Below are 72089 nucleotides of genomic sequence, written 5' to 3'. Positions count from 1 at the left end.
TGTGCTTAGAGGTGAATCGTAGTTCATGTGGGTTGTATAACCAGGCTGGATTGGATTTTCTTTTCCCATTGGTTGCCTTTTGGATGAAGCCCATTGTTTAGGCCTCAGGGTAGACCCAAGTGAGAATGACACATATTCAAGAGGTTACTCACACCGATCATGAAACCAAGTTCGGTGTGACCAGAGTAAACACAATCACACTGTCTAGTCTTCTGATTGCATAGGACTGTATAGGACAGCCATGTATCAGAACTAACCAATGACTTAGTTAAGGTTACTGAAGCAAAAAGAAGATCCAACACAGCAGAAGATTCAGAAAAAAAATATAAACAACACAGATGAAAATCAAAATTAGGATACGCTTTTATCCAATAATATAATATATAATTTAGATTTTTTAAAATTATTTACAATTCTATAAGCCTTAGTTATTTTGGCTATATTAGTCTATATTAAAAGTAGGCATTGCTATCAGTTTCTGATTAAATATTTTTCTTCTTTTCTATACTCTGTTACACATTTTCCCCCACCTTTATTAATTTGCCGTCAAAATCAGCTAACTCACCACCACAGATAAATCCTCTTGCTTTTAGCCTTGTTGCTTATTACTTAAAGGTTGTTGAAACATGGGTTGTTCAATAGGAAGACAGAAGAAAATTCAGAAAAAAAGATGGTAAAGCTGCTCCATTCAAAGTCGGGTATCATAAATTTCCTGCTGGTAGGTTGTAATTACAAACCATTGTTTCCCGTAACAGCTAATGTTATGTCAATGATATTCAGCAACGTTAGCTAGCTAGTTAGCATAGAACGTTAGCAACTGTAAGAAGATTTACATTTCAAATTTAGATGTTTAACCATTTATCACACAGGTGTAATGATAGATTTATGGTCATGTGATACTTAAAATCAAACTTAAGTGTATTTTGAGGATTCTAAACATGTTAGAAGTAATGCTGTGTCGTGTTTACAGTGTATGCCGCCATGTTGACGCTGACGTCAGATAATTCCATCTTGGAAAACCTGGGGTTGAGAAATCTTGTTTCCTACTTTGAATTCCTACTCAAAAGCCTGTTCCATTTCATTTTTCTTAATAGGAAGATGGAATTTACGACTTTCCAACATCTCTTGAACGTTGCATAAGAGACAAGGCCTGGGTTTCATTTGAGCATCATTATTGTTTATTGGCATTACATATGACCTTATCATGACGATACCTGTAGGTAAACAAGTTCAGTGTAGGTTAGTTGTTCTGTATCATAGATTTTAGTCCTTTATTTAGCTCTTTTGTGTGGGCTTTATTGAGGATGGCGATAGACTTAAGGTCAGTGCAGATAAGAAAGTTTCCATTTTGAGCATAAACATGATATTGCCCTTTTCTAAACCAAATAACATTATCTTTATGAGGGAGCAGAGAACTGTCATGTGTCTCCCCATCTCAACACAGCTCACCAAATCCTCAACTCCAGGTGCTTGTTCCTTTGCTGGATCCCATTTGAGTTAAATTACATTTCATGATGTTTGGCCTGAACATAAAAGCACTCAGAATGAAAAGGCCAGGTAGAAAAATGTGGACAGTATCGGCACGGATAACCTTGTTGGGTATTGCTCAGCCTAATCCATATGGGTTTGCCATGCTCTTCATACCGAGGGAGATTTAGAAAATGCCTGCTGATGATGATACTGTACTGTGAAAGACAACATTTGTGGATTAAAGAGAAGAGAAAGAAAAATACAGATGAATGGTAGATGGAGAGAGGCAATAAAAGCCTGTTTTTCTTGTTATGCCACTTGGTGGGTGATTCAGGAAGGATTTAAAGCAATAGGCAGCCAAGTTGGATGTTCAAGAATGCCTACTGGTTTACTAGAGGTTAGGTAGCTAGCACGATTTGACATAAACACAGGGGAGGACACAACTTAGATCAACTAAACAAAGCAGTAGATTGTGTTGGAAATCATCTTGCTGCACCCACAGTTACATAAGAAGTTGAAACACATTTGGAACATTTTGGAACAATTGGAACACATTCTTGTAATTTTTGAGTGAAAAGGCTTAAGTTCAGTTACAGAACTACGTTTCCCATGAAATGGCTTCTCTTCACTGTAAGGAGCATACCAGAATCATTGCGCTTTTTTTTCTGGTAGGTGACTCATTAGCCAAAGACCATAACTGTTACTACCTATAAAATCTTCATGGTGCAGTGTTAGGTAGTAGGTTTACCAGCAAGCTAAGTGATGTGCATGGAAAGTTCCCCCACTACGTATTTGGAACATTCCAAACTAGAAAGTTGTGGATTGTTTGTATCGAACAGATGCTGGGTAGTATAATGTGGTAATCATCCGTTCTACTGACTGAATTCCACCAAAATCAGTATCAGTATCTCCCATAAGGCCCTGACACACCAAACCGACGTCAAAGAACCAGCGGCGACGAAGGCCGACTGTTGCGTCGCCTCACGTCGCCTGTGTCTGGTCCAAAAAGTTGCACTTGAACACACCGCAAAGACTACAGCCGACGGCCAACTAGCACGTACGTTCTGTGCCTGCGTGAAGGGAAATAACTCTCCATACCTTATGTCTGATAAGAAGTTGCAAATGGCACTGGCGTTGTCAGCCCTTGGTCTTTTGGTTGTGGAAGAAGAAAGGAAGAGGCGGAGGCGAAAAATAAATAATACCGCACTAAATGGGTGAAATCATGAATAACGTTACTCCAGCGACAGGCTCAAGGGGCTTTCCCGAACCTGTGTCGAGAGCTGGAGATAAATGAAACCTCCGATTTTAAAAATTTCGCTCGGCTCTTTCCTGTTCAGTTCCACATGTTGAAGGAATTTATCAGTCCAATCATCCAGAGGCAAAACAACGAACTATCAATCAGAGTGATCTCTCTCACCGACGGGCTCCGCCGCCGATTCAACATGCTCAATCGGCCGAAAAGCTGCCGACAGGGTCCGACTAGTGCCGACGGTGCAGGACACACCGCAAAAACTAGGGACACCGACGCTTACCGACGGCCCGACATTGGCCGACGGCCGACTGTCGGTTTGGTGTGTCAGGGGCTTTAAACTCACTGTATACCTTTAACCGCCTGTATACCTTTAATCACTCTGTTTGCTGAGCCACATTTGACTTAAGGCTACGTTCACACTACAGGTAGAAGTGGCCCAAATCCATTTTGCCAACATGTGACACAGATCAGATTTTTTCAGAGCAGTGTGGACATAAAAAAATATTCCGATTTGGGCCACATTCGTATGTGGTCCTAGATCCGGTACATATCTGATACGTGGCAATGAGTCTGACCGGTCAAATGAGAATTCATGTGGTATTTACTTCACACTCTTTGGCGCAGATCACTGCTGTTGTCAATCTGTGTTGGCTCACTTCAGAAAGAGATGGAGGACAGCAACAACGATGGAAGTCATCTTCATTAGCAAAGTCTCATCCAACCTCCACTGCAAATATTCCTTACAATTAACAGTCAGAAGCCAATTTCAACAGCTTCCATGATGTAGCCTACTGTCTCGGAATTATGACATCATTTGTTGTTGTGAATTTGCGCATGCAGGTCACTTCACAGTAGAGGCCCGTTCATATTGATGTTGGTTATAGGTCACTATTCAAACATGAATGGTTAAGACAAAAAAATCAGATGTGAACACAGCCTTAGACTTGATTACTCTCTGACCAGTGTGATTACTAAATAACCGCAATAACTTCATCACTAAGCTGATGAAGACAGTGTTTAGTCTTCCCTTCCAATGCCATATCACGTAATGCCAATAAACACTGAATGTGTCTATTATTACTGCAGCTCTGGTACACAGCAGAGGGGGTTGAGGGTGTTAAAATAATACATCATCCACCCCCACAGAAGCATGTTCGCAGTGATCATTTATAATCTGAGAGAAGAAGATAAACCGGTGTCCTGGGAAATAGGGTGGAGAGATAAATAGTAAAACGGCAGATCCTCAGTAGGTTTGAAATATAATCATACATCTCAATCCATTCAATGACACTGGAGGGAAGTTAAGGTGCCAAAAACGGCCAGTAATCACTCTAAAATGTTAAAACGTATCACATATAGAGCCATGTTCTTGAGGAAAGGATGCACTAAAGCACTAAACTCCAAGTTCCCGCTTGAAATCGTACATTGAATTATACAAAGGGCAGTGTAATTCTTGGCTGGGATTTTGCCCCATAAATGGTATTACTGGTCCTCTAGGTCTTACATTAACCAGAACACATTACTTTGACTTTGAGGATAAGCCGGCAAAGTGCATCTCCTATCAGTGTTGGCCCGGTTTAAAACTAGGCTTATTTATGGAAAAGTAGGATACCAATGTTGTTGCGGCTGTACATTCTATGATATGACGTATCATAATCTGTACACATGGCAGTGATACTGTAATCATTTGTCCTCCCCATCAGCCCTGCTCAGAGTTACAGGAAGAATAACAATTGCTTTTATTCAAGTTCAGTGGGTGCAGAAGGAGTTTGACCTAGTAAATGTGGCCCTGTGAGTTGTTATTGAAGTCAGTCTTCATCTTTACCATTGTTTATCCAGGGCACCATGCATTCTCTAGCAACGCCCTACTTCACATTCATTACATTCTACACATTCACACTGGGAGCTGCCCAGTACAACCACAGTCTTCTGCTGTTGGCCAGTGGGAGCTGCCCAGTACAGTGGAAAACCTGATGTCTAGATCAGTAGTTCTCAATCGTTGGTCATCAGGTAAACTGCAGGAGGTCAAGTAGCGGATCAGTGCCAGATTTAAAGTCACACTGAAATGAAAAATGACTTTTTTGCCTTTGTATGATCAAAAGCTATTATGTTGTATTGTTATATGAACATCTCATTCGTGGAAAATCTTTAGTGGTGAATTCATCTCGTACATAAAAAATCCAACCAATTTAACCATTGCCCCCCCTCCCCGCCACCATCAAATAAAACTGCCTTTCTCTCCCTAACTGAACTGCTAACCTAACCTAACATTTTTGAATGATCCCTCCCTGCATTATATCCTGCCCCAATATATCAGGAATTATATCAGGAAATACATCACATTAAGGAAGCAAAATGCTCCCTATGTGGTTTCATTGTGACTTTAAAGCTGCACTAGGCAAGATTTTAATGAAATGTAAATCCAGCCGTTCATCCAGGAGTTTTAGGCCTTCAAAAATTTCTCAGAAGCAGAGAGTATCTGGATGCAAAAATAATCTCCTTGGTTGTGTTAAACCTCAGTGGAGCCAAACAGCCAAGTTAGCTAACAGGCAAATCTGAATGGCAAAGAAGGAACTCTGTTCAAAATCGAAATAAAAAAATATATAAATGGCAATGACGTGTTTTTTTCATTCATTCATGTTTTTTGTCATCATTACCACTCTGCTTCTGTTTTATCACTGCACATACAGTGAGAAGGCTTCATTTGCTGTGAATAGGGGACGTTTTAGAGCTAAGTGAAGGAACGAGGCCAACCATTGGTGTCTGTGGTTTCTGTGGAACAAATGTAAGGAAACCCAGCAACAAAGGACACAAACAAGAAGTAGTGGTGATGACAGTTTATGTGGGTGTCTTTCACCTGTAGCCCCCACTTTGTGCTGAGTGCCACTTGAAAATGCGGAGATCCATTAAGGGAAAATGTCAGACCACTATTTTCATCCAGACACTCTATAACCGGGCTTTTCATCTCCAGGAAAGAGAGCTCTCTACGCAGTCACCTGTAGCAGGAGAGGAGGCCGCTATGTATGGAAAACAATTATCTCACCTTCATTCAGAGAGAAAGAATAGGTCAGAGAGAGAGAGAGAGAGAGGGAGAAAGGTGTATGAAGCAAGCGGAAGCAGCTGACATAATGATCAACTTGGGGAGTCCATTGTGTTTTTTCCTCTGAAAGACGTCAACACCCTGCTTCTATTCTGAGAACCATCACTCTTTGCTTTCAAATCCAGAATAAAAACTGTAATCTAACAAGACCTTTGCAAACGCAGTGATTCAATGTTTAAGGAAATATAATGAAATTGCAATTTTAAGAGAACTGAGAACATCGCCATTTTCCCATATGACTGATTTTCATAGATAGTAAACTGGCAGCGTTCTCAATTAAAACTGTAATTTCATTGTATTTCTTTACACAATATCATTGAATTCACTATTACATAATGATCTCAAATAAGCTATTTGAGTCGGTTTAGGGTTAGCGTTAGGGTGTATAGATTCAATGTAGCGCGTTAAAAACATATGTTATTTTATTTTAATAGCATCAGTTTATCATGGGCTATAATTCTGCACATTCAAGGCTGGTTAAAATTTCATATCCACTGATGCATCACTCGCAATTTATAACAAAACAATTATTCTTGCTCAGCTGGAGCTTGTGCCATCATCTCAGATGACCAATTACGTTGTGTTTTAAAAGATGGCATAAGATCTGGATGTAGATGGAGAGATGACATCCTGGATAAAGTCAGTCACAAAAATTATTCCATTTTGATCAAGTCGCATCTTTTAATAAGCTCCATGTTGTCAATTTCCTACTCTGAAATGCTTGAGAACTACAGGCCCTGAACAGTTTATGATGTTTTCCTCAGCACTATTGTATTTCTTATCCATCTTAACATAGGTGTTGACATAATTTTTTCAACCCTATCACGGTCAGTTCAGCAGATTTGGAGGAAAACTCATTTTGACAGATGCCAAATCAGATGTTTGTTTTCAGTACAGTAACTGTGGAACACCTTCAGTACATAAATACATGACTTAGACACATCTAAACATTGAGAAAGATCCAGAACTTTCATTTCACAAATGATACATTTGCTCTGGCACTAAAAGTAGCTCAAAGGCTTTTCTGTAAGAATGAGCATACATCAAAATGTGAATCACCACTTGAAGAATTAACACTGTTTTAACTCCTCCGCTGAAGCACTTGCCCCAGATAAAGGTATACAAGGTTACTCCATGCTATTTCTGTTCCCTCTTTCAACTGTTCTAGATGTAAACACAGGCTAAATGTGTGGCTCTAATACTTAATTTAAGACTAGGTACTTCACTTAGGGATTTGAAAATGTTTAAAGGGGCATTAAGTAATAAATGATCTTTATCGACCTCTATAGGCGACATGTAGGAATTGCAACATCAATAAAACTTGTCTTGAAATTCCAATGTGTGGGGAGTCTTTGTTCCAAAACTAAGTACGGGTCGGAAAGTGAGTTTTGAATGCCAGAAATCTCAGCACCTGGCCAAGTAACCGTTGAGTTACTGGTATTGATCAAAAACCCTATCAACCCCCCGCAGATATATTATGGTCTGTTTGGAAAGACCTCACTTACTTCACCTTTAATGTCTTTGGTATGCAATAACACAAATGCAACACAGCTGAATTGTTGATTGCTAAATACTGGAACAGTATGTGACCTGTTTTTCATACAAAGATTACATAAAAACAATTACGCAATAATTGCGATGGGTATCATCAGTATTGCCGTTTCGGCAAGAAGCTGAATAGAGATGGAGATGCTGTCCCTATAATAAGGTGAACCTACTTTTGACTCTTAGCACTACTACTACTACTGCTAATTCTACTACTGCTACTAATAATAATAAACATATTCATGCATACTTGTGTGGAATCTGATCAAAATGTGAAGGTCTTCTCATAAACAACCAGTGTAGTGTTGATCAATTCTACAATAAATATGTAATCAATCAAACTGCATCATATCCATCATATCAGAGGTGGACCACACTGACTGGATCTCATTTTTAATAAAAGAGCAATATCGGCCACATATATCGGTCCAACTCTTTTTGAACAAGAGGGTCTTTATCATTTCTCTGTCTTGATTCCTGAGCTTCTATTTTAAGGCGCACAAGCCTTTCACAGAACGATGATTTTGTTGCGAAATGTACCACCACACACACTTGGAGACGAGGCGAGTCTAATCCATCCACTCAGTGTATAAACAGTGTTTCATCACCAGTTGGACGGTGGGTTCACACTGTGGGTTGTGGCTGGCCGGCGTCACCAAAGCCTTCAACTCAAAAGGTCATCTGGCGTCCAGCAGCAGAGGGGAGACTCACTATAACCAGCCACATGCTGTAGAGATACCACACCAATACACAGGTGAAGCAAAATATAAACTGTGGTCAAGTAGAAAAAAGTGTTTTGTCTACAGGGAATATGCAATTTTGAGAAAAAGACTGTTGAAAGTTTGTTAATTTTGTGCTTGGTATACTTGAACCAGCTGGTATAAAAACACATAAATTAACTATTTATCCTCGTTTTGGATCATTGTTTTGTATATTTTATGAAAATGGCGGTGCCTTGACATAAATACTCATTGTGAATGCATTCATAAGGTGATTTATTACAAAACATGTCTACATACATATACAGTATATATGGCCTTCTGAAGAACCATTAAGGTGAATACTGGCACATTTTGCACATTTTGAGATATTGTTTTTTCTTCACATTCTAATATTCCTGTCATTTTTATATATTGCATATATATGTTTTGTATTTTTTACTTATTTGATATTCTTTGTCTCAGTAAGTTCTACTGGTGTTACTCTGGCTACCTTTTCATACTTTCTTTTATTCATTTATTGTGCTGAAAGTGTCAGTATGTTGATAGAAACCCCATTTGCTCTATTCTTATTTATATCCTATTCTTCTTTGCTGTATCCTATTACTATTTGCTGTTGCAATGGCCCAATTTCCCCACAGGGATCAATAAAGTTTCATCTAATCTTATCTTAGACGCCATTAATGCAAAGTGTTCATCTTCATTCCATCTCGCGTTTAGTGTTTCTACACTTTGGATGGAGTGGAGGCTCTGAGACTGGCGGCTCATTTCTCTCTATTAGGTGACTCCACATTCAGCTGTGCAGCGGTGAAGATGGATGGAGGCTGAGACCCGCAGATATGGGTCAACTCTGATGGATGACAGGCCGACTCCCCTACTATTAATGGAAAGGTCTGGAAGCCATGCAGCTGTTCTGAAAACAAAAAGTCACATATTTCAATAGGGGATGTGGTGAGCTCCTGTACAAACTGGTTATGCAACAGGGCCCAGAATAACTTTGGGTATCAAACATCTGAATACACAGTTACTGGAGTGAAATCATCCCTCTGTTAGACAGGAACAAAAGGGCAAGCAGAGGGTAATGAAGTCTGATCGAATGCTCTGAGAGAAACACGAAGCAAGCTGCATTCAATAAAACAGAGTTGAAAAGTAACTCAAGCGGTAATCCTTGAGTTCCTCATTTTTTACATTTTCTGTTGATGCAGTTTGAGTGTCTGTAGGTGGCGCTCTTTTCTTCTTCTGGTCAGCCATGGTGGCTATCACTGCTCATGCTAACTAGCCAGTTCTTCTTCTGTTTATTCCAAACAAACTGGAAATATGAAACGCATCACTTCCTGTGCGCCAGAGGAGTTTTCCCAGGAAAGACCTACCAGACACCGGCTGTTTAGAACAGCAAATATAAAAGCTTTCATTAACTGGCTATAGAGAGTAGCAAAACGGACATTTATTTATATTAAAATGGCAGATTACTACTTTATTATTACTACACAAGTTTCTGTATTAGATTTGGAGTGTGTTTAGAAGTATTTAATCCCTCTTTCACAGTCATGAATAGTGAGTACATTGTCTTGGACTTATAGTGACCCTTCAATTTATTTACGGACCACACAAAAACAGGTAGGCTGATAATTTTTGGGAGACCGTTTAAGAACATGCACAAAATCTTAATATTTTTACTATTTTCAGTGAGCTACTTGTTTACTTTTCCGTAAGCACTCTTACTCCAGCTTATGTTAAAGTTAAAGTTGCATTAGACAACTTCATACTTTGGAGGCCCCAAATGGCAGCAAGAGGCAACGGTTTGAATTTTGAGTTTCAATACCCAGAAATCCAGTAAGGTGACATCAGTGAAGGATACCAAGGGGACGAGAACGGAAAAGATCTAACGTTGGTGAGTCCAGCTTTCTCTGGACGGAGCGCTCACTCACTGCTGTTTAGGAGACGCTTTAGGATTTAACTCTTAAGTTTTGATTCATCACCTCCTCTCTATTGCAGCCACACTTTGTGATTTAGGCTGATAAGATGGGTGGATTTCTACATAAGAATCTTGCCAGGTGCAGCTTTATACAAAGTAACAGTACTTTTACTTCACGTCTCTATTTCAGTACTCTTTCCACCTCTACAGTATATCTCAGTTCTATGAATAATGGTATGAACGTCTTAAGGCTCATTTATGCTCCCTTTACGTACGAAAATAAATACGTCCATTTCAAACGATGTAACCGTCACTGCCCACATACTTCCATGCGTCCTTTACGTTGGCATCATGTTAAGCAATACATCCACTAGAGGGCAGTAGAGAGTCAAAAGTGTGTGTGTGTGTGTGGTACTGCTCCGTTTCGTCCGTATCCGTAAGCTTTCAGAAAACGTGCACAAATACGGACAAAATGAATGCAGAGTACAGACAGAAGTCCGTATACGTATTTAACGTTGAGCATAATTGAGCCTTTACAGGAACTATATCTACTCTTAGTCCTGGACTTCACCAGACTTTATTTGCTATACAGTTAATGAATAACAAATGCAGATTCACTGCAACTTAACAAAATTGGTGCTGACAATCTTTTAAGACAGGTTTCATGTCAAAGGAATAGCAACTATGTCATGAATCATTGCCTCTCGCTGTGTAGATTCGCTGTGACAGCATTTTGTGTTCCATTGTAGAGTTCCACCTTCTGCTAAACGATAAATGGGCCAGGATATCTGTTTCAAAGGCGGACATTTTTTGGGGGGGTTGCTGACTGTACTTGGGCTCCTCCAAAAGCCTGTCTTGACTCATAGCTGTAATCCCCTTGGCCTTAAGTGACCACAGACACACAGTACTGAGGCAGCAGTGCCTGGCTGCTGGATGCAGACTCACAAGGCCATTGATGTTGCATTAGTGGACTGTTGCTTCAGCAAACACCCAGCTCAGTATGAGGATAAAGTGTTAACTATGTACGTCTGCCAGGATAAACCCCCATGAAAATACTGCACTCTTTAATGTTGAGTCTGGCAGAAATGTGGAAATTGGATGTATATATAATAGGGATGGGACGATATGCTTATATCAAAATATGATTCGACATGCAATATGGGGTTCACGATTCAATACGATCACAATACGATGTAATAAATAAAGTTCAATGACAACAAAGTCTGACTGTGCAGAATTATGTTTATTTCTGAGACACAAATCTTTCTAGCGATGCCATTGGCTGCTAGAATGTAAACAACAATTAAAAATGTAATTACAAAGTGCAAAGTGAAGAGCTTGTGAAATTGTGATGGTGAAGCCGTCTCATTTGTCTCATTTGATTACTACAGCAGAATAAAATGAAGCTAATATCGCGATTTATTTTTCTGCCCCACGATACGTATTGTCACATTGTTGTATCGCGATATATTGAATTTCGATATATCGTCCCATCCCAAATATATAAGTATATAAACACTAATCATAATCTTAATCTTTTGCATTCTTACTTTGTGTACAGGGTTCCTTTTTGGTTTGAGTTTTGTATTGCCTTCCTGTGAAAAATTCTGTTGTCTTTCTGTGTAAATGATTTTTTTCGTTGTAAAATTTAATTTTTGCTTTTCTTTATTATATGAAATTCCTTTGATGTCATAGTCTCATTTTGTGTACATGGTCGTCATTGTGTGGTTTTAATTCTTGTTTTGTCTTTCAATGTGAATTTATTTTTTGTCATAACAGGGTATTTAGATTATTCCCATGTTTTAACTATTTCTCTAGTTTAGTTTTATGTGTATCCCAGGAAGACAAGCCTGTTGCCTGTGTGTCGACTAATGGGGATCCTTAATAAATGAATAACTAATAAATTATCCCAGTTCACAAACCCAGTTTTCAAGGTATATGGAGTTACTTCTGTATCTTTATTTTGAAAATTTAAAAAAAGTTTTCAGATTTGGATTCTTCTCTTTTCACAAAATGTCACATTTCATTAATTCAAAAGTTTTTCATTTATTCAAATCTTTTGTTTTTTCTCATTCAATCAAATCTTAAATAGACAGTGGCTGAGTAACTGCAGGCATTCAATCTAACACCAGACAGAGAGGGAGATAACTCAGTCACTGCCTGTTGTTTTCCACACATAGGAAACAACCTCTCTGCCACTTGTTAGTTTACAGGACTTTATATGTTATGTAATGGCCTCCAAGAGCTTCCAAGAGAATTTCAGCCTCGACATAAACACAGACCAGAGCTGCTGACATGCTAATGGTTCAGACTGGGCCAAACCTTTCAGGCCCAGGATAGGCTAACCTAGATTTTAAAGGTCGGAACTAATCAGTCATTGATCCAGTTGTATACAGAGATCTACACTGATGCCAAACTGTTTCTCTGGGTTGCCTGATTTTAGTTTGTGAGGGATTTATAGATGGAACAAGTGAAACCTAAACTAGTTTTAAGCTTGCCACACTGGTTTCAATAGCCACCTGTGCAGTACAGGCAAAGCAAATTGTTTATTGCAACCTACAGAATACTGTATAATGTGTACATCTTCCAGGTGCCAGATGATGTCACAATAGAGTACAACAGGTGTTTTTGTAGTAGCATGCATCTACCATTAGATGTCAGGCTTTACATAGATTTTGATTTGGGGTTTTGTTACTCTTTAAGCTGCCATTTTAAACTTGTAAATTTGTATCTACACACATTTTTCTCTCAAATGGCACTGGATCACTTGATTTTTTTTTTAATTTTTTTTTTTACCATGGTTACATCCATCCACAAGCGAAAACTGCCAAAGCATCAGAGGAAATAAATCAACTATCCAAGAAACTTTGAGGCCATCTCTCCAGATGAAGAAAATTTATTTTTAGGGGATTTGCGTAACTGCTTGAACACAAATTATCAGGATATAAGCTGCTACACCAGGGAAAATAAGAGGCTGGACTTGTGCTGTAGCACTGTTAAAGGTGCTTCTCCATCTATTGCCAGGTCTGACAAGATCTGGAATGAGGATAGCATCATCTGTCTGCAGGGGTGTTTTGATTATACCTTTGAAAGTCCAGACTTAAATGAGCAAATCAATATGATTTAAGACTATATAAATGTCTGTGCAGATACAGAAGACAGATAAAACATATAAAATAGCAGGCCACCCATACCCACTATCCCAGTGTTTTTATTTATTTTTTATCCCATTCTACTACCATGGTGTAGCTCTCTAACATATATTTGAGGCCTTTTTAATATCGCCTGAGTTGGATTTAAGAAACCATTTAACAACCAACATAAAGGATCAAAACTGGCAAAATCAGCCTATTTCTGATTGAACATAATTAATGAAAGTTGTGAAACTATAAATGGGCAGAATAAGAGAAAGGACACCAGAAAATTAAATGTTTAGGGGCATGATTTCCAACATCTTACAACCGTAATATGACCAACTGGAAGCTGAAGTAATAGAACAGCAAACCAACACTACTGTAGTTCCCACTCACATCTTTTGGTGAAATGACACAATTCATGGTATTTGTCTTATTTCATTTCTGTTACTTTCCAACTCTGCCTTTATCACTGAATGTAAAGAATCTGTCAATAACACTATCTAATTTTATAGCTGCATCAAAAACAAAAGAAGAAATTTTAAATGAACCTGCATAACATGGTGAAAAACTATAATTCAAGACACTTTAATGCTTTTAAGGCTTTACATGTAGATAATTTAAGACTTTTTAAGGAGCCAGAGATTAAGATAACAGCTGATTTACACAGACGATAAGTGGGAGCTACTTCACCTAAGATATGAAAAAGTATTCTTCCTCCCTCTCCCCTCTTTCCTGGTTATGAAACTGCTTATTAATGGGCAGATATAACACAGACAGGGGGGTTATTGGTGAGATTTAGAAGGCAAATGCTGACTTCTGTATATCAGTGTCTACAGTACATGTAAAGAAAAGTAGAAAAAAAGTGAGGGTGAATACATGACAGATAGCGGGATGAGCCAGGACATATTTTAACATGTTTCTAGAGCGGCCTTGTCGAGCGATCCCCATAACCAAGTACAGAAGGTCAGTCACATTAATCACATGAACTACAGTGACAGGCAAGAACACAGCCAGGAACAGAGAGTACAGTACGCTCCTATGGGACTTTGCATTGGATCAGACCGCTTTGGAAACCATTAAAGGTGCAATAACTGATTTTTCTGCTCCACGTAGCACAAAATGACCGTAATACATCTGCGTGGGGGTTGATGGGGTTTTCGATCGATACCAGTGACCCAACGATTACTTGGCCAGGTGCTGAGATTTCTGGCTTTCAAAACTCACTTTCACACACACACACACACACACACACCTACCTACTGGCATTTTCAACTGCTCAATGGAGGACACATTTCAGTGACGAAAGGCTAAAAAGCCTCCTTCTCAATCGCATAAACGAACGCGAACAAAACAGATTCTGACAATATATAAAAAAAACTAGTCCTGTTGCTCAATTGTGGTTAAGTGAATCTCTTCCTTTATGTTATTAAACCTTTCAGTTTGACCAAGTGAAAAAGGTGGGAGACAGGACTTTGACAAAGCAGATACTGCCAATTTTTAAAAAATGAGTCCGCCTTTTTACAATTATTGATAAACATACTGTTTTCTTCGTTCAACATATTGAACATATTCCGTGGCTCATTCAAATGAATGGGAAGTAAAAATCCAAATGCTATGTATTTTTAATGACACAACCTTGTAGAAATACACTCATGCTATATATCACCATCATTGACCTTATAAAAAAAAAACAGACTTACTATTTTTTGTTATTATGGGATTTAACTGTAAAATGACGGAAGAAAAATGTAATAATTGTCAATAACCGTAAATTTAAGGCTACTGGACACTGGAAATGCATGTTAAGTGACGTGAAATTTTACGGTACATTGCATGTAAATACACATCTTTTTTTTTACGGTGTACAAACTCGTCCAGCTGCATCTGATCGTGGTGAGTAGTTTATATTCTGGTTTTCATGGCGGTCAAGTGCCAAATAACCCCCATGTTAAAACTAAGTGGAATATTGCTTTAAAGGGAGAAAAATCTTCTTACTCTTTATCAAAGTCATCAAATACCAGTTTAAATCAGGAAGACTCACTTTAATCATGCTGCATGGAGAAAATCCATACAGCAACTGGATAATATAGCGGTTTCAGTATTTCATAATCATATCTAAATCTGATTCTGCCAGCCAGAGGGAACCGAGGCACGATCCAGAGAAAACAGAGGAGAGGGAACGCTCCTTGTGAATCAATGAACCCAAATGCTGAACAGTATTCTCCTCACAGACAGAAAACAATATATTCCAGACATGCCTCATCTCTCTGTAGGGGTCAGAGGCTAAACATTACGCAGTGACAAAGAATAGCGGTCGCTGTATTAACATAGAGATGAACAATGCCACTCCACAGATAGGGCCTTATCTGGGCAAGGGAAGACAAATTACCATGGGGCAGGCCATAGGAGAGAGGTGTGTGTGTGTGTGTGATGGTGTGAGAGCTAAGGAAGAGATTCGGTTCAATTCTCTTCACCTTTGTGATGCAAATCGAGAGTTTCAGGGGAAGACGGTGCCTTTTCTTCATGTTGGTCAAATCACAGAGGCATTATCCGTCACACTGCAGGGTTTTTATTTTGGCGAAGCTCAATGCGCCATCCTGTGGAGAAGGCTGGGATTGCTTTCAGAGAGAGTTGAAGCAAAGATGGGATTTTTTTTTTTAGGGATTTCAGAGCTGAGAATTTCCTGGATAGGAATTGCTCTCACCAAAAATGACAAGTATTCAGTGTTTTCCCCCAGTATTTTATTCCGGTCAGGGTGGAAAAGCCTCTGAAAGAGCGGTTAAATCATCATGGGACACTAAAACTCTCCATTAAAACTCAGACTAACAGCTCTCTCTCTGTACTCTGGGATACATTACTGCCTTTAAATGAAGCATTTAAAAAAAAATCATGTCATGTCAGAGGTGAACCACACTGACTGGCTGATATCTGATACTTAAAGATTAAAGGAGCTCCTTGAATGACGTGAGGGATTTGAGGAAGAAAAGGAGGTGAAGAAGAAGAAGCAGACTCAACCTGCCTGTTATGTAAGCATCTCCAAGACGTTGGCATGGTGAGGATATGACTCAGATTATGATGGATATTAACACCAGGGCTGGAAAGACGAGCAAAATATCTCAATGAAGTAGAAGTGCTGCTACTTTGCTGACATTTTACTTAATTAGAGGTAAAGTTATGGGAATAAAAAGCAACTTAAAGTAAGATACTACATACTTAAAGTAAAATTACTGACTTAAAGTAAAAATAAAGTGATGCTTTTCTTAGCTTGATGAGCCACATCAGCTTCATCTAGTTGTGTGTTAGTGATGCTATATAGTTCTATGATGTCTCTGTATTTCTGCTTTTTACCACAATTTGAACCACCTTTGGTCTGTCTGTTGCTATTTGTTTTCATCTCACACTCAATAAAATGAATATTGACCTTCCAAAGAACCAAAGAAATCTTTGAAAAAATTATAATAAAATAGACAGAAATTTGTTTGGTTTAATATGAAGTAATAATATTAAGTGAACTCAAATTGTTTGAAGGGTCCGTCATTGGATCAATGGAACCAAACTATTTTTCCTATTGTCCATATACAAAACAATCCACATATTATTAACAAAAAATGGGTTATATTATGTTGAAAATGAATGTATGGTTAATGTATAAGCTGTATCTTTACCTCCATCCTGTGGCTATAAGACAGTACTGCAGTTCCATAAAAAACTCTAGCTGAACTCCACATTTCTTCTGCTGTAAATCTGACAATCCTGAAGTATCTGAAACAACATCAGATTACAAAGCGATGGAGCTTCACAGCATGTGGTCCAGACAAAGTGACCACCCATCATCTGCCTGTTTAAAATAGAAACCTCATCCGTCTCTCTGCCCCAGCGCTCCACATATAGAGCCATTGAATATTTAAAATGTCTTCATCAACTGGCCCTGCTGCTGTAGAAAGACAAGTACCGCCACACATTATCACACATCCACATCTTCTTTCCCATTTGATTCTCCAGGATGAAAAACCCTTATAGCTTTTAATGAAATACCTTGCCACCATATGTTTAAAACAGAGTCTCCATCTAGTGGTTACGGTTTGAATGGTAAGTCCCAGAGATGAAAAATAGAAGCCGTAGCTCAATATTTTCCAATCTGTTAGAGTTTTATTGACACATTTCCATAAAGTAGCAGATATGATTTATGACCAGTGTGGCAGCTTTCCATAGCAGCTTAGGTATAGGAAGTAAAACAGGTATAAAATGACAGAATATTAAAAAGATAAACAGTAAAATACCCCAAGATTAAAAATGCAAAGCAGTGTTAATAAAACATGTTCATGATAATTAGAAGAGGGATACATTCTGATTTCACAAATGATTTGTGGATACAGGATATGATAGAAAATAATCATCAGTCAGTCAGCACACAAAGGCATATCTGGAAACCAGGTTTTCTTGCCTGGATGCTGATAATTCATAGAAAAATCAACAGATTAATGTCATTTTCTAGAATAGAGTGCAGCTGGTTCACATGCACTTATCCAGTTATGACACAACATACAACATAACTCACCACAGTATATATAAAATCCAATGTAAACACTACGGGTAACTATAATATCTGGCATTCAAACAATCAATTTAATCATCCATTAAACATATAAACATAATCAATAAAATATGGATAATATGGTTCAGCGAGTAACAAATGTTTGTGTGCAGAAAATCACAAAAACAACATATTGAATGGGATTAGACTGATATTTGGGGTTGATATTGTCCTTTTATTAAAATGGGATCTGGTCCAGTTTGATATGATGGATATAATTCCATTTGATTGATTACATATTTACTGTAGAATTGATCAGCACTACACTGGTTGTCTAAGGCAGTGATTCTCAACCTTTTCATATCAAGGACCCCTAACTTAGTCCACATTAGGGCCACAGACCCCCATTTGATGAGATTTTGTCTCTCGGACCCAAATTTGAGAATATTTTTACTGTTAGATATGATTTTGTCCAGAATTCCATGACTATCTTTATTGTAGGTAGAGAGATAACAGTGAAGCTATGACCAAAACAGTCATTCTTCTACATTCTCTAATTGTGTTGACTTCTTGTGAATTAAATAATGGTGAAGTTTAACAATTCATCCATTTGCTGGGGACCCCCTGGAACCCCCTCAAGGACCCCTGGTGGTCTCTGGACCCCACGTTGAGAACCACTGATCTAAGGGAATCATGTTCATCAACATGAACTGATTCTAATGAGACATTTTGACATTTTCTAAATGCTGTTTCAGAGGCTTTTCCAGCCTGACAAGAAGAACATTCTGGGGGAAACACTGAATACTTGGACTTTCTTTTAATTTTATCAGCTATCGATAACTGCAATCCAAAAAAAATGGTGTCAGTATCGGCCTTTAACAATCCATATCGGTCGACCCCTAATGCTGAACTGTCCAAACACATTAGTTAAAGTTTGGTGATGGGTGTTGGATGGTGATACAACATTGTAAGTTGGCTGATATGAGTTGGAGACTTTGGCAATAGCAACATACTGCTCACAGTTAAACATTCATCAGATATTTGGCTTCCTTTACACAGCATATTAGCTTTGTTTCATATTGCACAGTGTAACAGGCGAAAGCTGTTGTTAGTAATAATCCAAATCTCCCTGATGATCCGAACCGCCATCATCATGTTAACATTTAAAAGTACAGGGAAAAAAATAACTTGTTAACAACCGAGAGACACGAAGGCATCTGTGTCCCGTTTGTTTAAATGGAGTAGAAATAAAAAGCGATGTGAACTAAAAGCCTGGCAGGACACGTTTCCTCAGGTTTGATCCCTTGCTGGGTGTTAGAAGAAGAAATCCATCAGAGGATCACGCAGCTGGAACCGGCGGCCTCTGGACTGCTGGACACACAAACACATCGTTACTGAATGGAAACTAACTTTGACAAACTTTCTTCTGAAACATTTCCAGTCAAATCAATGCATCAAATGAGCATGCAAGTCTGATCAAATCATATTGAATAAAAGAGACAAGACACGCACATATTGTAGCCCTTGACCCGCCTAGCTTCGGGTTCCATAATTACAATAACATCTATCAGAGATGATCCCACCCGTCGTTCTGAAATATATTCCAGGTCAGGGCATCTGCAGGTTTTAGAGAGCCAAATTTAAGACTTTAAGAGCTTTCTAATCCTACCTGGAATTGAATTGAAGACCAATTTCACAACCAAAATAAAGAAACAAAGCTGACAAAGATGGGCTACTTCTGAATGAACATAGGAAATGAAAGGTCTGAAACTACAGATGAGCAGTATAAGAAAAAGGACCTCAGGAAATTAAATGTTTAAGGACATGATGTCCAACATGTTTGGCATACTGTATTAACCCTGTTGTGTATTAATCAAAGAGTGGAAACCTGCAATTACACCTCTAAAATCTTTACCTAAGACATTTTAATACTTTTAAGGCCTTAAATTTAGATTATTTAAGGCTTTTCAAGTTTTTGAGGACCTATGGATATACTCATTCATACTCAGTGGTGAGTAGGCTTGGGCCAAATATCGCGATATTTTGTGAATATCGCAATATTTTCCACAGTATCGAATATCGCACCCACCCACCCCAATGTCCCACACCTGGCCACGGCACCATGTGTTGCTTAGATCACAATTGTGCAAATTTTAAACTTATAAACCTATAATCTTCTAGTGATAGGATAGTAAAAAACAAAAATAATCATAGTGGTAGTGAAAAATTTTCAATTTTATTTCAAGTGGGTTGAAGCCCGTTGTCCCGGAAATGGCAGGAATGAGCAAATCACACCAAATGGCCATTGTTTTTGCTTGAATAGTAAGATCAAATTTCTAGGCTATAAAAAAAAAAATTAATAACCTGGAAATCTGATGTAATTTAGAAGAAATAAAATTAAATACCCCCCGCGATAATATTGTATATCGCGATATTTTCGCGGGACTGCATTGCAATATTACATTTTGGATATCGCCCAAGCCTAGCGGTGAGTATCCCACCTCTGCACTGGAGCATCAGACAGCTTCATCCTCTTGGGGGCGCTGTCCTCCTGCTCGGCTGGAGCTGTCTGAGCGCGCTCACTGGGCTCGGCACTCACCTGAGGGGAAGAGCGGCGACATGTTTCACCATGATCGAAAATGGATGGAAGTTTTCTTTCACGTTGCTTTTCCAAGACTTTCCATAACTAAGTCGGAGCACTTCCATGACATAAAAATGTTCTTCCTTCCTGCTTTGTTGTTTTTCAGTCTGGTTTCCACTAGTTGGAAAATACATTCTGCTACATTCCTAGAAAGTGATCCATTTGTAAAATTTCCTGACCTTCCCAATCTCTCAAAATCCTATGATATTCCAGGAATTCTATGACCAGTGGGAAACTTGTTGTATGTGTTACCACTGTGCATGTGTGTGTATGTATGTTAGTCCTAGCTAATTCAGCATCATCTTCATCTTGCCCACTTTTAACCTTTTCTTTAAATTTGTCTTGTTTATTTATTCTTATTTAAAAGTATTTCCTTCTTATTTTATATCCTCGTCATGTATTTTACAATTTCTGTCTATGCCTTTATGTAAAGCATTTTGTAAACTCTGCTTTAAGATAAGAATAGCGATTTATGACATTAACAGGTTTTATCATGATCATCTGGATTATTATTTGTGTGCAAGAGTGTAAATGTGCATTTGACAGAGATACTGACTGATTCATAGTGAGTGTGGCAGAAGTGTGTGCATATGTGAGCATTTGAGGATACAGTTTGACAGAGCGTGTGCAGCTCACCATGTTCCTCTTGCTGCCGGGCTTGGTGCTGGTGGTTGGAGTGTTGTGGCTGTCGGTGGCTGAGTGGAGGGGTTTCCTGCACAGATCGTCTCTCTTGTGGACCACTGTGTTGTTAGATTGCAGCTTCCTGGACACAGAACATAGACAGAACTTAGAATTGTGTAGAGTAGCAAAATGTGTAGGCCAAAATTTGTAACGCAACGCTAACACCTGCTGCATTGTCACACGTTTCAGGTAGGGACACTAAATTAAAATTACTGCTAAATGAACATCTAGCTAATCAGCCAATAGGGATTGCCACAAATGCAAAAACTTGATATCTCAGACCAAATGTTCTGAAATTTGGTGCATGTTGTAAGAAATAAAATGGATATTGTGCGTTTTATATGAATAACACACTCTGTTCTTTGTCCTGCAAAGTGGAGTGTCTTTTGTCTTACTTACTACAATGATGTAATCAGTGCTTGAATGCATGCATAATCACTATATATGGTTATGTGTGGTTTTGAGTGATTCTATAGGTGGACATGCAGTTAAAAGTCCGAACTGGTGGGTTGGTTTTGAGCCAAGTAGGTTTGGCTATGGGCCAAGATTTATAGTTTTGTTTACTTCAACCTATATAAGTGGATCGTAAACTCCTGTCTTGGTCACTTCTTTGTTGCTTGTCTGGAACACTGAACTGAACCATGCATGTCTGAATAAAGAATCCACAGAAGACTCTTGAACCTTGCTTATTCATTTTGACCCACAACGGGTGAAGTAAAACTTTGCATTTACAATGTGTTCAAGGACCAAGTCTTAGTCTGTATATGAAATTTGGTTGTGATTGGTCAATGTGGACATGGCTTATCGGAGAGTATTTTATAACCCAATTTCCTGTGAGATTCTATATACTACACACCTGAAGCTATACTCAAGAATCCCTTTGATACGAATTGGTGTCCCAGCAATTATGAATGTAATTGGACACATGGTGGCACTGTAACGAGCGATCAAAAGTAAAATTTCAGAAGGTCATTGTCTTCAATGTCACTTAATCATTCATTTCTTGTTAATTTGTGTTTTCAGTGAATTGGTGTGTATTTGTTTACATATCTGTGTGTATGTGTGTGTGTAATTTTAGGTGTATGTCAGTTTGTATGGATGTAGGTATGTAATTAGGTGATCGTGTGTAGATTTGGACTTACATATACTGTATGTATGTCTGTATTTACCGATGCAACACTTCATGCACTTTCAGCTAGCCCACACAGGTTCATGTGAAACTATATTGTCTAGTTTGTAGTTAGTGCTTTTGTGTGTTTTCATACAAATAAATGACTGTCAACAATGTTATAGCAATATAGCAGTGTTATGAAGTTCATGAAATTTTTTACATTGTCTGGTGTCTGGTAGCTCTTTCCTGGGAAAAATCCTCTGGCGCACAGGAAGTGATGCGTTTTATGTTTCCGGCTTGTTTGTAATAAGAAGAAACACTGGGTAGTCAGTAGTCAGTTTGATACTCCTTACAATGATGTATATTAGTATTAATATAGGTTAATGTCAGCCTAAAGGTGGTATTTCTTCTTCTTCTTCTTCTTCACTTTCTGTCACTGAGCATTGATCCATGCACTGATAAGTCCCTCGGTTAGGAGCTGTGTGTGTGTGTGTCTCTGTGTGTGTGTGTGTCTCTGTGTGTGTGTGTGTGTGTGTGTGTGTAGGTGTTTATAAGCTGTAAATAAGGGTTTGTTTCACCAAAGGAAAACCACTATGCACCGAAAAATAATTGCAAACAAGTTTTTCCAGTGCTTTGATCTTTAATGTGGCAAATATTAAAAGCTTTCCCCTTGGGTTCGCTAATATTGTAGTTGCTGACAATAAGATAACTGGTACTGTATGTGATGCACAGATGGAATGGGAGGGGGGAGAGTGGGGGGGTATATTTCTCATCTAAAAACAATGAAAGCACAATGGGGAGCAATCTGATATGACTTGGCAACGGAAAACGATAAGGTTTGAATTTCTGATGATCATTGGTGGCAAAATCCAATAGATTCAGAGACGACGGTCCAGGCAGCACATAGCCACCTTTAAATCAATAATTCACTTCAGTTGTACACACACACACACACACACACACACACACACACACACACACACACATCCTTCCACTCATCCCCAGTGATCTCAGAGCTGATGACCCCTGGTCCTCTCAGCCTGTCCTCTCTTCGGTCCTCCACCACCGCTAATTACGCTCCCTGGAGTTTAGAGCCGTCAGCCTGCAGCCTCCATGCAGGATCAGCTGTGTGGTCTGAGGGCTCTGACAGCCTCTCCTCTCTCCTCTCTGACAGGGTGATAAACTAATTAGCCCGGTCGGGCGCGCCGGGGTCGGGGCCCCTCAGCCCGGCCGGCCCCGCTGCTTAGAGAGGCTGACCCGGACTCTCCTTCAGGGAGCCCGGGCCAGGCGGGCTGGGAGTCCTGTTACTGAGGCCTGGCTGCACAGAGCCGGGCTGATCGATGCTGAGAGGCTGTCTGCGAGACTGGCAGTGTCGAGGCACAATATCAGGCTATGTGCAAGTTTCAGAGAGACCAACTCAAGACTTTTTAAGACCTTTTTAATGCTACCTGGAATTTAATTTAAGACCATTTTAAAAACCAAATTAAAAAAGCAAAAATTGGCAAAAACACAATTTCTCATTGGACATAGCTGATGAATAAGCTGAAACTATAAATTGGTAGCATCAGAAAATGTGAATGTCTATTTACAGGGTCTCTGCAGGTTTCAAAAAGCCAAATTTGAGCCTTCTTCAGACCTTTTTAATGCTACCTTTAATTGGACTGAAGACCAATTTAACAAGCAAAATAAAGAAACAAAAAGTTGTTGATGATAATGAAAGTTCAACCCTGCTCTTTATTAATCTAAGCGTGGACATGTAAGTGGGTCAAATTTAACATGACCTGCTGGAAGTGCAGTAATGTAATATAACATAAGGAAATATAAGAAAATACAATACCTTTTTTAAGACCTTTATAATGCTGTTCAGAATTGAATTTAAGACCGATTTAAAAACCAAAATAAAGAATCAAAGCTGGCAAAACCAGCCTATTTCTGATTGAACATAGCTAACAAAGTTCTGAAACTATAAATGGGCAGGATAAGAAAAAGGACAGCAGGAAATTAGTAGTTAAGGGACATGAAGTCCAATATAGCAGTGGTTGTCGATCCTGGTGCTCAGGACCCAGAGTACTGCTGGTTTTCTATCCTACCAGCTAGTTAATTGCAGTCACCTGGCTCCCAGGTGTAAATCAGTCCATGATTAGATGGCTAGAATGAAACCCAGCAGAGACCCGGTTTCTGATGACCAGGATTGACAACCACTGCAATAGAGGCTTTGCAGTTGCGTCACAAAATTTGTGTCAACTACGGCTGGCACCATCATGGGGTTCCATTGGAGAACTGGCTCTACGCAAAGAATGTCTAAATATGTAACAACTGGACAAGAAAAAGAGAAATAAACTAGAGTAAACTCTTGTCTTTAGCCCTAGTCTCTACTCCAAAACACTCTGAATTGTAGCTTGAGAAGAGTCAGCTCAGTTAACCTGAACAAACTTTTTTGGCTAGCTAACTAGCCAGCAGGCTCATTTAGTAAAGCAACCAATGTTGATGTTAACAAGCAACTTCTAGCTATTAGAATGTTAGCTAGTTACTGGGCAAATCAGATGTGTTTACAACAACGACAGTGATGGTTAGCTGACCAGATACTATGGTTAGCTAGCTAACATTATCTATATACAAAATAAACCAGATGTATCGGTGATGTAATCATCAGTTCCCAGTCAAACCAGCACAGACATTAACCATGTCTATTGTTATGACTCTGGTCATTTGTGTTTGTGTGGGTTAACAGCTCTCTTCTCTCCTCCTCAATGTGTGCATTCAGTGTGTGTGTGATGAGATTCAGGTTCACCTTCCTCCCCCTCTCGCTCAATCCCATTTCCAACAATGGAGGCCGCCCTGCTGAATCATTGAGTTGTGTGTGTGTCTTTAGCTGGTAGCATTGTGAGTAGGCCTAAATTGTGGGTTCCTATGTAGACACCTCTAGGATGTGTTAGACACTTATAGATCTGTTTTACTATGCTGTAAATATTCTTCACCAAAATTAGCAGTAAGTAGGAGTGAGAAGCCCTTTCTTTTGTAATCATTTTTCTCCTGTTTTTTTTGATTAGGAGTTAGGTTAGAGCTTTGTCTTTTGTTTTAACTTTAATTCTTTTGTTAGGGAAGTTAAGGGTTTTTTGAATTGAATTGTTTTGTTTGTTATTTTGGGCATGGCTCAGCTCCGAAGCCAAAACAAATAAAACTGCTACATTGTGAACGTTGGTTGTGGTGCGGCTGACCATTCTTGGGAGTGGGAAAAGGGGGGGGGGGGCACCGAACGTGTTGGGTCCTGGTTTCCCTTAGACCAGGGGCGTAACACTATTGAATTCTGTTGAGACGACCAAGTCGTACATTTAGAAACACAATCAGCTGTTGTTTCCCAAGAGCTGTGGACCTCCAATATGGCTGCCAGAGAGTGCGTTAAAAAGCCCTCTATTGTAAAGCAGAGCCGATGGAAAAAAAACAAGTTTTGTATATTGTATTAACACAAGTCTGTATTAATCTAAGAGTGAAGATGCAGCACAAAGAAATGTGTCATTGTATGGTGAAAAAATACCTAATGACTGTTTTTAAGATATTTTAATACTTTTAAATTTAGATAATTTATGTTAACTTTTTAAGGACCCGCGTGTGTGTGTGTGTGATAAGGGCATACCGGATAGCAGAGCTGAGGCTTTGGTACCAGTCATTGAGATCCTCCTGGTTGCTGGACATCAGTAGGAGTTTGGCTTGGGGGAAGGTCAGCTGGAGGAAGAAGAGGAAGAGGTGGAGTGTTAGGTGTGTTAGGTGTTTGGATGGGAGTTAGGATGGATACAGATGGAACTGGTCAAATTTAAAGATATTGAATATTGCCAAAAACATTGAAAAGATATCAACCTTCAAAAACCTATATCTGTCAAACCCTAATCAAGACTAAATCAAACCTTTCCATGGTATATTCTGCTTTCGACTCTGGCTATAAAGGATAATGTTTCAGAGAGTTATTGCTTTATAGGGTCAAATAAACTGCTTCCAGATATAGCGGACTTTGTTAATCCCAAACTATGGAATTATCAAGCTTTTAGTTTATATTTTAGTGGCACAGCCATCTGTTAGTCATTAGCAGCCTGGGTACAGCAGGCCTGATATGGCAGTAACATGATCAGAACAGTAGAGGGCAGGCCAAATCCAGTCAGAAACCTTCCTGGTCAGCTTGTCACACAGCAAAAGCTCCTACTACTACTTCATAGCCATTCATCCGCCTCGAAAAAAACTCAAGTTGAAATCAGAGGATGTTCTTTACAAGAACGCGGAGAATGCATACCTTAATAAAGTTAGAGAAATCAAAGAAGGCTGCACAAAAGACCACCTGCTGCTAAATCTGTTCAGATAAGGAGGAAAAAAACACTAATATTAAACTGTTAAACAGGCAACCGGACCAAAATGTGTCGTGAAATTTCCCTACATGTCCCTGCTCCTCGCGAGTCTACAGTGTGGCGGGGTTCATGCGAGAGGCCTCTCCCTCTGAGTCAACAGTAATTACCAACTCTCTCATCCACATTACCAAGACCGGCCTCAGATTGCGCTTGTCAAACAAACCAATGGGAGCTGTCCGAGCCCAAACAAAAGGGGCTTTTAGAGCAGAATAATTACAACGGGAAAGCTATTACAGAGGATCAAAATTAGGCCTTCACCATATTAAATGACCTTTCACATTTACCTGAGGCTGCAGCCCCAACACGGGAAACCACCTTGGCCAGCGGTGACATATCGATAATTTCCATCTGTTTGGACAGAACTTTATGACGGTAAAGACGAGCATATACCTATTAAAAAAATATAATGACGTTTTTTAAGGAAGGGGGAGGGGGGAGTGTCTCATTATACATTAAATGGATTAAGATTTCAAATGTACCATCATCAAAAGTATTATCTAATTACAGAGTTCAGTGAGCGGGGCCGAATGGAGCGGTGCGTGATATTAGGCACTCGCCACTTGGGGGACGGCGGGTTGATTTATGCACAAATAGATTCCACTTCTATTGCAATGCGGTAATTAGGGATTTGTCAGGATATCTGACCCTCTTAGGTAGAAATTACTTTGTATAATAAGAACGGCGGAGCACGAAGCCTCCTCGCCGCACATAATTTAGCTTGATTATTTATACATCAAAGGGAATCTGTCAGGGATGTGGAAAAATATTCAAGTAGTGAGGGGATATTAGGGGGGGGGGGGGGGGGGGACCGCAGACAGCGAGAGAGAGAGGGGAGAGAGAATAAGGAAGACTGAGGAAGTAGGAGAGAGGAAGAGACAGAGAGAGGGAGAGTGAAAGACAAGAGGATGAAGAGAGAAACGGGGGGCTGCCCAAAAAATAAAAGCCCGCTTTCTCCGCCAAACATGCGTGCGGAAGGGAAAAAAAAAAACACCGGAAATTTTAATAAAAGCTTCTTTTTTTTTTCAAACTTTGCATATAGATTGCCATGGCATTTACAGCTGTCAAATTTAATTTGGCTTTAATTCTTCATGGCCCTGGATGAGGAGGGCTCTGGAGTGCTGACAGCCCTTTTCCTTGAGCTCAGGTAGGGGCCCGGGATCAATAATGTGTCCTTATGAGAAATTACGCGTAATGCTATTGAGTATGCATTTGGGCCTCAGCGGGATAAGAGGCTAATGAAATGCCATTTCTGCCATTAGATAACGTGGAGCGGGGCTGGCGGAGAGGGGCGACAGGCTTGAGGAAGATGTATTTACTGGAGGGCCGGAAAAGATGGATCTCCAGCCTAATCTGATCCAACAACTCGGAGATTCTGTTACAGCAGGCAGCCGTCACTACACTCCCCGGCTATTCACACACACACACACACACGCACACACACACACACACGGTCCAAATAATACAGACTAGCCTCCCTGTCAGCAGGCTTTTCATTAGTCACTTGAGGGATGCTTTTAATTCACACTCCTTTGAACTTTGAACCAATTAAGTCACATGGGCTTGGTCGCGCCAATACGTCAATGGGCCTGTCAATAAAACCATACTGCAAATGCTGGACAGGCCGTGTAGTCTTAATGCCACAGAAAAGGCGTGAAATCATGCCAACATTTCGGGGGGTGATAGACACCGGTTTGAGCAGCCGGTGGAGTAATCAAACCTCAACATAGCAGGTCTGCATCACAGGGAAGCACATTACCAGCAGAACATGAAGAGCTCTTTGAGCAAGCGCAACATCAGCCCAAATGAATATTGATACCGTGCAGCATCAGCGCTAAACACTCGCTGCATAAACGGTTTGGTTACTTGCTCAATGACGCGCGACTCGTTCCTTTGAATGTTTCATGACAGCGACTACATCATTTAGACACAATTTGTCAGCCGGCAGCTGTACTGAGACCTGGGAGACGGATCAGACGGAGAGGAGAGGCGCATTAAAAGTTCAAGTTTTTTGGGGCTACTTCGACGAGGGTTTTTTTGAAGTAATTAGGGAGAATAAGGGGGCGAGGGAACAGAGGTCTCAACTGACAAGCAGAACAGAATGACATTTCCATTCGGCGCGAGCCCAGTGGGGTTGTCACCGCGGTGTACGGGATGCGTTTAGGAAAGCCGTGTTTTGGCAGAGCACGCAACAGCAACCATCAAGGACATAAGTGAGACAAATCAAACCAACGCACATCAAAAGTGGAAATTAAATAATGTCTCTTCTAAGGATTCACTCATGTGTATATTCAAATCAATGAACAGATGTCTCCCCACCTGGTTCCCACCAAATACTGTGCACGCACTTTTTTTTTTTTTTTCCTCTTTTCAGATATTCAACTTTTCCTCATTTTTCACCATGACTGACCTAGGAAAGAAATAAACTGACATGTCAAAGAAAAAACAGGGTGGGATATCACCTCGTTTTGGAAATACTTGAAGAGTTTTGTTCCAAATTGAGATATCCATCATTTGATCATACAAAATGATTGATAGCAAAAAGCTAAAAAGAGTTATGACACTTTTTTCATGACAGTGAATGACGTCAGGCCTTGACTAACAAAAACATCTCTCCATCATTTGTTGTGAAACCTGACTGTATATTTATGTATGTACTCGATATACAGGTTCCTGCCGTGGCCCTTATGTAAAGTCCCATAACTTTTCCATAACTAAGTTGGAGCGCCATGACCTAACAATGTTCTTCCTTCCTGGTTTGTTAATATTGTTTTTCATTTTGGTTTCTATTACAGTTGAGCTGAAAACCATCGAATGCAATGAATGTGTGAAACAAGTTGGAAAATACATTCTGCTACATTGATCCACTTGTAAAATTCCCTGATATTCCCTGATTTCCCCAGAGACTTTATCAAATTCTCTGACTGTCCCGTCTGGAATACACCCCTCATAATTCCATGATATTCCAGAAACTACTGAAACTCTGCCTGGCCAGCTGACACTCACGCTGAGCAGGCCTCCCTGGCTCTTGGTGTGGCCAAACACCTTCTCCACGGTGCAGTCCTGCAGGGGATAGGCGTGCTGGCCGGAAAACTTGTCCCCGTTGGTGGGATGCAGCGCGCTGCAGCGCTTGGCCTGCAGCAGCATGTCGGAGAACAGGAAGAACATCTTGGGCTTGGCCTCGGCGCCTTTAGGGGCCACCGTCTTCAGCCAGCCCTCGCGGATATACCACCTCCCTGAGAGAGGAGAGGAGGGAGAAACACAGGAGGGTTATTCGTTCAATCATTTTCTCCCAGCGTGCACTGAGACACCCAGGACAGATCTCCAGTCCATCACAGGGTTGACACAGATAGACAGTAGGGATGGGATGATATATTGAAATTCAATATATCGCAATACAACAATGTGACAATATGTATCGTGGGACAGAAAAAAGAATCACTATATTACATTTTATTCTGCTGTAGTAATCACAAATGAGACAACTTGCCCATCACAATTTCACAAGTTCTCAAATTGTGAACCCCATTGCGTATCGTATCGTATCGTATCGTATCATATCGTATCGTATCGTATCGCATCCTGAGAAAAGCATATTGTCCCATCCCTAATAGACAGACACTCACATTCATACCAATGGGCAATTTGGAGTTTCCAAACCACCAGACTGTGGGAGGAAACAGAGAACATAGGGAGAACATGCAAACCCTATACAGAAAGGACTGGGGCCACTGAGACACTGTGGTGCCCTGGGTTATGGTCACTCTACAAAGAGATGCACTGAAGGAAGACAGGGTGAAAAAAGAAAAAAATGACACAAAAGATTGAGGGTTCATATTATCGCAATCGGTCCATTTTTCGTCACGACTGCTTTTTGTAGAGCGCTAACTGCATTGCGATACTAGTCATCACAGTCATCATCCACGCAGCATCAAACTGCAGGAATTGCTAACGGAAAATGAGATAAACTAAGACACGCTGAACTGAAAAGAGAAATGAAGGCTGTTTGAGGGGGAGTAAAGAAGAAGAGAAAGAATGCATGAGACAGACTCAGTGGGAGGTAGACATGGGAGGGTGGGAGGGGGGTGGGGGGGTGTGGCTGCTGAGGGAAACTCTCATCTCTTTCACCGTGATTGGCAGCAGCATGATGATGGCTAATAAGCGAGAGGCTGACATTTGGATAGATAAGATGAAAATTCAGCCTGGGTCCAGGGTTTTTTTGTAATTGCCCCAGCCAGTAGCCTGTGATTGCAGCTAGCCTGAGTGGCCATAGCTGTGCCTTTGGGGCTCAGGGAGGACATTTTCAGCTACAGACAAGCCCACTGTGATTAAGTGAAGGGGCCAGGCAGGGGTCAAATTGCTTTTAAAATGCCATGGGTCTCAAATGGAAAAACAGTCGAGCGACACGCCATGACTGTCTCAGGTGTTGTGTGGAGATTGGAGCAGTGGTCGTGATCATTCCAGTAAGAATGATGTAAATGTACGAAGTATCTCCTGTTTGGGGCTCATGCACTCCCTTTAAAGTAAACTTACTTGAAGAGCAAGCAGTCACAGTTTTAATATGGGAGCATGTGTTGTTACAATAACTGCTGAAGGGTTGTCATTTCAAAGCGCAGTTCAGGAAAGGTTAAATGAGAGACATTTGACATTTGATCAACATCAGTTGTGAGCGATTTCCCCATGAAAACACAAACCTCCAACCCTTAGGTTTTGGACAACTGACAGACCTGTGGCCTTCATCTTTCTGGAAGCTGCCATATGTGGCAACTGGCTTCTCCACCAGGGTATTGCCTGCAGAGGAGAGATCTCTGGCCTCATAACTGCATAGAAAGGCAGTTTCATCAAGTTACAGCTAAGACTTTTCAAGACTTTTTTAATGCCAAATATAGTAAGACCAATTTTGCTACTGAAATGAAGGTGAAAATGGAAAACAAAATGCTATCCTATCACAGTATGGGTCTACATCACTGGGCTGATTTCTCACTAGAAAAACAGTGCAAGCAACCACGACAAGAGCTCTAAAACTGAATTTGAAATTTGATGGCTGCGTTTAAAGTGGTAACCCTCCTCAGATGTTTTTATTTCTGTAGATGCAGTTTGAGGTTCTGTAAGGTGGCGTTTGTCTGTTCAGCCACAGTGGTTATTGCTGCTAATGCTAACTATACTTCTTCTATTTATTCCAGATAAACCGTAAACATAAAACGCATCACTTCCTGTGCACCAGAGGATTTTCCCGGGAACAACCTACCCGACACCAGGTGTTTAGAACAGCAAATGTAGAAGCTTTCATGAACTGACTACAGGTTGAATCACTATTGTGTTGTATCAATCGGCACTAGAGAGTAGCAAAATTGTCATTTATTGATATAAAAATGTCATGGATTATTACTTTAAGAGTATTCCAGGTCTTTTGAGACCTTGAATGTAGGTAATCAAGACATTTAAAGGCTTTTTAAGGCCTGCAGACTCCCTGATAGACAGGGTTGAGACAGAGGTTTGATATGTTTTGTGTGAGCAGGAGGAGGCAGCTCTTGGTGGACCAGGTACTCTTCAGACCCCCCGTCTGCAACTGACCGTCCAGAGTGCTTTGAGGCAGCACCGGGTTCAAAGAGCAGGAAGTGCCAAGCGCTCCTTTCCATGTCCAAGCCTTTCAGCTTCCCCTGTCAAAGAGCACCTCTGCTCTGCTACAAAGGCTTTTGGGTTGGACCAGGTGGGGGGGGCAGGGAGGGTGGGGCAGGCAATAAAGGTTGATCTACAAAGGTTCCTGTTCCTCCTGATGTGTCCAAGGCCAGAGGAATAAAAAAGGCAGAGGGCAGCCAGTGTGGCTGGACCAGGACAAACCAGCGCTGGCGTTGTTGATTTTGGAGAGACCTTTGTAAGCCGACTTCTTTTATATCGTTTGTGAATATACAATATCAAGAGTCGTTTGAGGTCAGGGACAAGGTCCGGTGGTAGTTCAAATGCTCTAGCACTGGGTGTTAATGCTAACAGAGTGAACCCAGGGGTGCGGAAGAATAAAAAGGAGAAAAATGTCTGATGAAGCTGTGTAGCAGGAGCATTTTAAAAGGAAAGAGACATTTGATCAATGTCACTCTCCATCTAAATCTATATCTCTTTTCCTCTTCCCCTCAGTCTTTTTCTCTCAGAGTTTTTTTCCCCATTTATCCTATATTTAATCAGGTAGTCACATTGAGACCGAGATCTCTTTTTCAAGAGAACGACAAAGAAAATACACAATACGATTCGGTCAGTCAGTCGGCGGCACGCGGGGAGATACATTATAAAAAGAAATCGCAAACATCACAGAAAATGTGAGACGTTGCTTTAAAATCATTGAGGGGACAGGCATGCAGACAGACAGACAGGCAGACACACCTCTCCAGCCTCCCAGGGAAACAGGCCGACTGTCTGCTGTATCGATGTCCCATTGATTCAGGCTTCGCGTCTCACAATCGCCCCCCTCATCTCCTACAGAGCTACTTAATATGTTTGAGGGGCTCTGGCGCTTCTCATCTGTAAAAGGCAGGGCTTTTCTTTTACCCACATTAGAAGTGGTGTTGGTGGGGAGAAAGGAGAGTAGGTTGGCATGGGGTTGGGGAGGGGGTGGTGGTGGTGGTGCTCTGAAGTCTGCCTGGTGGGACTGGAGCTTTATTGGCTGGAAAGGAAGCCGGCGGAGTTGCGAGGGCCTGAGAACTTGGATGAGAGGAAGCTTTTGAAACTTCCCACATCGGCATTAGAGAGATGAGCTGCTATTCAGCGCTCACTCCCGACCTACACCAACACACACCCCGCAAATACACACATAAAACGGGCCTGCATACACAAGTGTGCCTAGAAACAAACACACACTCGTGGCTGTGTGCGCACATATATAGCATGAGCGCACACACACACACACACACACAGATGCACGCACACTTTGGCTTCCTTTTTATCTGCCGGCCCACAAGATGAGGCTGGGCTCTAATTGGTCCTGGGGGAGATTGGCAGGCCGAGCAGAGCAACGAGGATGCCCGACTCTCTGGAGACAAACAACAGGAGGAGGAGTGGCAGGAAGAAAAGGGCCACCGCTCCACAAGTAGAGAGCGAACGAAAAAAGGAAGAGGAGGAATAAATGAGCGGGAGGGAAGGCAGGAAAAAGGGGGAAGGCGCGTTCACTCCCTGCCAATTAGTGGTAACGTTCTATTGATACGCCGGGCCCAGTTTGATGTGCAAAATTCCTGCGGAAAGTCCAACGCGCTCCATCGATTAAAAGCAATCCAGACGGGCATCTCCAGAATATAACACCTCTCTGTACTTAACTAATTTCCCTTCAGTTTATCTAGCCTCCTCTTGCCTCTGCCTCCTCCCCACCGTGTCCCAAAAGACGAGAGCGAGAGCGATAGATGCAGAGAGAGAGAGAGAGGGAAGAGATGGAGGTGGTTCTTCAGAAGAGATGAAAGGAATATCTGATCAGAGGCTCTAACCTGCAGCCAGCACCTTGGTCTTTCGCCCTTTCAGCAGTTTCTGCACCCGGCGAAGCTGCAGGTGGTTCTCATGGCTGCGGGCGTTGTCCTGGATACGCTGGGACACCTCGGAGACCACCGTCACTGCCCCTGCAGCACACACACACACACACACACACATTTGTATTACTATAACTGTGAGGACCATCATTGATGAAATCCATTCCCTGACCCGTAACCCTAACCTAATCCTAATTTTAAATTTAAAGGGGCATTAAGTAATCTATGACCTTTATCGGCCCCTAGTGGCGACTAGTAGGAATTGCAACAACATTGATAGAACTTATCTTCTTCTACACAAACTCCAATGTGTGGGAAGTTTTTGTTCCACAAACAGAGTACGGGCCGGAAAGAGAGTCATTGGTATTGATCAACCCTACCAACCCAGATATATTATGGTCTGTTTGTGCTATGGGGCAGGAAAAAATCTCACATATTGCCCTTTTAACCTTGAACCCAAGTCCTGATCCTAAACTAACCTGAACCCTCACTCTAACTAAAACCTAGGTATGGGACGATATATCGAAATTCAATATATCGCAATACAAAAATACATTACGACAATACGTATCACGAGGCAAAAAAATGAATCGCAATATTAGCTCCATTTTATTCTGCTGTAGTAAGCACAAATGGGATAGTTTGCCCATCACAATTTCACAAGCTGTCCATTGAAATCATATTATTTGCACTTTGTAATGACATTTTTAAATTAAATTAAAGTTTACATTCTAGCAAGACAATGTCATTGCTAGAAAGATTTGTGGCTCAAAAATAAACATAATTCTGCACAGTCACTTTGTTAGAGTAGAGTAGAGTAGAGTAAACTTTATTGTCCCCGAGGGGAAATTTGTCTTGGGCACAGTGCTACGGTCCGTTGCTTCACATAAAACATCACAAAAACATCACAAAACTTGAGAAGCGTTTGACACGATGCTAGACAGTTGCTTCACATAAAAACATCTTAAAGACATAAAAAAGACATTTGACTATACATTTGACATTGACAACACGACGGCTTAAAAATAAACTGTGGGAATTAAAGTGCAAAAGTGCTAAGTGCTAAAGTGCTTGTGTATTTATTGCACATTGCTCCATTGCACTAAGATTTAGCATTAGAGTTCAGCAGCTTGATGGAGGCTGGAACAAACGATAGCTTCAAGCGGTTTGATTTGCACTTTGGCACACAGAGTCTTCTTCCTGATGGCAGAGGTTTGTATTCAGAGAAGAGGGGATGTTGAGAGTCCGCAATGATTTTTGTTGCTTGTTTCATGACTGCCTGCTTGTACAGGCTCTGTATGAGCTCATATTCTTTCTTCCCTATTACCTTCATAGCCGTTTTGTGCATGCTGGCAAGCCTGCTTTTCAGTTGCACTGTTAGGTTGCCAAACCATGCCGTAATTCCATATCTAATGATGCTCTCTAGGGTTGCCCGGTAGAACATCAGCATGATCTGGCTGCTCACTCCATACAGCCTCAATTGCCTTAGAAAGTAAAGTCTCTGCTGCAGTCTACTGCACAGGTTATCAATGTGTATTTTCCAGCAAAGAAGGTTGTCATTTTTGTTGTCATTGAACTTGTATTTATTACATCGTATTTGGTTGGTGGTTGGTTGTATTGAATTGTGAACCCCATATCGCATATTGAATCATATCGTGCATAGCATATCGTCCCATCCCTACCTAAACCTAATTAGGGGTCCTAGCACGTAGTGCTGGGAACCCTATTGTTTTTGTTCTGATTATTATTATTATTCTTCCCATGCCCTAAAAGTATCTGGATCTCAGAAACCATAAGCCCCACAGCAGCCAAACTTTCCACATAGGTTGGAAATCTCACCCACTACTCAGGAAAAAAAAATTACACCAATCTACCTGATGGTGGTGCTATAACAGCCTACTTCACGTTTTGGTCCATAACTTCTGAACCGTCAGTCATAGAATCAAAATTTTTTCTCTACTCCTGGATTCCTTGGATCATTACGCATCTACCCATATAGGCCACGCCCATTTCCGTCTGACTAGATTTTCCGCCATTTTGAATTTTCTCAAAAACCTACTTTTGCGAACTCCTCCTAGACCGTTGAAGCAATCATCTCCAAATTTGCTATGCATCATCTCTGGACTCCCCTGATTAAAAAACATTAAAAGAAATTTGATATTCCATACCGTTCTGATATAATTAGCTTCCAAAGTTTAGTCAAAGGTTGCGGGCGGGGTCTATTTTACAAAAATTTCCATAACTCATGAGTGCATTGTGCTACCTGCAACAAATTTGGTACACTTGTGCAGATGTCGACTCTGAGATACCAACCAGAATTTCCTGTCATTATGCCCATAGGGGGCGCTACAGCAACATTTTAGATTTTAAATGCTCATAATTCAGTCACTATAAATCATAGAAACAAAATTCTTTTTTTCCTGTATTCCTTAGGTGAAGCCACATCATATTCATAGGCCCTGCCCATTGCCGCCATATTACACTTTCTGCCATTTTGAATTTTCTCAAAAACCTATTTTTGCGAACTCCTCCTACACCGTTGAACCTATCTACTCCAAATTTGGTATGCATCATCTCTGGACTCCCATGATTAAAAAACATTAAAAGATATTTGGTACTCCATATCGTTTGGCTGCAATATGCCAATGAACTTGATGGCGTGGCACATATTTGACAAAATGAGCCATAACCCATGATTGCTTTGTGCTATCTTCACTGAATCTGGTACACTTGTGCACATATCTACTCTGAGGAAATGTGCAATATTTGGTGTCTATATCTCACATTTAACCCAGAGGTCACCAGGTGCTAGGACCCCGTCATTGCCGCCTGCGGCTATATTTAGGGGTCCTAGCACGTAGTGCTGGGAACCCTATTGTAATTGTTACGATTATTATTATTTTTCTTCTTCTTCTCGTGCCCTAAAAGTATCTGGACCTCAGAAACCATAAGCCCCACAGCACCCAAACTTTCCACATAGGTTGGAAATCTCACCCACTACTCAGGAAACAAAAATTACCCCAATCTACCTGATGGTGGCGCTATAACAGCCTGCTTCATGTTTTGGTCCATAACTCCTGAACCGTCAGTCATAGAATCAAAATTCCTCTACTCCTGGATTCCTTGGATCATTACGCATCTACCCAGATAGGCCACGCCCATTTCCGTCTGACTAGATTTTCCGCCATTTTGGATTTTCTCAAAAACCTACTTTTGCGAACTCCTCCTAGACCGTTGAAGCAATCATCTCCAACTTTGCTATGCATCATCTCTGGACTCCCCTGATTAAAAAACATTAAAAGATATTTGATATTCCATACCGTTGTGATATAATTAGCTTCCAAAGTTTAGTCACAGGTTGTGGGCGGGGTCCATTTTACAAAAATTGCCATAACTCATGAGTGCATTGTGCTACCTTCACCAAATGTTGTACACTTGTGCAGATATCGACTCTGAGATACCAACCAGAATTTCCTGTCATTCTGCCCATAGGGGGCGCTACAGCAACATTTTACATTTTAAATGCCCATAATTCAGTCACTATAAGTCATAGAAACAAAATTCTTTTTTTCCTGTATTCCTTGGGTGAAGCCACATCATATTCATAGGCCCCGCCCATTGCCGCCATATTAGACTTTCCGCCATTTTGGATTTTCTCAAAAACCCATTTTGGCGAACTCCTCCTACACCGTTGAACCTATCTACTCCAAATTTGGTATGCATCATCTCTGGACTCCCATGATTAAAAAACATTAAAAGATATTTGGTACTCCATATCGTTTGGCCGCAATATGCCAATCAATTTCATGCCGTGGCACATATTTGACAAAATGAGCCATAACCCGTGATGGCTTTGTGCTATCTTCACTGAATCTAGTACACTTGTGCACACATCGACTCTGAGGAAATGTGCAATATTTGGTGTCTATATCTCACATTTAACCCAGAGGTCGCCAGCTGCTAGGACCCCGTCATTGCCGCTTGCGGCTATATTTCTAATTGTAATCCTGAACCCTTATGTCTTAATTCTAAAGTAGCCCCTTCCTCGTCTGGTGAAGTATGATAATATAAGAACACACACAGAGATACGCACACACACACACACACACACACACACACACACACACACACACACACACCGAGGCTGCCAGAATGCATTAGTCAGAGCAGAGCCGTCCTCCCCTCGCTCAGTGGCATCATGTTATTTGAAGTGCTCCATGGAAGGGAAATGAACAGCGATCTCCGGGGGATTCACACGCCTCTCTGTACCTCCTCCACCTGTGGCCATATTCTCACACTGTGCATGCGTGTTTGCATTTACCGATCCATCCGCTGAGACAGATACGCCCAAGGGTGTATGGTGTAGGGTTAGACCATAACATCGGTTTAACGATATCTGGGTCTGATACTGTCCTTTTATTAAAAATGGGATATGGTCCAGTCAGTGTCATCCACCTCTGATATGATGCCGTTTAATTGATTACATATTTATTGTAGAATTGCTCAATACTACACTGGTTGTCTATGGGAAGACCTTAACCTGAACCTATTCTAGCGCATTTCTTATTATTATCCTGGGTTTTAGAATGAGAATAAGTTTCATTGGACAACTAAGTTTACATATACAGGGAATTGGACTTGGACTCACATAGATCACATTAAACAGACAACAACACAAAATTACAAAAAGTTGTATATAAAAAATGTAATAGTAGTAATTTAGGGAATAGGTGTCTTTTTGAGGTAGTATATAAAGAAAATGGTGTATAAGTAGTATATAATAATGTATAGTAAGTAAGTAGAATAAAAAAGCTATGGATGTTTTTTGGAGTTTTAGTGTCAAAACAAAACACTGGTGAAAACACTGAATACTTGTCATTTTGAGGATTTCTTTTTTACATGAAAATGGTCAAATTTAAAGATATTGAATGTTGGCGCAAAATACCAGCTATCAGCAGCTTCAATCAAAAAAATAGTGGTATCGGTCTTCAAAAAACCCATGTTGGTTGAATCCTAGTATGGTGATGCACTAAGGCCTTTTGCATCCAAACATCCAACCAAAGCCAGGGAAGGCAGACACACACACACACACGCATGAAGCAGATGCTGGCCTTGTTTTGCAGGCTCACTCAGCATCCATGCCTGATTTTGCTTGATTTCATCATCAGCCCCTCGCAGAGAACTTAACCCTGGTGTGCGAATTAAAATATCAAAACAGTCCTGATTGGGCTAGATGGGCTGCTGAGTGGGTTCGGGCTGGGTGTGTGCTGAGCACGAATGTGTGTGTGGGGAGGCCTTACGCGCAGCAATATTAATTAGAGTGATGCTAGTCTTCACCGCGGGGGCCCCTGCAGCCCATAATGCATTGCCCCCCTGCAAAACAGCTGAGCCGTCATCAGGTAATTGTATGCAAACAACAGCATCCCCTAATAAGCATGGCTCATTTGGTTAAATAAACCTATTTCCTCCAATGTGTTTACCATAACATAAAACCAATTCCCAAATCAGCTCTTTTACAAGATGCTGGTGTGAGCTTGTGTATTGATAATCTACTAGGGTTCCTCTATTCCGGCCAAACCGCATCGCTCCACGTGGATCTGGAAAGAAAAATCTTTCACAAGCTACCTTGCCTTTCTGCGCCAAGCCTTTCCGAAACTTTGCCCTAGAACAAATAGGCAAATCATTAATGCTAGACAGAACCATCTAATTATTGTGCGCCAGCTATAATTGCTGTAGACATTTAGGCCTACATCATTAACACATCCAAAATAACAACAAACAGATGGATTCTAATTTCAAGCTCAACTTTTCTGCTTTTGTTCTGAGCACTGGAACTCGGCGTCTGAACTTGATCCTCAGGGCGGCTCCTCCACACTAAAATAATCACGGCCTAATTGGCTCACTTAACTTCACAACAATTACAATGTAAACCAAACAAGGCATCCGTGTAGACTTTTTTTTTTTCTCTTATTGTACGCGTTTGAAATATTTTCCATTGCCTGCTTTATAAAAACAACAACTCCTAATTACAGTATTCTTGGTCTCAGCGCTGGCCAAGGCATTAATAATACATCTAGCCCATTAGACATTCTGAAGACATCTTCCACTTCTTCCAGCTCTTTATTCCATTTATCCGGAGTATTTAGACAGTATTTGACCATGGGACTACGACTGTGTTAACTTTTGCTATTAAATCTCTCACAGAGTTGGAGAGTTGTTTCGGAGCGGGTCGCGGCTGGTTATGGGTGCTGCGGAAGAGTCGGGGCGAGAGGGTGCCGTATTAACACAGGCTGATGAAAACTCCTGAAGCACCGCAATTACAACAATTAAATTCATGCCGTTCCACCCCGAACGCGCTGCGAGGGGGGGGGGAGGCTGGGGAGAAAAAAAAAGAAAACAGACAAAGAAAAAGAAAAAGCAAACCGACACAGAGCAACACAACAAGAGGAACGTGAAAAACAACAACAACAAAGCCTCTTGTGATTCTCCCCGCTAGTTTGCTTAATCAGATACAATGTGATTTGTCTGGAATTTCTTTTTTAAATAATTCCCCTTACAATACAACCGGGCTGACTACGGGAAGTCCCCCCCCACCCCCCACCCCACCCTAACCCGCCGCCGCCCCCTCCGTAAAAAGCTGAGGAGTTTAAAAAAAGGATCTCTAATGAGAGGAGGAAGAGGCGATGGAGGAGCACATTTAGATATGTACCTTCATCTTAGAGTCAGAGGCTGTTTTAATTTGTAAGCAAAGGCAGCACACAACCAATGAGATTTTAATTGATACACATAAATAATTCCTTGTGTACATTTGCACTTGAGTCAGATTCGCTGTTTATTTGACGATTGAAATTAGTCATTATCGGGATTCGTGTTGATGTTGAAGATTTTATTTATTAATATAGCTCCCGCTTAATATCCTCTGATCCGGTCCCAATTAATTATGTCAAAATCCACATCAAACTAGAACTTAGACTCACATTGAGCTCTGCCTTGCTTTCATTCCTCTAGTAGCCAAGCACTGCTGTGACAATAACAACAAATGAGTGATAAAAGGGAAGGAGAGCATTTTCCTTTGTTCCTCAAATGAAGATAATGAGGCCTGTCTTTCACACTGACAATGCTTGGTTGGCGCGGTGCGAGCGCTCTCGGTTGATTTTCTTTTGTTTTCCTCCTGTTGGAGGACTAGCCTTACAGGCTATAACTGTACAACTGTTTTGAGTCTCATGCGCTTGAAACTGCCTGTCACAGGTAGGAAGAGCTCCACTCTGAACGAGCCAAAAGTCTTTGTGACTGGCGATGCAAAGCAGATCATCATCACATGCATTTCACTTGTTGTTAGGCTGGTGCTGCTGACAAACTCCAACAATCCTGACAAACTGGAAAAGGAAGAGGTGCAAATCAAACTGGGTGACAACAACATCAACCTCAGCTTCACACGTGTGCAAATGCGAGTCTGCAGCTCCAGACAGATCTCTTGACAATAAAAGCACCCGGAAATGTAGCTGGGTTAATCCATAAATATTTTTCCTTGAAAGGCAACACAATGATTATTGAGCTAGCCGCACGATGGGGAAGACACTTACTTGAAAGTTGCTGAAACTCTTGGTTGTCTGGACTTGTGTTCTCTGTCAAGTCCTGTAGGAAATGCTTATACCTGAGAGAAAAGTGAAAATAAACAAGGTCAACATGTGCTCGATGTCTAAAAATATCATTGACGGAAGTGTAAAAAGTAAACTGGAACAACAAACAGTTGGTATAAGCGAGCGAGACGGGCCTTGTCATTTCAATCTAACATTATTCATGTCGCCCAGCCACTATCAGAGCCATGGCGTTCATTGATCAGCGCACTCTTTGTCAACTCGTACCAAACGAGGCTCGTCCTGTCAGTGCATACTAGACACAAAAACAGCAGCGGTGTCTTGAAGGCTTGGCAAAATGCACCTCCGAGGCGTCCCAAATGGGAAGCACAGCAACAAGACCAGAAAACGTACAAAGTGGTCTTTCATGCAGTTTGATTTAAGCTCCTGACTGATGCAGATGGAGAAACCAGGTTTTGCTTTGAAGTTGTGATGATGGTGACAACCTCTGACAGATACAGCTGTAAAATGACAGAATGGAGATCTGCAGTGGTTTTACTCCAGTCCTCCTCAGATAGATTGCTTGGCAGGGAACAAATTAAATATTGACTTACTGTATCCAAATACAGGGGTTATAAATGACGGGGTAAATCAAGAGCCAGACCATTAAGGAAATGGCCCTTGTCATAGAACAGGAAAAAAAAAAGAAAATTTGGGGCTATTTATCTTCACTCAAGCAATTGAGGATGAGCTCAGCTAACTATAATTCACACTCTCCTTAATCATATCTGATGTGGCTTATTCAGCGCTGATCACTAGCACTCATCTTTGCAAATATCACATCTCATTCAGAGGGGCAGAGAGAACTTTTCATAATGCACTCTCAGGAAGTAAGAAGAAAAAAGATGGAGAAAAGCCTCCGTCACCTCCTGCAAGGTTCATAATCTAGACATTGAACTGCGCTATTTAAACTCGCTCATAATATCCAAACAATACAGGAATAATCATCAGTGAAGTACCATTGGTCTTGTTCATCGTGTTTATGGCGAGTCACCACAGGTGAGTAAGAAAAAAAAATGGTTTCATCTTCGCAGAATTTTTTATGTTAAGTATGGACACAAATGAAAACATTTTTTTTATTATGACTTATTTATTTTGTTATTAACATATTCAAATTAACAATTTTATTTAAAAAATGTGTGAATTTACTTATCAGTTGGAACACCTTTTCCTCAATGTATAAAGTCAGAGTGCATTTTACCATTTCATTATAATGAATAACTAAATAGCTGGTAATTTACAGAGGGGTTTGAAAAAAAACCCAATGTTTTTGGACAAATTGCTTAAAAAATGGTTATTGTGAATATCTCAATTTTTTTGCTATAATAATAGCAATGGCAAAATATATCAACACCAGCTACTTTTGTTCTGAAATTTGGTGTGCATATCTACAAATTGGAGAAAAAAAAAAGTGTTTTTGCATAGGAAATATGTAATTTTGAGAAAATCACTATTAAAGTTTTTTTTAGCTAATTTTGTGCTTGGTGTACTTGATGCAGCTGGCACAAAAATGCATAAACTATTTATGGTGTCAGGCTTCTCCACAAATTTGGATTTGGGGTTTAGTTACTCGTTATGATTGTTTTTGGTGCTTATTTTGTATATTTTACGAAACTTCTGTAGTGACAGAAGCCAAACATCTCAAAACTGACCATTCCACCCAAAATCGCCATTTTCACCTCGACTTAAGATTCTGACACCTTCCCAGCGTGTTTACAGGCCTGCTGACGCTTCCCGTCTCCCTGCTTCCGAACCTTTCTCGCTCACACTGCTCTATTTCCATTTTATATGTCAGGGTTTTAATCCCCGAGGGCGAGGAGGAGCTGAGGATGAAGTACACCCATTCCCAGGCAGCAGGGCTTCCTAATTGGAGGAGTGCCAGGAGGGAACAATGCCACCGCCTCGGGTCTGGAAATTTCTGCAGCGGTCGACACTGTCAGTCGCCACTCGCCATAGAAGTGTGTATATGTGTGTGTATGTGTGTATACAGGGGGTGGTAAGTGTTACAGAATCACCAATGGTCCAATTGACTTCCCACTTGGCTTCTAAGGACTTTTAAGCGAGCTGAGACAACAAGGGTGACCTAGAGAGGGTTCGAGCTTTAAGGACGAGATAGAAGCTCCAATTTATTCTGCTCTCACATGCTCTCTTTCCCTCCTACCTTCTCTGAAATCAAAAAACAAGAGATGAGTTGCTATTCCAAGCTGAAGAGGAAAAAAGGGAGTGAATCTTTATTCAGGGCAGCAAACCGAGGATCAGCTAAAGCGATCAAGTTAAGTGCTTGGACTAGGGGAAGTTTCCAGATGGAGCGTGTTCATTATGCGACTTTAGCTTTGCGTTTCTTCCCCTCCATTCGGAGGGGAACAGAAAACAATGAAAACAATGAAAACAATGAACACCTTGTCTCATCTGCTCCAGACTGCTTCAAATTAGGCTGCATGGTGTACTAAACAGACAAAACAGTGACAGTATCCAGAGCTAAAAGAGCCCAGATTAAATCATAAAATGTAAAAAATATATTGTTGGTGTGTGTTTTGTTTTTTTTTACTTGTATTTATCTAGGGAACGTCGAGAGAGCTTCATGCTTTTTTCCAGCAACACACACACATTCATACTGGGAGCTGCCCAGTAGAGCTGAACAATTAATAAAAAAAAAAAAATTGAAATCACAATTTGAACTTCTGCAATTTCCAAATCACAGAGGCTGCAATTGATTGCTTCCAAGAGAAGGGCGTCCGAAATGGATTTCTAAACAAGGTATTCTAGTGCTGCAGGTAATCTCTGGTCCATGAATCAAGTACAATATTGCTGAAAAGCTTTCATCATACTCAAACTCAGTAAATCCTGCACACACCTTTTTTTTTTACAAAATCACTTTTCTTTAAACTATTTTAAAGTTCTAAAATATTTATGACAAGGAAAACTTGTGATGATATGAATCGCAGTTTAAATCGCAATTGTGTCAAATAATGGCAATTCGATTTTTTGTCGATATCTTTCAGCCCTACTGCCCAGTACAACCAGTCTTCTAGTGTTGGCAGTGTCCGAAATTAACTTTTTGACTCACCGGCCAAGGTGGCTGGTAGATGAAAAAATCCACCGGCCAAGCATATTTTTTACCGGCCAAAATAATAAATTGCCTTTTTGTGTCACATATACATATATATATATATACACACATTTGTTTCAGTACATCTCATTGAGATAATAAGGTATTATGTTGAATACAAACTTAGAGAAGAGGCCAGAGCAAAATTTGAAGCAAAATTATTTTAATATAATGATCAACGGTTAATCAATTGAATACAACTCAAGAAGTCTTGATCTCAAAATTCTAATGAAGTATTTGCTATTAAATGTACTTAAGGATCAAACATAAAAGTAAATTTGAAGGTTTTGTAAACCTATCGGATGCTTAATCATTTTAATCAACATCAAACCTCCTCATCAGACTCCTCACTCTCTACCCTCTTTGCACGGTCCATGAAGTCTGGCCTCCTGCTCCTGACAGAGTCCTGGTGCCACAGCATCACAGCTTTTGTGGGATCATACTCCCTGATCTCTGGAGAGGACAGCTGGACCATAAGGAGATCTGACAGTGTATCAGACCTTAGGTTGGACCGCCAATCGGTTTTCACCTGTTTCATGGTATTAAAACCTCTTTCACATTCAGCTGTGGAGGCAGGGAAGGACTTACTCCTTGTAAATATTGCCACATAATAGCTATTTAGTTAGCCTAACGGTAGCTAGCAGCAGACCGGCGGCAAGTGACAGTGGAGTAGCTGATGTCCCGTACGGTAAACAGTGCTGCTAAAATTTGAGAGCTTGAGACGGTCTGTGGCTGGCACTCCTGTGTGTGTGTGTGTGTGTGTGGGTGTGGGTGTAGGAGCTCAGCCCCGCCCTTGTGAAACTCTGACACAGATGTGATCTCTCTCTCTCTCGCACTCTCTCTTTCTCTGTCTCTCGCTCTCTCTCTCTTGCTTGCTCTCGCGGGAGAGACTCTCAGCATAGTTTGTTATTACATGACTATTTTGGTACAAATATTTACCCGCCATGTGGGGGATAGCCTTCCGAGATTTACTCGCCAAACGGAAAATCTACCCGCATTTGGCGCTTGCCAGCTGTTAATTTCAGACCCTGAGTGTTGGCCACTGGGAGATGCCCAATACAACTGCAGTCTTGTACTTGTTGCCCAGTATAATGACAGTCTTCTGGTGAAACCGAGAAGCTCAATTGGGGGTTCAGTGCCTTGCTCAAGTGCACCTCGGCATGAGTTGTTGAGGGAAAGGAGTGTTAAGGCCAAAACACACCGGCAGCGCAGCGCCGCGGCGCGTCATATGACGCGTCATATGACGCGTGTCATGTGCCGCCCCTAGCACCAATAGGAAGCGTCGTGCTGCAGCGTGTCAACAGGAAGACAACCGACAACACACAGCGCGGGACAACGAGACGAAATGCGTTTTTTTCAGGGGCGGCGACGCTGGAAATAGGACAGTGGCGTGTTGCGGGGTGGCGTGTCGACGCGCGCCTAGCCGCCGGTGTGGGGGTTGTACATAGAAAATAATAGGGGCAGCTGTTTTGATGCGCGCCGTACGGCGGCAGTGTGTTTTGGCCTTCACTCATTCACTTTCCCCATCAACATCTTCCCAGCCCGTCTGGGGATTCGAACCGGCGACCTTCTTTGTCATAAGTCCACCGCTTTACGCCTCTCGGCTACCGCCACTCCCAGTTTGCAGCTAATTTCTATTTCAAATCAGTCTTACACTGTACACTTTGGACAGCGCAATCTATTTGCAGTGCAAGTTAAGTAACTTATCCCCCCCAATTTCAGTCTCCATCTAAAGTAGTAGTTGTGGAGAGCGTCAGCTTCCTCAGAAATCTTTATCCTGTTTGGTGGGACGATGTGACCTTGAAGTGCATTGACAATTGACATTGATTTCCACTGTGTCTGTCTCTGCCTTGCCTCCCTTCTCTTTGTGCAGTCTGGGCTTGTTTTAGAGACACAGCGGTGCCAGAGAGAGGCCATTAGTGATGCTAGCAGACTGGCTGCCATACACCAGTTCTACTGGCCCATTTGGTGGCATGAGTGGGATGAGCGATGTGTGGCGTGGGAGATTGATAACAGTGCAAGACGGTTTGTATGCATGAATGCGTGCAGAATATAAAATAAAAACAAGAGCGGTTATTCTTAAAACTGCACCGGGCAACTTTGCACATTGGCAGCCCCCATTGGCAGTGAGTGGTAGCTAATTGAATTTAGAGGACTTCATCACCCAGAAATCCTGTAAGGTGACATCAGAAAACCAAACGCGGAGGTGGCGGAGGTTCAGCCCTCGTCCAGCTTTCTCTGGATGAAGTGCTCATTCGCTGCTGTTTAGGAGACACTTATGGATTTGGCTCTTAAGTTTGGATTCGTCACTTCCTGTGTGGAGACGATTTCCCACCAGTGACCAAACCGACACCAGAATTTAATTTGGACAAATGGGGTGAATCTACAGCGTCTCAATTAGTGAGGATGGGAGGCTCTTCTCTGTTGCAGCCCCATTTTGTGCCCCACTTAGGCTGATAAGATGGGTGGATTTTTACATAAAAATCTTCCAGGTGCAGCTTTAAGCTTGCTCACTAATACACTACCTTCTAGCTTTCTAGGCCAAGGTGTTTATAGAGAAAAGCTGTTGCTGTTTCCTTCAACAGCGCTCGAACAACATGCATCCTGAGAGATTCCTGCGATGACAGGTGGCCAGAAACTTGGTTGGCCAGTTGTGTGGATACTACTGTTAACTACCATGAAGTTATGGGAGCTGAACTGCAGAACAGGACGTTCCCGCACCACTGAGCCTCCGCAGCGAGGGGGAAAAGGAGGAGAACGGCAACGTTGTTGTAGTCCATTACTCATTAGAAATGAAACGGAAGCCAAACAAGCTCCAATTAAGCCTCCTTCAATTAAGAGACACTTAAAAAGAGAAATAATTTCACTTCTTTCTCTTCTTGTCTCGTCTTGTAATAACAAATACATTACAGGCATTATCAGCAACGGATGCCCTCGTCCTTATTAGGGAGGGGAGAGGAAAATCTAATTAAAGCGACTGCGTAACAAAAAGGGAGCACTCTAATGAGCATTATTACAGCACATTCCAAATAATGTAAACGGAACTTGCTCGTTTAGCCGCCCTGTCCCGCTCATTAGCGGCAAAGCAAAGAGAAGATAATGAGACAATAACGTAATCTGAACCATATTTATAACAGTTCAGATATTCTAATGAAGAATGCAGCTTTAGAAAGCATGCGCTGGCCTAGTTAGGGGATGTGCCTGCCGCCGTCGCCGCTAATTCCTTTGTAATATGCAGATGATATGCAGCCTTTTTTCTCACTCTCTCCCGGCAGACATGTTGGGTCATTTGGGCACTTACACACACGTCAGTAAAGAAGAAGAGATGGAGGAAATATCTGTCTAATTATTTTGCTTTAAATACGTGCATTACGGATTCAAATTTCTAATTAAGAGACAACAGGCGCTGTCAGGCTTCTGCATGGGTTAGTGAACATGGCATAGGCTTGTGGGTAATTACTCAACTTTAATAGCTTCAAAAGAAAGGAATGCACATCCATAGTAAAGCCAGGATGAGTGGAGATACTCCACTCTCCAAACTTCAGCAATTAAAATGTAATATGAAGTGATTGTGAAGAGTGTCTTATCTTCCTCTAAAAGGGTGACTAACTGGGATTTTGCTGAAAAAGAATGTAACTTGCTGCAAATGTGGATATTAGGAGACATTGTTCAGTCAAACTGCAGAATTACTGGAGCTTTCATTATTGTGCGCCATGAGTCAACTTCAAATCAGTGTGCGAATTTGAATTGGACACATTTCAGTGAATATATTGCAGGGAAATAATAGTCATTCAAGCCTGTATGGGCCAATTGTCTGTGAATAGCTCATATTTAATAATCAGATTCTTGAACCTCTCTATTGAGCTGTGAAGTATGTTCTCTACAGTCGGTGTCAACAGAATCAACTAATGATTAACAACAACACAATGTCTTAGAGCGTCGACAATTGAGGCACATTGATTCATTGCAAGCCTCGCTTCACTAGATGGGTATAGTGAATTGGCAATGAACTACTGGGTCAAGACAGACAACGTAACACCAATTATTAATTGAAATACAACTTGATAACTGCAGACCACAGAGGAGGGAAGGCACTTAAGACACTTCATTCAGGATTCTTTCATAAGACTACAAAGGAAAATTCACAAAAATGATGACCTTGTGTTGGAGAAGCCAGCCGCGTTAAGCTGCTGGAGATGATGAAGCTATCCAAGTGCTACCTCAGCGCATAAGCAGTCACTTTTTAAATCAAATGAGAGACAAATAAAAGGCAAAATCAAGCGCGGCCAGTACAACGCACATCTAAGCTCCTCTCGATGCTTAGGAAGCACGGCAATGACCCAAAGACCTCCTGAGTCTACGTCGGAGCGCGCACACTCGCCACAATGAGCCGACCACTGGGCCGCTCCCCCGTTACACTAAATGGTGCTCGGCTTAGAGCAGCTGCATCCCAAGGTCTCCAATTGCTGCCATCTCTATGAGAGCTACATCTCTATTATCGACACAAACACGGCCAATACAGACAGAGAGGGCTGCTATTCACCGCCACAATCAACTCGAGACCCCATCACTGTCATAATGGTAAGCTCAGTGGGGAGGACGGCGACAACTGCTCCAGCCAGCTCTAGTGAAAGCCACTTAATAAAGGCAATGATTTTATTTCTCCCCCAGCAGCACCATAAGTATCCACACTCCAGGCCCTGCTTGCCATCCATCATCCTTGAACGGCGATAAGTGACAACAATTTCCTGCTATTCCCAGCCGTGGAGACGGAGCAAGGTAAGGCGCCAGCCACGGATGATTATCTGGCCGCGCCACTTAAAATCATCATACAATTAGACACATCCCTCGAGTCTCCTGAGTTTCGCCGAGAACGACAGACGAATCAATGACGACGATGGGGAAGTGCACGGGAAAAAAGGAGCGAGGAAGAGAGAGGTACGAACTGGAGCAAATGAGGCCGACTGCGTATCTGTCGGAATCAAATACGACTGTGGTCAGCATCTTCAGATGAGAGAAGGAGGGTGCGCTCGTGCCCCCTCAGAATGTCAAGAGCAGTAAATAAAAGGGAAGATAAGCCTACGTTGGAGAGGAGAAACGGAACATAAGTTAGATATGCAGTAAAAGTCGGTATCACAGATGTTAAGGTGAAGGGTCCGCTCATCTCGGAGACAACTTCTCTTTCACATGATGGATGGACGTAACATATCGAGTGCTCTACTGTACGCCTGCAGAGATGAGAAGACGAGGAAGAGGGCCTAATTAAGATACAAGCAAGCAGCTTGATAAACCAGTGTCATGATATCTGCTGCATTGGAAAGCGCGCTTCGGCCCATTTCTCCTCTTGTTCCACTAATTAACGAATGAGATCAAGACCGCGTGAAATTACAAACAACAAAAACGGTTGGTTAACAAAGGAGATTTTGACAGTTTCTGGACAGTCTGAGTACTTACATGGGGGCTACATCAAATAATAATAATTACATCTGTCACCAGGACTCTACATTGTGCAATGCAGCGGATGACTGGTGAAAAGAAAACAAGAAAACAGCAAAACATAGCTCAAGCATGAAATCTGTGACCCGTCTACAACAGTGTTCTCCACAGTGGAACAGCGATACCGCAACACCTCCACAAACTCACAGGAGTTTCCTGCACACCATAGGCAAAAAGCAGAAATGTAATATGTAACTTACACGCGCATCAATTAAACACAGACAACTGAGGATGCACTGAAAATGTTTCCTGGTAGCTAAAGGAAAAATCCCCTCACACTCCTGGAATGTATTGAACATCACAGATTGATGATATCTAACAGTTATTTGGTGATGATGTAATTTACTTTTTGGTGTATCCACTTTCCCTAAAACAACATCATCTACTTCTACTTCAGTTAGAGATTCCCTACATTTGCCTGAGTGTCAGAGAAGGAGGTTCTCTGTGCTGTATATGTGTAGGTGGAGAGAACGATAGCGAAAGTGTAGTGAGTTTTACCGGTCGAGAAACAATGCTATAACCGGTTGTTCAAATTACAAAAAAGCAGTTGAAGAAGGCATTGCATTTCACAAACTATCGTTGCATTATGGTCTATCGAGGCTACTGTCTGTGGAGAAATTTGTATCTCTTCCTTTTCTACGATTTCCCTGTATGATTGTTGAACATCGGTGCAAAATGGCGGCTCTAGAAAGAAGCCCTCGTTCTTTGATTCTGAGAGACTGACACCAAAACCTGACGTTTACTGTTGATGTTTTAGATCTTCTGCAACATTTTTTTTTCCATTTTAGCTGTGCTGGAAATATTTTGATGTGACGTGATGTGACGTCACACTGTCTTAAAGGAAAAACACACACAACAACAACAATACAAACAAAATGTGCCTAGAAATGCAAGGTACATCGCTAATAGCTGTTTTGTTAACAGTGTTGAAGTGTTTCGGGGTGGATTTTCCTGTAATTAGGGGGGTGTGAATCTTACTGCTGAATCCGCTGGATGGGAAGTTGAAGTAAGTCCTCCAGTTTATGATTGTTGAACTCGGGTCTGTCTTCCTGCAGTTTCTTAAAGCGTCTGAAGGCCTTGTTTTTCTTCAGCTGGATCTAAGACAACAGACAAGAGAGACGCTCCGTTACAAGACGCTCTGACCGGCGGCTAATCACCAGGCACGCTTAACATGCCGACGCACTGAGCTAGTGTGTCTTAATCACCGCAGTTGGCTTCCCCGCGCGTATCCGTATCTTTTATGCTAATATCATTTGCATCCGGCTTGCGGAACTGATGGCGGACATGACACAACCCTCGACAACCCCTGAATCTCATGTCACTTTCTGGGTGCGTTCTCCCCCTGACAAACCCACAAATCACCTTGTTGTCACTCATTATTCCAGGTTGCCAGCTGAAGTACGGGGGGGGGGGGGGGGGGGGGGGAGCTGCAGCTGTCATTAAATATGCATTTGCAAACCATGTCAGCATGAGTATGTGTCAACATTTGGATGACAAAAAAAGCCTTATCTTGTCATCTGCGTCAGTCATCAAAATAAACATGGCTCCTGTATTTAAATAGACCTGCCTGAGTAAAGCTCTATCCTATTTTATAGCATTAAAAACGGCAGTGTATGCCACTTGACATTAGAGGCCAGCTATGGTGTGTGTTTGTGTCTGTGTGTGTGTGTGTGTGTTGCTCACACACAGCTGCTTAGCTGGTCATTATGCCTGTGGCAGCTGGAGTTGGACATAGTGAAGCAGACAGGTGGTGAGTTAGTGGAATGATGGGTACAATGTGAGAGGAATCAGTTATTAAGGTGTACTGTTGCGAAAGTGAACTGAGGGCAGAAGTTAGACACCTTAAAGAGCTGACAGCTTGGATTTAGCCTCAAAGTTTGCCGACTTAATGTAAAAAAAACAAAACTTAAAGCTGCACTAGGCACTTTTTGCACATTAGCAGCCCCATATGGCGGTGAAAGGTAACTGTTTTAATTTTGATGACTTCAATACCCAGAAGCACTCGGCCAGTCTGTGATGCTTTATACCAAAGTTGGTTTCAAATAGTAAAAATGTACTACTAACAACAAGACTGAAGAGCTTTTATCTTTATGAAACGTGAGCAGTAAAATGTAAATAGATGTAGATGGAAATTTACACGTTTGGGTATTCATCAACTAGTAGCTCCGATTTGTTCCGAACGACATTTACACCTGACCAGAGCAGGTGAGATTCCCCGCCAGTGACCATACCCCGACACCAGAATTTAGTTTGGGAAAATCTACAGCATCTCAATTATTGGGGATGGGACACTCTTCTCTATCAGAGCCCCATTTTGTGTTTTGTTTTCACATAGAAATCTGGACTAGTGCAGCTTTAAATCACCTATCATCTACAGTATGTTACTCACTCATTGCTCCCACATTTGTAGATTATCTACATTTGTAGATAATTTCAAAAATGGACAGATTTGGTTCAGAATTGAACCTGTTAAAGTGAACTGAGTCTCTGTTGCTTTATTAGGGGACAGACTGATCACTGTGGTCACCGGAGTAAACTAGCATGCCTGTCGCTAACACAGCGTCCCCTGTTCAGCCAATTACAGGCGTGTTGACCTGGAGGAGAGATCATGCAAACTTGCATGGCTCAGTCCATAATCAATGCAATCAGTCAATATTCTGCAGACACATCCTTCCTCTTAATTAAGACAATATTATCTTTGCAGCTTTGATGAATAAGAGCAGATGTTAGCTAGCAGTAGGACATCAGTGCTGGTCCATCAAAGGACACCTGGAGGTAAAGCATCACTGACACAAAGGATATATGATTCTACCATGTAGCACTTATAGCCCTACCTGCCTCCAGTCCGATATTTACTTAGATGAGGCAATATTTCACTTTGGGTTGGACATTTTTAACAAGCAGACCAGTCTTCATGAACAGTCAAACTACATCATTGTCTGCACTGGAAAATCTGTAGATGCCACCAATGTTTATATTTTGGACTTGGAGTTGCCATGGTTCGTTATATTAGAGAATTTTTAACAATGTTTTCAAATGTTTGCTGGCCAGTGTTGGTGCTTGGCTGAAACCTTATGGTGGTACTGTATGTGTGGTGCAAACTGAAAATGTTCCGATACAGTGAAATATCACCTCATCAAATCTAACCCAGTTAGAGTTGTTCAGACAGAATGTGAAAAAAAAAGAAAATTGTGACAGCACTAATGCATGCAAAGTCAATGGAAGGAGGCACATGGAGCGAGATGGATGCAACTTTGCTCTAGGTGGCGCATATTGAGGCGAAGAGGCGTTCACTCGAGGTGAAATGTTTCAACTTGAGCCAGAATTTGGCGTGATGCAGGAAAGCAGAGGCGAGTCAGCTTCCAGCAGGACTCTATTCACGTGTCTGTAAATGTCTCCCCCCAAAACCACTACTCATAATGGCTGGGTCTATCTTCTGTGGTTTCGTCACATGACAAAATTTCACCTCACAGTCTGAACGTATGGTAATGTACTCTAATAAAGTCCATATTACATTGTAACAACCGTGGTGCCTTCATGCTGCTTTTAAAATAAATTCCCTCACTATTTCATTCCTAGTGCTGCTTTCAGCATAACAATGAGCGAGTGTTGCAGCTCTTCATCCATGCAGTGAGTTCCAGGTCCCTCATAAGTCGAGGTGTTGATTAGCGGACGGATCCCCAGTGCACTCTTTAGGCCAGATGATGGAGGAAAGGCGGCTCTAATAAGATGAAGGCTGCACGATGGGCCGGGTGTCGTCCTTCCAGTCAAGAGCGTGACTCAAATTGGTCAACTGGACTGTTGAAGTTGTGTTAAATATACATGGCCATGCCTTTAGCTGGGCGTCAGCTGTGACAACGCCTTTGGGACTCAATCAGGGCTTTCTGTAGGGTTCAGAAAGCCAAATACAAGACTTTTAAAGAATTTGTAATGCTACTGGGTAGGGATGGGACGATATATCGAAATTCAATATATCTCAGTACAAAAATGTGACAATATGTATTGTGGGGCAGAAAATTTTATTGTAATATTAGCTCCATTTTATTATTTTCACTTTGTAATGACATTTTCAAATTGTTGTTTACAATTGCTAGAAAGATTTGTGGCTCAGAAATAAGCCATATCGTCACATCCCTAATACCAGGAATTGGATTTAAGACCAATTTAAAGTGGTAATCCGAGAGATTCCTGTTTTTTGTTCTTGTTTTTTTTGTCTCCATCTTTGGTGCTTATGGTCATTGCTGTGATGTTTTGGGTTTTTTTTTGTTTAGGGACATCCTCATTTTATAGTTGCATCAAAATGAAAATTAATTCAAAATAAATAATAATAATACCTAATAACTGTATTTATGACATTTTAATACTTGGTAAGGTAAATTCATTTAGTGTCATGAATTCATGCCAGTGCCACGAATGTCACAGAATATGAATATTTATGACTGATACTGATACTATCATACTATCTGTATGTTCAAAGATACAGTCCAAAAAAAAAAAAAAAGACAGTGTTGTCAGCCTCTGATATGATGGATATGGTGCAGTTTGATTATATTGTATATTTATTGTAGAATTTATCTATTCTACACTGGTTGTCTATGAGAATCTCTTAACATGAACTGATTCAGACATTTTGATCAGATTCCACACAAGTACGCATGAATATGAACGGGAATATTATTATTACTATTATTATCATGGGTTCCAGTGGAGACTTTTAGTGTCCCATGATGGTCTAAATGCTGTTTCAGAGGCTTTTCCGCACTGACAAGAATAAAATTACGGAGGAAAGGCTGAAGACTTTCCCCCATAATTAATACTGAAGGCTTTCACCCATATTGGTTGAATCCTAGTTTATATAACCCCAATTTGCTCTATTCTTATTTATATCCTATTCTTCTTTGCTGTATCCTTTTACTATCTGCTGCTGCAACGGCCCAATTTCCCCACATGAATTGTTAAAATCTAATCTAATCAAATTTTATCTAATTTAATCTAATGTGTTTCTGATTTTGAACATCTTGTAAGATGTACATCAGTGCACCAGGCTGACATGTAGGAGTGTGACTACTATCTAGCACTACCACACTACCACACTAAAAGAAGTGTGTCCACGTACCCCGAGCACCTTGCTGGCATTGTGGATGTTGTCCACATAGGTGTTGTAGTGCTGTAGCTGTGGACAGAACTGCTCAAAGCCCCGGCCAAAGTATCCATTCTCCAAATGGACCAGCAGAGATCTGCAAGGAAGGACACAAGTAATCAACCAGGGAGTCTACAAACAAATATAACATACATTTGCAATATAACACAAGCATTGCCATTATAATCCCATTGGGTTGCTGTCACATTTTTTTGTGGCAGGCAGGCAAGCAGGCAGACATCATTATCTAGTCACAGCAACATCCTTAACTCTAATAGAGGACATGGCGGAAGTAACCACTTCACTATCTGCTGCATATTTTTTGTGCATCACAGACCCTTGACACATTCATTTCAAAGTGCCCCCCAGTGAGCATTTAGCCTCCAGTCAAACCGCATCGGACTTTGAGTTAGTGCACATTACCGCCTAAGAATGCACTGCTGCTCTGCATCAGTGGAAAAAAGGAGCTCAAATAAAGCAAGATCAGATCTGAAGCATCATTTTGAGCTAAGGCACACATGTTTGGAGAGAGTGCGGAGGTTGAGCAAAGTTCAGAGGATTGCTTCCCAGCTAATGGGAAGTTTAGCAGGCAAGACTCCGTCGCGTTATTTGAAGGCCTCTCCCTGTGGGTGACATATTTACTGGGACCCAGACGGTAGGTCTACCTTCAGGGCACCGAGGGCCACTTTGTAGTGTGAACGCGCCCGCTGAACCCGGGAACAAAACAACTGGATCAAGGCGGCAGCAAAGCAGTCGCTCAGCCTGTCAGGCACATTACAGTAACACGGACGCAATTGGTTGGGGGTGTTGACACTTGTGAAGGAGCTTGTTATCCAAACTTAGAGGAAGTACCACACACACAGACACACACACACACACACGAATCCTACTCTCTAATGATGTTCCCAGAGACTTTACGTTCGTACATGCTGGAAGAAGGAGCACTTTGCCGTTGAAGTTGATTTAAATAGATTTTAATGAAGTTGCGCGCCAAGGTAGCCTCTGTTCATAATCAGGAGATGCCGGAGCAGCCAAGAGAGTTCTAACGAGGGCAAAGGGCGGGAAAAACAGTGTTTCCGTTTTTTTTCACCCCTCACAGCCAGAGGCTATTATGATAAATATGAAATTATGGATTACATTTTTTTATACATTTTTCACAGCAATTAAATTGTCTGGCCATCAGGAGCGGGATGAAGACAACATTAGCATTCCTCCTGTGTCACGTTAATCCACATTAATTCTGAGCAGTTGCGACATCTGGGTTGGATGCAACCTCGACCAAACAATCCAGGCCTATGTGGCTTCATTTGCGTGAGGCTTGAACAGAGGAATACTAATTGTTGCTGCGCGGTCCGAGCATTCACAAAAAAGCATAAAAAAATAAATAAAGACCCCAAATAAACACACACCGACACTGAAGCAAATAAAGCCGGCGCTGTGTTGATCTCAATGAAGGAGTGTACATTTTGGTTTATGCTGCGTTTCTTCCCTTCGCTGTCGACAAGGAGTGACTTCTGTCATGTGGGATGTTATTTGATCTATTTCCACACCACATTTATTCTCATTAAGACCCCCCACCTACCCCTCCCCGACACCTGCTTTGGAATATTCAACTTTCAAACACGGCTGTTGATATTGTGCCACTCACTGGATAAAGTGACAGCTCTTTCAAGTTCGTTATTTCCAGTTTGTTATGTAGCAGTCGGGGATAATTGGGTTGCTCCTTCCATTGCCTGGTCTCTACTCCCCATAAACAGTCATAACCAGGATAAATGGCATGGCATATCAATATATTCAAATGTCGCCTTCTCTTATGTAACCCAGCGATGTTTAATGAAAGCGGAATTCATTAACTGCGCTCCCCACTCTGGAGTAAAGTAAATAAAACCAGGAGATGTCAATAGAATACACCTTCACCCTGCGCACACAAACAAACACACTTGTATTACTATCAGAGGACCATTAGCCTGTGCATAGTTGACAAGCGAGCCTCTTACAGAATGTTTCTGGGATTGAAGTCGTTTCTTACCTGCTTTAAAAACGCTGTTTAAAAATCTGCCCTTTTATTTAGCAGCATTTGTGCGTACCATCGTTATCATCCACCAAGATTTGAGCATTCTAAAAATTCAATAACTGTAATAAAATGAAGCCTGTTTTGGGGCATTTTGTACAGTGATGAAATTCAGAGGGGCTGTGTGGGTGTTCTCCTTGCCTGTAGGGTTTGGGGCGTGGCCCAAGTTGACTGGCATGCCGATTCAACATTTGGCAACTAGTATCTGAAAACGAGGTTGTGTTTTGATAGAATCTCTCTCCTTGTTACGTATTAAAGTCATTTTTTTAATCCCGCCCCACAAATGCCGGTTGCTGGGATATGGGAAATGTATCGGACAGGCTTCTCTGAGCATAGAAATAACTTCAGATTCTAAGAGTTTAGTGATGTTTGTCACACCCCAGGATGATGAAAATAGCCAATTTAATGAGAAATTGCATATTTCAGTTGGCTATCCCTTTAAAGAATACATCTCTCTGTGTTGAAAAGCACGTTAATGGGAGGATGAAAGGCCACGGATCAAAGTTAAAAGTTATCTTGAGGCTGGGCGAGACTACCAGGCTGTTGACTGACTAAACGATTGGTCTGGAGTAAACACTTGCTGTCCCATCAGGAAGCTGTTCAGACCAGGCAAAGGGGCAAAGATGAAGACGAGGGACCACACACACCTCATTATGTCATTCAAAAACATTTTCCCATTCGTCCAGAACAGTTCATTGTAAATAGTTACAAAATAGATGCTCTATAATTTCTGGCTTCATGGTACAGAAGCTACAGTTTACATTTATTGTAACTATTAAATGTTATTAAATGTATTTTTGAAGTGACATTATTACAAGGATAATATGGATGAAGAATTTTGTATGAGACTTCTTTGACTTAATTTATAATTGCATACTTATGTGGATTGCTCCAGGCATGTTGCTATTTTCTACCATTTTATATGAGATTTATTTCTCCAAATAAAATTGATTGAATTGACTGATATAAACTAATCAATTGAGTGAGTGGGAGTTGTTGTTAAAAGAAAATTCAACCCTCGGATACTCTTAAACGGTTAGATATCAACAATTTGTGATGATTTTTTGTGATGAAGTGTTGTAGTTTACTTTTTTAGTGTACCCACTTTCCCTCAACCTGCCTTGTCTTCTACTACTGATTTCATATGTTTCCCTGAATGCCTTTCAACAACCAACAGAGGAGTGTGAAATTGTTGTTTTCAGGGTTATAGGTGGCAAGAGCACTAGCAAAAGAGAGAAAGCGTTGCGTCCCTCATGAAAAGTCTTGTGGCTGCATGGTATTATGGTCTAATGAGGCTACTGTGGGTGGAGAAATTGGTCTCTCTGCCTCTTTTACAATGGATTTGTCCCTGTATAATTGTTGAACGAAATTTTGGCTCACGAAGCCATTGCCAGGATCATTTTCTAGGGATATATCGAAAATATATTGCGATACAAAAATGCGACAATATGTATCGTGGGCCAGAAAAATGAATCGCGATATTAGCTCCATTTTATTCTGCTGTAGTAATCACAAAAGAGATGGCTTGCCAATCACAATTTTACAAGCTGTCCATTGAAATTATATCATCTGCACTTTGTAATGACATTTTTAAATTGTTGTTTACATTCTAGCAAGCTAATGCCATTGCTAGAAAGATTTGTGTCTCAGAAATAAACATAATTCTGCACAGTCACTTTGTTGTCATTGAACTTCTATTTATTACATCGTATCGTGGCTATATTGAATCGTGAACCACATATCGCGTATCGAATCGTATCGTGAGATAAGCATATCGTCCCATCTTGACCATGTCACTTGGTAGGGATAGGACACTTGGTGAGTCATGGACCGCTTCGCCCACACTGGACCAACCAAATCAGGACCGCCGGGCCCTGACCCAGACGAGAGATTCACCCACAGAACCATCTATGAGAGCCAATTATCGCTGCCGTTATTATCAATTACTCTTTGTATTATCACAGAAAATCTAGTGTATACCAAATAACACAGTGGAAGAAACTGAGGAGAACATGGGAAAATCTATAATCAATCACTTAGCAGTGGTAAATCAGTCTACCACTAACACACTGTCTCTCTATGGACCATTTTTTAAATTGAGTACTTGCCATTATGTTTCAACCATTGATTCAATAAGGGTCTCATAATGAAGATGTATGGTAACTGCGGAACCATTTATCCAATACATCAGACTGTGTAATTCATACCTCAATCTTCATTCTAGCACTCTCAACAAGAAAGCCTGCCACTCTGGAGAGGATGAGGACCTGAGGGAGGCCCCAGGACTCATTATTTAGTCTGGAAATGGAATTCCCAATCAAAGATATCCCAGCCATTCGCTCTGTTGTATGACACTGAACCTTGCGCATCTAGACTTACAGACTTATGTACTAACACAGTAGTCATTTCCATAAAAACCATTTAATTCTCCAAATTGATTTAAAAAACTGGTTCATGGATAAAGCAAGCTAGTTGAGTTAAGCAGGTTGGATGATTATCGAAGTGGAATTCTACAAGAGGACTTTTTCTACAGCCATTTTGAGAATTAACAAAGCAATTATAAACCGGTCCCCAAATTACATTCTGATGACTTATTACTTGAAGGAGAGTGTAGCACGGATATTAATTAAAAACATGGACGGCGAAAACCAGCTTGTGCGTACTGGGTTCAGGCATCTTGCAGTAAGGGTTTAGGAGAGGTCTTGGGTTACACTGATTTCAGATATCAGTTTGCTGATATAATCAGGCCGATATTAGCATTTTATTAAATATCGGATGCAAGCCAGTCATGTCGTCCACCCTGATATGCTCCTCCCTGAAAACAGCTACATGAAACAGACTAAATTTTATTTCCTTCCTTCCTGTGTTTTTTGTAACTTTATTCTGCATTTAAAGGCAGTAATGTATCCCAGAGTTTCCCCACCATTGCAGGGTTTCCATTGTTAACATTCAAAATAAGACGGAAAAAATATCGGACCACTGTTATTCATTTGTTGTGTAATTAATAACGGTACAAGAACTTTTGGCATGATGTCTCCTTTTTATAGCTTTTTGAGATGTACATTTTGCAGCTGTCTTTAGAGTGAAAGTCTATGATTCTCCATGGAAACCACACTTTGTTTGGAGTATTGACAGAGAGATTTAGACAACGCTAATGGACGCTAGATGGCGTTGATTTGGTCATCCCAAAGACTTCTATATAAATGACTTACAAAGCCCTTCATTTTGTGTGCGGTTTCCAAACGGCTGCTCTGTGGTGGCTCAAACTTTCACCCTTCCTCCTTAGTATCCTGTTAACAGTTCCATCAAAGTTCCAATAAAGCAGCTTTCGGGAGCTGGGAGCTACAGCTAATACTAGCTCACTGTTGACGTGGATTCCATGCTCCCGCACACACAACACATGCAACCTGTCACAATAAAAATGCCTCTGCAATCAACAAAAACATGAGGGGGAAGGTTTACTTTGCGGGTTAAGAAGTGAGTTTGGGATGACACAAATTTAAATTCTGTCAAATTTAAACATACTGAATACTGACGTAAGCTTCAATGCAAAATATCAGTTTTGGTATCGGCTTTCATATCAGTCTCTAGTTTAAACTGTAAGACACCCAAGTGTCTCAGCATGTCAACATGTTCAATTTTGAGCCTTCCATTGACATAATGAAACTTTTAGAAGTGTATATTTTAGTTTTGCAACACCTTGAGTCAGATCAATCTCAAGTCTACACTTGGCAAGATCAGTTTTTATCAGCTCTGATCTCCTGTTGGGTTAGAGGCCGCGGACCCCCCACTCCCCCCACCCCATCCAGCCGGAGATCTTAAGTCTCTTGGTTGAACAGGCAACAAGTATTCATAAATTAATTATGATAATGCCCTGCCAAAGCCAAACTAAACCCAGTGATAAATATGGATGTTGTCCTCAAACTACCAGGATTGATGACCGCTGTACACAAAATCTTTTGTTTGCATGATAAGTATGAAGTAAGTCTAACTGATATGCAACAATTTATCATGAGGGGAAGAAAACACCTAAACCACAAGATAAGATCCACCTCATTGATTCCTGCTAATGGTGAAGATAAGGACTATGCTTGGTAAACTAAGAGTTCATCTTTACTTAATTCTTATGCAACAGACAAATTACTAACCCCGCACCCACCACCCACACCCCTTTATAAAGCCTCTCCCCACCCTCCCTCCAAAGTTTGGATATGCGTTTAATTATTCAGAAGATACTTACTGGTTTACTGAATGAATGGATTTAATTGAACTGAAGATGCTTCCTCTAATGTCCTGCCTTAGGGTTCCTTTGGCCTTCAAAATCTCCACAAAGTACTGTGAGGAACAAGAGAGCAGAAGGAGACAGAATGAAGTGTTTTCTCACCATTTGTATTAATAAGCTTCTCCCCATCTAGAACTGGGCTGTCATCTCTGATTGGATACCCCTGAGACGGAGGAAAACATCATTTGATAAGGAAGTGCTTACACTACTGACATCTCAATTACTCTCCCAACATGGAGAGCAAATGTAATACCAGATCACCAAAGGGGAACACGCCAGGCTGCATAAAACATACAAGTTCATTCATCACTAAAACAAAACAACAGGGATTTACTAGTTGATAGTTTAGCCCTACAGCCCATGCTAACTATAAACGTTACATGGCATATCTGGTTGGCTGGCGTGATGCACAAATAAATACAGAGGGATGCTGTTGCACCACAACACTGACAATAAAGCGACAGCTGTGCTGGTCTCAAGTCATTTGAAGTGAAAATGGGATTAGCAAATTGAATGTGCATTAGGCCTAAAATGGCTCTTAATTGGACTGAACGGGTGTAGGGTGAGTAATTGTGTATAAATGAGGCTGCATTGGTGGATGCAAAAGTCTGTTCTCTCTGCAAGGATGAATAGTACAGGCGGAATACAACTGTGAATTTTACCTTGAGTCTGTCGCTATGCATTGTACAGTATGAGTGCACTCCTTATCTTTGAATGCAGCATATTTATGGAGAAATCATCTGCTTCTGAGTGTGTTTTGCATTTTGGTTTTTGCACTATTGCTAGTTTGTTTGTTTATTCAAACCATGCTATTCAATAGCGTTTTAAGGATCTGAATCATTTCTATACTGGTCCTGACTGAAGCAAACTACTACTCATATTCAGTAGTAGTTAATAATTATAATAATAATAATAATAATAATAATAATAATAGACAATATACGGTAGCAGCAAATAATTCTTGGCATTTGTTAACAAGACAATTAAACAAGTGCCAGGAAGTTTAGACACACAGGAAATATCAGAGTATCTGTATGTTTCAGAAAACCAAATTTTAAGACTTTTTAAGACCATTTTAATGCTACATGGAATTAGATTTAAGTCAAATTTCTCTACTACCAACTACCAAACTACTAAAGACTATTTCTAATTGAACATAATGAAAGTTCTAAAACTGTAAATGAGCAGTATAAGAAGACAGACCTCAGGAAATTAAATGTTTAGGGTCATGAATGTCCAACATATTCATATTCAGTCAAATTGTATTAAGAGTGGACATAACATAAGGAAATAAAACACTGCTGCTGGTCCCAGTCACATCTTTTGGTGAAACTACACAATTCAAGGTATTTCTCTCATTTCATTTTCATTTGTGAATAGAGTTACTGACTCCTACATACAGTGGTGACCAGCTCCAGCTGTTGGCAGTAGCGCTGCTCCGTCTGGACCAGCTCTCTGGCCGTCCGGCTGCGTTTCCTCTCCCAGCGGTCCCTCTGCTCCTGGATATTGGTGCACCCAAAGGGGCCGGACGGGCCAGGGGAGAAGCTCATGGCCACGGAGGAGGAAGAGGAGGAAGAGGAGGAGGAAGCTGCACAAACACAAGCAAACAGATAAAAACTTGCCCGAAACAGAAAGTCAAACACTTCACTTCACCACATATGAATGAGTGTATACTTGCTGTGGCTTCGTATTGTTTGTTTATTTATACTCCACAGCAGTGGGGGTGCATGAAAATTAAAGAGGCAACCTTAACCTAGGGAAACTGGAAATAACGGTGACAAAAACTCAGAGAACAACAACAGCTGTGGTGAAAGAGCGACAGAGGCGGCTGAGGGAATTACAACCTTGATCCTTTGAATAAGAGAGTGAGCAAGTTTTACACAGTACTTCATTCTATATATGAAATACCAGCGAAAAAAGCATATTCTGTAACCAACTGGCTTAGACTAACGAAGAGTTCTCCCCTTCCTTATTGATTTTTTTGAATGTATTTATTTAATTTCCCCTTTGTTTTGGTTGATATAGCCTATGTAGGGCAGTGAAGATGAGGGATTTAAAAGAAAAGTGGTGATAACATTGTCAGCAACTGTGAATTGAATTGTATTAGTACTGTTTTACACAATAAAGAGAACAGAAATACCAGTGAAAACAGGCAAGGTGACATATTCCTATGAAAAATGTATATTTTGGCTGCAAAAAAATATATAATTTTTTAGTTTACAGGTGAGCCAAAAAGTTAATTTCAGACACTGGTAGAGAATGACAGTATTTTAATTATGAGGTGAACTGTTCTTATAACTCAGTAAAGGAAATATTCCTGCATTTATGTCGGTCACTGGTCAGCAACTACTAATGGCACGATAAATAATGACCGTCTCTCACCGATTGATCTCTCCCAAGACCAACTCTGGCTGTCATCAACAACCCCCCCCCCCCCCCCCCCCCAGCCACGGATAAGAGGTGTCCTCCCTGCACTCCCTCATTAGTGTCATCTCCTATGTATTAGCGGGGCCGAGGAGTGGGCAGGGAGCAGCACTTTAGCAGCAATTAACCCCTGTACCGTCCCTAGGGAGCCTTGCACTGTAAACAAGAGGGCCTGATCAATGCTAACCAGGGTACACTTCTCCCACAGAGAGCCAGGTAGACGACGGGCTTCCGTGTGACGGGTCGATGAGTCAAACTCCAGTACATTACCGAGTGGGCTTCACAGTCCAACAAACAAAACAATTCTGCAACAAACTCGCTGTTGGAAAATATCCAGTTGACAGTCTCACTGGCTGTGTGTCCATGCACGGAGACTTTGCCTCAACTAACCTGGTTTTGGTTGACACGTAAATATCATAACTGAGTTAGAATAACCTGGGTAAGCTCATAAAACGTGTTTATTGTGGTTAAGATGCATGGTGTACTCCTATATGAAACTGGTTACTGTGGTATGTAAACTAGGTATGTAAAAATTATCCGGCCAATTTAAATCTCTGATAATGCAAATGAATAGCGAATGGATCATTTCCATAAAAGTATTATTCAAATGTAGGGATGCAACTAACAATTGTTTTCATTATCGATTAATCTAGTGATTATTTTTTTTGATTAATCGATTAATCATTTAGGCTATAAAATGTCAAAAATAATGACAAATTACCAGAGCCCAAAGTGATGTCTTAAAAGTCCTTACTTTGTCTGATTAGCAGCCAAAAAAAAAACAAGTATTCATTATATAATGATGTAAAACGGTGAAAAGCAAGCAAATCTTAGCATTTGTGAAGCCAGCAAATCTTTGGTATTTTTACTTTTGGTATTTCTTTTTTACTCAGACTAACCTGAATAAGACCGTAACCAGTATGACTAGAAATTTAACAGATTACATTTCCTGTATCTCAGTAGCAGGTTAAAACTGACCAAATTAGTTACTGAATCCTGGTACACTGCCAGCCTAAAATACTCTTAAAACCTAAAGAGGAATACTGCTGAATTTAAAGATTATCATGGTATTCCTGTCTGGTAAATTCAGTATTCACTCTTTGTGAAAACACAACACAATATGGGAGAGCCACACCTACTTGTATTTGTGGAAATAAAGGTCAGTGTAGGTTCATTTATACAAAGTAGGATTAGAGTGATACTGGTTTCTGAAGGCTGATACCAATATTTTTCAATTGAAGCTGCCAATAGCCCATATTTTGTGTATATTCAAACTCTCAGTTGAAGCCCAGAATAACAAAAACAACAGCAATAATAATCATCATCATATCCATATCAGAGGTGGACGACACTGACTGGACCAGGTCCCATAAAAGGACAATATCTACCCAATATACTGAAGGTCTAACCCTAGTCCAAACACCACTTCCCTAAGGCAATGAAAACATACAGTATGTAACACTGCAAATGGAAACTATCTAACGCTACATAACAAGTCAAGGATACAAACTGCAACCTTTTGTCATTATTGAAGAAAATGAATTAGCTTATAAAATGTCAATACTAAATCTTTAGCAGTTTTAAGTTTATTACAATCTTTGTCGCTTGGTCCCCACCCTAAACAATTCTCTGGATAAATAGCTCTTCTAAAGTTGTTAAACTACGTCTTATAGATACCAATGCTACTTCATGTTAGAAATACAATGCTGTATCAAGGTACAATGGTATTATATCGCGTATACATATACATATTTACATACTGTATATCGAGCTAGTTACAAGTGACTAACCTTCAGGCAACGTCTCCGGTTGAAAGTTTTAATCAAGGCGCTCTTTTCGGTTAGGCTTCCTTCTTCCGGGTTGTGACATCACCGCGCGTGCTGATTGGCTGCTCCAAAACCAAGACAGACACTGAGAAAGACGTCCCACTCCGTGCGTACTGCAGAACTGAAATGTCCATATGATGATACTAACAACATGACACTTCGCTAGCACCCCTTCGTTTTAAGCGGTCAAAGTAAAAGTTTAGCTTACTTAACCAGCAACAAGTGCTGGGAATTCATACACTTGGTGCTACCGTACCTCCTTGAAAAGAAAACGCAGCTCAGCAGTTTGAAGCTCATTATGAATCTTTGTGGGGAAGATGAAAGTGATGCCCTCAGTAATCAGGCCCTGACGCAGTAGGCTATAGCCTGAAATCCATGAGGAGTGTGGACTTAAAAGTTAAAAAAAAAAATAGGATGCATTTTTCTGGAACATATCCCAGTAGTCAATAACAGTGGTTGCAGTGGTTGATGGTGCCTGCAGCCGAGAGAGCGGCGAGAACACTGACATCTAGTGCTGATAGAGACCAAATCCTCCAAAAAACAACACACATATGTCAGGATTTCTCTCACATAACTGGCAACAAATCAGTCTATAATCACTACTGTAAAGACAGGTGTGGGGGATTTTTTGGATTCTGTATTTAAATGTATAGTATATTCTTGATACATACATCATTACCAGTTTTGGGGATTAAACTAGTAGTTTCATTACATGGAATTGGTGGTTCAACTGAATTCACATTTGGGATAATGTTTTTAACAGTTTATTACTATTTTATCATTTTGAGGCATAGTTAACTACTGCAACTGCCAAGTGTTTTTTGGCTCTAAAAGAAAAAAAAAGGGAATTGTATTTTTCATCTTCATCATCATCTTTCATCAAAAAAAATGTTTTAAATTATTTTTATTCCCTCATTTATTGTCAAGGCTGTACCAGTCAGATGTTACAAAGAGCCTTTTATTTTTTTATTTATTTCAAGTTTCCATTGCTCCCAGAAAAAGCCCAAATAGTGTAGTTGGGTTTGGGTTTAGATCCAAATGTAGGAGTGATGTATATCCAACCGAAAGTTATCATTGTGATGAAGCCAGATAAGGTTATTTGGTTTGTTTTATTTAAAATAAAATAAAATTTTAGTTAACATCCTAATCAGTCATGTGATTTTGTATCATATGACATAGCAGATGTAGATATGATTATTTTTTACAAAGTAGTTGTAGAACAAATTTTTCTACCTAACTTTAAACTAGGCTATATTTGTCTTCCAATGTGAAGTAACTGGTAGCTAGGAAAACTACTTAAACTACTCAAGTCGCTTCTTGGCTGTAATTGATTGTAATTGAAAAAATGAAATATGCTACACATTATGATAAGGAACTATAGCAATCCTGTAAGAACTTTTAGAAGGATACAATAGAAATACCACAGCAAAACTATAAATTACATATAATTTCCTTAAAGAAATATAAGAGGAATATTGAAGTGATATCATAGAAGATAAAAAGATTAGTATGATAAGGGATTTCCTGCTTTGTGTATAGCAGCCACATTCCCTGAGTTACTATGAAACAGCAAACTCCTGCCAATATTAAAAAAACGCCTGACTCAAAAGATGCTTGAACAGAGTTTAAATAAGGCAAAAACCAGCGTCTCACATCAGCTCTCTGTGCAGGACGGCCATGTAATCCAGGTAATGTGAAAGAGTCTGAAGAAAGTGAGCCAAAACACTGCAAATTGCTGAACAGATAAAATGCATCTTTAATGAGAAGTTCATTAAAATGTATGATGATATTGGTCCACTCTTTATTGTTTTCAATTTTATTGTGTTTCCAGTACATTTGGTATTATAATAATTGGCCCCAAAACAGACCTGTGCAAATTAGGCCTATTTTGCCTTCAGGCTATCTAGGCATGAACAGTGCAAGAGACCACAGACAAAGGGTCCATTTTTTTTTTTTTTTACCTGAGGATAGAAAAAAAAACGTATAAGCGTCAATAATCTACACAAGTACAGCAACTCTCCCAAGGTTTTGTAGTCCTTCAGTGCATTATTCATACCAGCTATTGCCAGAGGACTCATAATTGACCCCTGCACTTTGCAAAAAACTTCATGAGATGAAAGAATGTGATGTTTTGTAATTCAACTTTTGAGTCCCCCTCTCTCCAATCCAATAGTATTGGATTTCAGGTCATGCATTATTCAACACATAGGAGGCGAGGCTACCTTAGCTTGAAGATGTCATATGAAACGAGGTTGCAAGACCAAGAGATATCAAATGAGTTTGCTATAAAAGAAAGGGGAAAAAAACAAAAAAAAACAAATAAAAGTCACATCAAAATAAATAGGAGCGCTGTTGGACAGAAATCTCTTGAGTGAGTACAGCGGGAAATGTTACTGTCAAATAGTACTTTTTTTTTCGCAGGATGCTGGCACTTGATGTGAAAAAATCTGTAAGTGTTTATTGATGTGGAATACCATTATCTACCCTTTGCTGAAGGAGGGGCAAAGGCTTAATTTACGTTTTAAATGCTTCTGTGCTGCCTCTTCAGTTAACTTCTGAGTTGTAATTGACAATGTTTTTGTCAAATGGTAATCATAGCGTCAAGTGTTGACACTTGAGTAAGGCTTCTGCGGTGCTTAGAAGTACATAATTGTATCAGTTAGTCTTAATTAGTCAAAATTGTAATGCGTTTGGGGCATTTCAGCAATTGTTTTCAAACTCTCCTGGGTAAAGTCTCTGCTGTCATGAGAAGGCCAAACTCTTACTCCCTAATTGTGGATAATCATTCAAAGTGTGCCTCACTCTTATCTTACAACGACCTTTTAAGCAACTGTTTTCCAACTTTCCAGACAGTAAATAATTTTTAAATCCCGGGTTTGGGGAGGCGAAACCGTAGATTATGGCTTCGGATGGAAAATAAATCCCGCGCATTCCGAACAAACAAATAAACCAAAAAAGATGGGAGGAAAACAATACAAATGAAGATAGACTGTTTTTAGGATTTTCAAAAGCAATTTGCTGTAATTGCCTATTGTCTACTTTTAGTGGCCTTGATTAAAACTCTCAATCAGCCTTCGCAACCTGGCACTCCACTCTCCTTGCTGTTTTGTGTTTTGGAGAACGGTGAGCTCATTAAAGTGAAATGACCATTTGGCCTTGGGAGGAGAAAAAAAATAATCACATGGAAACAAACAGACACACAAAATTGAGTGACACTCAAGTGGTGGAGGACCATCAAAACAGTGATGTGTTTGCAAAACCCGATGGTTTTCATGGATAATGATAAACTGTCATGCCCGCAATTACTGAAAGCACTGGATGGCAGGATTTTTTATGCGTGTCAATGAGGTCTGCTCCTAATTGACGGTCAGGGACACCAACTCACTCAAAAGCTGTCGCTCAACCGTCAAACTGCAAAATGGGCCTGTATTGAATTTGTGTTGGATAGACAAGGTCTGGGGACTGTAGAATGGCTTCAGCATAGCCTACTATACCATAGCCACAGCCAATGAGAAGGCCCACCTTATGATTGTCTTGATTAGAAAATGATTGTAAATGAGAAAAGACATTACTTCTGCTTGGAAAGCCTAGCATAACAAAAATGAAGTCTGAACTGATGCTCATATTCAGCTATTTCTTCATGTGTTCTACTTGGTATGAACACCAGAGAAGTTATGGCAAAGATCACAGACAAGTCCATCACGCAGTTCAAATTGCAGGGACTTGAAGATTTGACTCCAATTTTGTCTTTGTGCCCCTCCACTTTTCACACCTTTTAAAAGTCAAAATTTAGGGGAAAAAACAAATATTTAATCTAATATTTTCAATCTAATATTTAATAAAAACGAAGTAAAATATCTGCTCTATCTGTCTGCATTTAGTTGCATTTGGATTGCTACACCCCCTTTCCAACCCAAGTGGTATATTGATGCCATCGTGAATGGAGTGATGGCAGCATAATTGTTTGAACCATGAAACGCCAGCTAACATTGTACATTTTATGGACAAAGAAAAGAAAGAAAAAAAGTGCAGGTATGTTTCTCTGAAGACCGTAACTGTGTAACCACCAGAGGTGAAAGGCAAAATGTTATGTGACCTAACGTTTAGCTAGCAAGCTAACTACTTTGTTTTTTTGAGAGTAGGCTTTAGGTTGGCTAACGTTCCATTCATACACTGTAAAAAATTATAAATTTTCGTCCGATCTCCGCGTTTGTGTGATGTGCATCTTGGCACACAGCAGGACATAGTTGGGCTGTACAAGTATAAAAAACTGTACGTGTGATTGCATCCTATACAAATAAAGTTTATTTATTATTATGATTATTATTAAAAAAGACTTGTATGAATGTCTCTACAACACTGTATCATAGCCTGCCCTGTGCCTTACCACCATTTAGAGATATGCCTGGATTGTCAAGGTTCATATTTAACCGGTGCATGGACCTTTGGAAACCTACTTGAAGTCAAAGCCAACAATAGTATTTCAACAATAGTAGTGAGGATGAACAAACAAGTGCAGCAACCCTTTTCATAGCTACCTTATTTTTATCTCTCTTTTATCTCATTATAATTGGTTTATTCTCCAGAGGTATTTTGTCTTTTATTTTCAAAGCAAATCCCTTTTTATTCTTTGCAAAGGGAGTCTGAGTGTGCTCTTGTTGCTTATTTCCTCCCAATGCATTATTAGTGCCGGGCTGCTCCTGATGTGTCTATTGTAATTACCATGATTCACCCACCTTCAAATGAATTCAACAATGGCCAATTACATTATTTCAAATGTGATGCTCAAGAAAAAAAACCTCAAATTTGTATAAGTCTGCTTCTGTTTTTTTTTTTTTAGAGTATCGGTTTTAATTTTCTCACCAGATGGATGCCAAACTCTCATCAGAGGCTTATTATTCAATTATCAAGTAATAGGAAATGAAGTTATGATGCAAAGAAAAGTCAGAGAGAATATAAAATAACCTATAACCAGGATCACCCTGCTCTTTACATAGTTCCTTTTCAGGATAATGCTATAGGTGTCTGTCTACCTAATATATCTCAGTGTTCCTTTATTCATTCTATGATATTTTGATACTCGGTGGCAATGACATTTAAATGAGGTTAAATAGGTTATTTCTCATCATCCCCCTCCCCTAGAGATTTACACAACATCCCCATAGACTTAAACCTCTGAGCCCTAGGTCATTTGACCACGTCTTTCTCACTTTGTTTTAGTAATTACATATGAGACAAATGCAAATTAATATTACAAGAGCCTGTTCATATTTAATGGGTGGAGGGTTAGTATGCTTCAGGCTGGGTAGTGATAAAAATGTACTTGTGAAGTGGTACATGGCATGATTATGTTAGATAGCGAATTAACAGTAAACATGTTGTATATAGGTGATGTAGACCCTCCCATGGCCAGTCAATAACAAATATGTCACCTTGTTGTGACCATAGACTGTATAAAACAATGGACAAAGTGGCTGTGACATAACACCTTGACTTTCTGTTGGCCTGTTTGAAGTCCAGGAAGTGTGGTTTCTGGGCGTCGCCATTGGAGCCATTGGATTTATGGAGCCAGAGTTTGGCAGCGGTAAGTCCTATCAGATTTACTGTAAATATGACCTGCTGACTGGGAAAAAACCTCCAATAATTACAAGTAAGATTTTTGTGGGCTCCAATTTCTCCCTCTTGGCATCACGAATTGCAGAAGTGTGTCTAGAAAAGCAGTAAACACTGCAGGGAATACACTAGGGATGCCCCGATAAAGTTTTTTGCCGCCGATCGCCAATCGCCGATCGTCTATGAGCCACATCTGCTGATACCGATCGGCCATACCGATAGTTTTTTTGTTTTGTTATAGCAGCTGGTATAGCAGTATTATAGGTCTAACAGTTTCCATTTTACATACATTTCATCCATCAAATTGAGTCCTGGTTAAAAAGTATCCACATTTTCTTTTTTTCTACCTCAATATTTACTTGATCATTATGTAAACAAAACCATGTGCGTTCTAGGTAGCGCGGCATGATTTAGTGAGATAACCAAAGCACAAGACTCTGACTGTTGCCACTTGCCTGTGTTGTTGAGTCGAGTTAAATAAATGGAGACA

General features: G+C 40.6%; 1 protein-coding gene across 1 annotated transcript; it reads right to left on the bottom strand.

Moving 5' to 3' along the window:
- Positions 1 to 17284: 17284 nt before the first annotated feature.
- Positions 17285 to 63313, bottom strand: arhgef39 (Rho guanine nucleotide exchange factor (GEF) 39). The gene is made up of 11 exons (XM_071917288.2): positions 63137 to 63313; positions 61695 to 61789; positions 55360 to 55480; positions 51222 to 51340; positions 41585 to 41655; positions 33963 to 34091; positions 29503 to 29732; positions 25740 to 25828; positions 20950 to 21076; positions 20174 to 20271; positions 17285 to 19043 (listed from the first exon to the last, which is right to left on the bottom strand). Exons 1-11 carry the CDS (start codon positions 63284 to 63286, stop codon positions 19004 to 19006), a joined length of 1269 nt encoding a protein of 422 aa, XP_071773389.1. The 5' UTR covers positions 63287 to 63313; the 3' UTR covers positions 17285 to 19003.
- Positions 63314 to 72089: the final 8776 nt, after the last annotated feature.

Source organism: Centroberyx gerrardi, chromosome 24 (assembly GCF_048128805.1).
Source record: "Centroberyx gerrardi isolate f3 chromosome 24, fCenGer3.hap1.cur.20231027, whole genome shotgun sequence".
Classification (NCBI taxonomy): Eukaryota; Metazoa; Chordata; class Actinopteri; order Beryciformes; family Berycidae; genus Centroberyx; species Centroberyx gerrardi.
This window is presented reverse-complemented; position numbering and strand designations above follow the sequence as displayed.

Coding starts and splice junctions, on each gene's coding strand:
- arhgef39 (XM_071917288.2), bottom strand. CDS start 63,286: ATGAGCTTCTCCCCTGGCCCGTCCGGCCCCTTTGGGTGCACCAATATC. Junction 29,733..33,962: donor GACCAAGGTGCTGGCTGCAG/GTTAGAGCCTCT, acceptor CTCCTCTCTCAG/GGAGGTGGTATATCCGCGAG. Junction 20,272..20,949: donor CCGGCAGCAAGAGGAACATG/GTGAGCTGCACA, acceptor TCTTCCCCTCAG/GTGAGTGCCGAGCCCAGTGA.